Source organism: Apium graveolens, chromosome 7 (genome assembly GCF_009905375.1).
Source record: "Apium graveolens cultivar Ventura chromosome 7, ASM990537v1, whole genome shotgun sequence".
In the NCBI taxonomy this organism is placed as follows: domain Eukaryota; kingdom Viridiplantae; phylum Streptophyta; class Magnoliopsida; order Apiales; family Apiaceae; genus Apium; species Apium graveolens.
Window position 1 is genome coordinate 171,534,457 of NC_133653.1, and position 72,089 is coordinate 171,606,545.

The window sequence follows — 72,089 nt, forward strand, 5'->3', positions numbered from 1 at the left end:
GAGCAAACATCAATCTGATGCCGTTGTCTATCTTCAATAAGTTGAATTTGTCTGATCCAAAGCCCACCTACATGTCTCTATAATTGGATGATCGTTCTATTACATATCCACGAGGCATAGTGGAAGACGTGTTAGTAAAGGTGGATAAGCTCTTCTTCCCTGCAGACTTTGTCATTTTGGATTTCGAGGAAGATAAGAAGATCCTCATAATCTTGGGAAGACCTTTCTTGGCTACAGGTCATACCTTGATAGATGTGCAGAAAGGTGAACTTACTATGAGGGTGCAGGATTAGGATGTAACATTCAATATATTCAAAGCGATGAAGTTCCCTATAGAAGACGAGGAGTGCTTAATTGTGGATTTGATTGATTCTGCGGTCACTTCAAAACTTGATCATATGTTAATATCTGATGCCTTAGAGAAAGCCTTGGTGGGGGACTTTGATAGTGACAATGAGGATGGTAATGAGCAACTACAATATCTAAATGCTTCTCCTTGGAGGCGAAAGCTAGACATGCCATTTGAATCCCTTGGTACTTCTGATCTCAATAATGCTGAAAGAAAGCTCAAACCATCTATTGAGGAAGCACCTACTTTGGAGCTTAAACCATTGCCTGAATACTTGAGGTATGCCTTTTTAGGTGATGCACCTACTTTACCTGTTATTATTACATCTGACCTTTCAGGTAGTGAGGTGGACAAGCTCTTGAGGATCTTGAGAGAATTCAAATCGGCTATCGGATGGACTATAGCAGATATTAAAGGGATCAGCCATTCGTACTGCATGCATAAAATTCTGCTAGAGGAAGGTAGTAAGTCGACTGTTGAGCAACATCGATGACTTAATCCTATCATGAAAGAAGTCATGAAGAAAGAAATTCTGAAGTGGCTAGATGCAGGAATCATATATCCTATTTCTGACAGTTCTTGGGTGAGCCCCGTACAATGTGTACCTAAGAAAGGAGGTATCACCGTGGTAGCAAATGAGAAGAACGAGCTCATCCCCACTCGAACAGTCACAGGATGGAGGGTATGCATGGATTACAGAAAGTTGAACAAAGCCACGAGAAAGGATCACTTCCCTCTTCCATTTATAGATCTGATGCTTGACAGGTTGGCCGGTCATGAGTATTATTGTCTTCTGGATGGCTATTCGGGGTATAATCAGATTTGCATTGCACCAGAGGATCAAGAAAATACTACCTTCACTTGTCCATTTGGCATGTTTGCTTTTCGCAGAGTTTCGTTTGGCTTATGTGGTGCACCTGCCACTTTTCAGAGATGTATGATGGCTATATTCTCTGATATGATTGGAAACAATGCCGAAGTGTTCATGGACGACTTCTCCATCTTTGGACGTTCGTATGATGAATGTTTGAATAATCTTCGTGCGGTGCTCAAAAGATGTGTGGAAACTAATTTGGTGCTCAATTGGGAAAAATGTCACTTTATGGTGCGTGAAGGCATTACTCTTGGGCATAAAGTCTCTAGCAAGGGTCTTAAGGTGGACAAAGGCAAGGTGGGAGTAATTGAAAAACTTCCACCACCTATTTCTGTGAAAGGAATCTGTAGCTTTCTTGACTATGCGGGTTTTTATCGGCGTTTCATCAAGGACTTCTCGAAGATATCTAAGCCATTGTGCAACTTGCTTGAGAAAGATGTGCCTTTCAAATTTGATGATGAATGCTTGGCGGCATTCGAGACTCTCAAGAAGAGTTTGATAACTGCACCAGTTATTACGGCACCTGATTGGACAGAACCTTTTGAGATAATGTGTGGTGTGAGTGATTATGCGGTGGGAGCAGTTCTTGGGCAGCGCAAGAATAATCTTTTTCATATGGACAACTATATTAGTAAGACTCTAAATGGAGCTCAAATGAACTACACCACTACTGAGAAGGAGCTCTTGGCTATAGTCTTTGGTTTCAAAAAAATTCGATCGTATCTGCTTGGGACAAAGGTGACAGTATTCACTGATCATGTTGTTATTCGCTATTTGGTCTCAAAGAAGGATTCAAAACCTAGACTTATTCGTTGGGTGCTCTTGCTACAGGAATTTGAGTTAGAGATCAAGGATCGAAAAGGTACTGAGAATCAAGTAGCTGACCATCTCTCTAGATTGGAGAATCCCGATTTTACTTCACATAATAAGACATTGATCAACGAATCTTTTCTGGATGAGCAGTTGTTCGCAGTTCAGGAGGAAGAGCCATGGTTCGCAGATATTATGAACTATCTTGTCAGCAATATAATACCTTCTAATATAAATACAGCTCAAAAGAAGAAGTTTCTGCATGAGGTGCAGTGGTACATGTGGGATGAACCATATTTGTTTAGACAGGGAGCTGACCAGATCATCAGGAGATGTATCCCATTCTGTGAGACGGAGGGGATATTACGAGACTGCCATTCCACAGTTTATGGTGGACATTATGGTGGTAAAAAGACAGTAGCTCGTATTCTGCAAGCAGGCTTTTTCTGGCCTACTTTGTTTAAGGATGCACATCAGTTTGTTTTAAGGTGTGATCGTTGCCAAAGAGTGAGGAATCTTACGAGGAAGGATGAGATGTCGTTAAATATGATGCTTGAAGTCGAGGTCTTTGATGTTTGGGGAATCGATTTTATGGGACCATTTGTCTCGTCCTGTAATAATCAGTACATCTTGCTGGCAGTCGATTATATCTCAAAATGGGTAGAAGTCAATGCTCTACCGATGAATGATGCAAATGTAGTGTTGAATTTTCTTCATAAGCAGATTTTCACAAGGTTTGGAACGCCACGAGTAATCATAAGTGATGAGGGGTCGCATTTCTGCAACCGTAAGTTCACTTCTATGATGCAGCGCTACAATGTGAATCATCATATTGCTACTGCCTATCATCCGCAAATGAATGGTCAAGCTGAAGTGTCTAATAGAGAGATCAAGCGCATTCTAGAGACTCCATCAAGGAAGGATTGGTCTTTAAAGCTCGATGAAGCTGTTTGGGCTTATAGAACAGCATACAAGACTCCACTTGGGATGTCCCCGTTTCAACTTGTTTATGGTAAGGGACGTCATTTACCTGCGGAGCTTGAGTATAAGGCTTATTGGGCATTGAAGAAGTTAAACCTTAATCTAGATGCAGCTGGGAAGAAGCGAATGCTTCAGTTAAATGAACTTGATGAATTTCGACTCCAAGCGTACGAGAACAACAAAATGTACAAGGAAAAAGTGAAAATGTGGCACAACAGGAAGCTATCTCCTAAGTCATTCGTGCCAGGGCAACAAGTTCTTTTATTCAACTCCCGTCTCCGACTTTTTCCTGGAAAGTTGAAATCAAGGTGGTCTGGACCTTTTATTGTCAAAACTGTGTTTCCAAATGGAGCGGTGAAGATTTTTGAGAATGATCCGGGCCAAGCATTCAAGGGTAGTGGTCAGCGATTGAAGCATTATTATGGGGACACGGCAAACCGGGAAGTGGTTAGTGCCGTCTTATTGTCAACTTGAGCAAGGTACTTTATGTCAAGCTAATGACGTAAAAGAAGCGCATCTTGGGAGGCAATCCAAGATTTGTGACTACGGAACCCTTAGAAGTTAGTAACCTATCCAAAACTAAAAAAAAAATCAGAAAAATTGGGCAAGAAAAAATATTTACCAGAAACCCTCTGGGCACCCGCTCAGCTTTGCTGGGCGGGCGCTCAGGATGCTGCAGGCGCTCAGGATGCTGGGCCCCCGCGCAGCTTTGCTGAGCGACCGCTCAACCCCCTACTGTTGGAAAAAAAAATTTTGCCTTCTAAAAAATCCAAAAAAATCAGAAAAATTCAAAAACAAAAATACAACCCACAACCCACGATTTCTTTTCCCATAACCCATATTTTTTTCCTCATAACCCCACTCCTATCAATTTTTAACCCTAATTCCTACCCTATATATACATACAACTCCTCCATATACACTCCTATATACTTTCAACTTTAAAACTCTCTCCTACACTCAAAACACAACTCTTAAACACTTTTTCTCAGTTTCAATGGCACCCAAGAGATCCCGAACTATTGATAGCAGCAGCACCGTTCCTACTGCTGATTCTTCGAGGGGAACTGCTGCGAGACCTCGTTTGTTTGATAGGGCTGCTGAGGAGGAGTATATTAGGCTTCTGGCTAAGCTGATTTTGAAGGAGTGGGGATTCTTACCATCAGGGAGGGATGGTGAGTTGTTGCCTATGATTGCTGAAAAGGGGTGGATTTCTTTTTGTGAGTTGCCGGAGGCGGTTCCGATGAGCGTGGTTCACGAGTTTTATGCGAACGCAAAGGCTGAAAAGAATGGGTTTAATGTTGTTCGTGGGCTTACAGTTGATTATCAGGCCGCGGCGATTCGTCATGTGATTGGACAGCGACAGCGGAAGCCCACAGAGGAGAATTGGAATGAGAAGACCCCCGAGAACTTTGATTTGGATTTGATTTGTGCTACTCTCTGTCAGCCGGGCACGGTTTGGAAATTCAAGACGGGAACTAACGAGTATCGTTCTTTTCCAGCGATTGCGATGAATATGTATGCCCGTGCATGGAATGCCTTTATTTGTGCTAATATTTTGCCTACATCACATGCACATGAGGTTACAGTTGAGCGAGCAAGGTTATTATGGGGGATCTTGAATGAGGAGTATTATGTGGACCTTGGTGAGTTCATCTACCAAGGGATTCTGAAGTTTTTGAGGGGGGAAAAGCACATGAGCATCCCTTATGCATCTACTATCACGAAGCTATGCTGAGCAGTGGGAGTTCATTGGCCTTCTCACGAGCAGTTGCAGATGCCGGCCGCTCCTATTGATTCAGCGACTCTGAATGCGATGCAGGAGTGGACGGGTGGAGAGCCCGAGGAGCATGGGTTGGGTGTCTTCTAGGAGGACATCCAGCAGCTGGTGCTACCATGGCTAGGCCGGGTCATGATGAGGCAGGCTCTTCTAGAGCTCAGGAGGGTGCTGGGATGGTTGATGCCCAGTATAGGAGGCTGTCGAGGAGGATGGATGCGATGTATGAGTCGCAGAGTAGGTTCACTCAGGAGCTCACCCTTACACTTGAGACTGCTTTCAGAGGCCTTGGAGCTGACATCCAGTGGTCCGTTTTTGGTGAGGACTCTGCTTATCCGCCTCCTAATACTCCACCCTCTGAGGGTGATGATGATGATTTCTCCGAGTAGGTATACCCTGTTTTCCTTTCTACTACCTTCACTGGGGACAGTGAAGATTTTAAGTTTGGGGGTGGTAGTTAAGGAATATTTTTGTGTGTGTGTCATGTAGTTGCATATTCATGATAGTTTAGTTCATATAATTGCATATTTTTGCCATATAGTTTTTTATAGCTTTATTTATCATTTCATTTAGCTCATGCATATACCATGATCCCTTTTGTGTTGCTTTACCGATTGATTTGTGATATTGATGCAAGTGTAGTGATAGCGTTAGAGTGATGTTGAGTCTTGTAGGTTGACATGCATGCTAGAAACACTTGTAATTTCACTAAGTCTTAGAGTATGCTTAAGGACTAGATTGTTGTCATGGTTTGATGGTTTTTGAGGTTAATCTATTGATTATGCTTAGAATTTATGATAAATTCTTAATGATAAAAGGCATGAAAAGAAAAAAAATGGAGTAAAAATTGGAATTCATTGCTAATTGTGGCTAGGCGTCAAATGGCTAGTAGCCGGCTCGTATTTTTATGCGAGTAGTCTAGGGTTGAGCAAGATGGAGCGAAACGCACTTGCTCAGAAATTTGAAAAAAATAGAAAAAAATAATAAAAGAGAAAAAAAGAAAAAGAAGAAAAGAAAAAATAAAGAGTTAATGCATAATTGATCACGAGTGGGCTCTTTGGTATTCGAGTTATTAAGTTCTTAGGGGACTTTATGCCTAGTGACCTAAGACTTTTATAGTCTGGGATTCGCTAACCTAACGCTCGCTAAATGGATGCCATTGCATAAATCTTTTGTGGACCTCACTCATTGCACGGTCAAATAAGCATTTATTGTTGTGTTGAATAAAAAGCATGATTCCGTAATAAGCTCCAGTGATCTTGAAGTGTTATAAGTCATTTTGTGCCTAGAATTTATTCTTCGTATAATCATGTGATTGCCTTGAGGATAGCCGAGTTATGATAATTGATCTAGTTTCGAAGCATATCTGTTAAGCATCCGCACACACCACATTTCTGGTAGTATGTTAGTTTACATGATTTGATTGATCTTTATTCGCGTAATTGCATTTGTTGAGATGTTATGAGTTGGTTGGTTTAATCATTGTGAGGGGGATCGCTGCATTTCATGTAGATTGCATTCATGCATGTTTTTATTTTATTTTTGAGTCTGTGACGCTTGAGGACAAGCATCGATTTAAGTTTGGGGGTGTGATAAGTGGCATTTTATACCACTTAGAACGTCTTATAGTGGCTTGAATTGATGTCTTGAAATCAAGTATTTTGTGTATTTGATGCGTTTTTCTAGTATTTATGCATTTCAGGGTATTACTTGTGTTTGAGGGGAGATTTCATCAAGAATAAGCCTAAGTGAGTGTTTGGCATTGCAAGCGGGAAGTTAGGAGCATAACGCAGCAGAAAGCGGGAGCAAAATAAGCATTTTTCCAGTAAGGTGTTGGGCGGCCGCTCAGCCTGCCTGGGCGGCCGCTCAGGAAGCTGGGCGCCCGCTCAGGATTGCTGGGCGGCCGCTTAGGGGCATAAAATTAAATACTAATTTTTAGAGTTCTATTTCTGTTGGACTTCTGACTTCTGAGATGGCTGGGTCTTGTGGGGCTCCTATATAAGTAGTTTTCAGAGACGTTTCACAGATGAATCGTGGTATCAATCAAGGAGCAAGGAGAGAAGGAAGAAGACCGTTTTAGCACATCGCAACGAAGAAGATGAAGCATAGTTTTCTTGTGATTTTTTTATTCGTTGTATTAGTGGATGCTAGTTTTCTTTACTTTGAACCTTATTACTCTTGTGACGTACTCTGGTTTTAATAAGTATTTTTATTAGTTATTCTTATGTGTTATTATCATGTTTTTATATGAACCCATGGTGACGATGAGTTCTATCATGGGCTAATCGTGATCATGGGGTCGTAACGGATTTACTATGGAATTCTTTAGTTAGTTGTTTAATATCTTAGTGTGTGATGATTGTATGATATCTAGCATAGGTTGTGCTTATTAGTCTTATGTGCGTCGCGAACATATAAGATAGGTTGTTAATCTCTTGTGAAGCGACAGTGGATCTTGAGGTTTAGAACTTGCCCTGCTAGCATAGGTTCATGTATGTGTATGCATGATTAGTGGGTAACTCTAACCGTTTTACTTGCCCTGTAATCAAAAGGAATAACTTGTGCTTAAATCATTATGTTGTCAAATTCTGTAGACATATAGGGTCTCAACATAATTGATGCCTATTCAACTTCTATCTTAATTGCGGATGTTTGGTAGAATGGTATTAGTACAACGAAAGTTGGCTTTTATCAGTTTCGTGTTGTTCGATTAATATCATCACCGTTACATGCTAAGGGTAATAACAATAACTATTGAAGAAAGTAGTAATGAAGTTATGATCTCATGTGTGTTTAATATTGTTAATTCAAGAGTCAATTAAGTGTTTAATTCTCGTAGTTAATTATAGTTAATAATTAGTTAATCAATCTAAGTGTTATTGTCTTGACATTGAGAAGTAATCATACATTGGTGAGTAAGTGTTAATTGAACATAATTAGTCTGAGTTTCTGTGGGAACGAACTAGAAAGTATTATATATTACTTGCGAACGCGTATACTTGCGTGAATATTAGCGCGTGTTTTGTGCCTAACAATACCAAAATGCTTCACTGTGCCCTAAATGAAGCCATATGACGGAACCAATGATCCATTGGAACACAGAGCACCGTATAAATAAAGAATGTTCACAGTGCCCATTACACGAGACTTGAAAGAAGTCGGCATGTTAAAGGGGTTTGGTTGACACTGTGAGGCCCAACACTACAATGGTTTGTCAATTTGCCTAATAGGAGCATAAAGACTTTTGTTAATTTGAAAGATGCGTTGAATCTGCAGTTTGTAAGCAGTAAGGTATTTGAGACGACCATAAGCGACCTATACAACGTCACAGGAACCACTACGTGACTATCTGACACGGTTCAATCGGGAAAAAGTGACTATAAAAAATTTAAACATTATGTTATTTTATTAGTAAAAAACTATAATGTTGAGACAGTAAATTGAAAGTGCGAGGAAAGGGGGAAGACAGACAAAAAGTGGGGATACAGGACATATAACTAGCATTAAAATTACTAGTTTTGAATATTCTGTATGTAGTTGAGATTATGTTTGAGAACTTAATCTATGCCGGAAGCGTAGAACTGGATTTACGCTACAATACAGATTAGTTTGCTTATTGTTTGATACCACCCTATACGCTATAACAAGGGGTTGGAACAAAGATATTAAGATAGTGAGACAGTTCTGTTATTATGAATGTAACCAAAAGGTTTTACCATTATTTAATCTTAAATATCATATTAAAATTGGATAGAGAATGGATAAAAATGTAGAGGGACCATCTAGATACAGATTTCTTTTACTACTTTCCTTCTCATAAGAATATAGAACCTCAAGTCAATGTGATTCTGTAGACTTCTGTTTTTAAATTTTTAATAAAGAAATAGATATTAGCACACTACTTCAGAGAGTTAGTTCAGTTGTATTACTTGCATTTTTTGTAATGGGATAGTGTAATGGTTCTGAAAGGTTATGTGGTATAATGCAGATAGACCAAGCATTGGAGCATTATGAGAGTGTAATGAACGAAAAATTTATGTTCATGTGTCATTGGAATGCACTGTTGATTTGCTCCAAAATTTCAATCTTGTTTTAAAAAGAAAAACAAGTCAGCTAAGGACATAGATGCTTCTTCATAATCTGTTGATAGTTAAATTCCCAGTCTAGAATCCGATGAAATGATGGAATGTCCAATAGGAAGGAAAGCTGCAAAAAAAGTTAAAAAGAGCAGCAAATGAAGCAACAGACGAGGAAAACCTGAAACTTCTCAAAACAATGTAAAAAGATGTACTAGTCATTGCTTCTTCAAGGAGTGAATCAGTTAATAGGAGCTTGCAGTTGTAACAGGAGATTATGCAATTATAGAAGGAGGAGCAGTAAAGGCGAAAGAAAAATTATAATTACAGAAAGAAAAGTTACAGTTCTGTTTAGCGAAGGAGGAGAGGGAAAGACAGAACGAGAAAGACAGGTTTACGAAGCATCTATCATGGCAGTAGACACTAGTAAGATGCTACCAGATCAAGTAAAATATTACGATGCGCTCAAATATAGAATCATGAGAAACATATTGTAATATTTATATGTAATTGACTCTATTTTGCCACTGTTATGTATTAAACTTTAATTTGTTTTATATGTGAAGTTTATATATTAGACTTATTTTGACTATATTTTGCAAATGGGAGAGATACATAAAAATTCAAAAAGAAATTACATAAAAAATTTAAATAGAAATTACATAAAACATTTAAAAAAAATTACATAAAATAAATTACATAATAAATATTTAGTTTATGAATTTGAGTTTTGTGTGTTGTTTAGTTCGAGTTTTGTTATCAATTTATAACATCTAAAATATGACCGTTATAAAATATAACCGTTAAAATTTGAAATAATACTAAGCATTATATTTAAATTATTATATATTATTTTAGGTAATGACGATGCTCTTATTTTATTAGTAAAAAAGTGTAATGTTGAGACAGTAAATTGAAAGTGCGAGGAAAGGGGGGAAGACGGACAAAAAGTGGGGATACAGGACAGACACGGGGCTAAAAGTGTTTAAGGGGTTGAGAAGACTTAACTCAACAACAACCGCACTTATTAGTTTGTATGTATGTAATGGCGTTAAAAGTTGGGGCATCCCACTACTACCACTTGACTGCTGCTTCCTCCTCCACAAACCCCCACTGTGGTCGTTTGGTGAGTGTTAAGGCTGTTGTTAAGAAAAGCCCTAAACGCCTCAAATACTCTTCTCCTTCTTTTACCAAGGTAAGGAGCTGCTACTCCATACTTCTTTCTTCCTTGTTGTTTTATTTTACTTGGTTTCCTTATGCCTAAATTATTATTAGGATGACGCTTTGCTGTATGTTGAGGTGGATCCTTCTGGAACTGACACTTGGAAATTGGACCCTGTTATTCAACTTCTCCATAAGGGCGCTGTTGGTGTTATTCCCACTGATACTGTGTACATCTCCCCCTTATCCCCCTCTCCTCTTATTCCTTACTTCCTATTGTAATAGTTAGTAAGTGCACCAATTCTTTTTTTTTTCTAGGTACGCAATTGTTTGTGATTTAAATACCAACTCCGCCATTCAACGTCTTCGTAGGTACATACTCTTCACTTACATTGTACAAAACCCTTCCTATCCTTTCTATTCTTTTATTATTCATTTTGCACTTTGTTTTGCAGATTAAAGAATATAGAAGCTTCAAAGGCAAGACTAATAGTCTGTATTTGATTCATTGTTCCTTTTTATTAAAAATCCAGTTCAATATTACCAGATTCTGGTCCATTTCTTTGCGGTAACACTTACTCCTTTTATTGACTGCATAATGCATAGTCCATGTTTCCATGCTGCAACTACTTGCTGTCACATTTTACTCTTCTTCTTTTCTGGTTACTGAAAATTAAAATGGATTGCTAACAATTTTCAACTGCAGCCCCTTAGTACCTTGTGTCGTTCATTCCAAGACATAGATACGTACACAACCGGGTTTCCGCGTGGAGGTGGTCAAGGACTATCAAACATTTTCCGAGCTGTAAAACAATGCTTGCCTGGCCCTGTAAGTTCAATAAAAGTCATGATGTTTAGGGTAGTGAAGAAAAGCTAAATGAACTTTTTTATTTAGAAAATGTAGCACGTGGAATTTGTCTAAACATCTAACACACCTCAAAACAAGAACTCACTATTGTTTTTTCAGATCTTCATCTCACACTATCAATTGCCTTTCAGTTTTTGTGTTTATAACATTGTCATGCTAGCCGTCTAGGAATATGTAATACCCTTGAATCCTTCTTCTATTTTTCAAATTAGACTTTTAAATTCAAATTTTCTTATACTCTGGTGTCGATTTCCTTCCCATAGTGCATGAACTTGAGGATGATTTAAATAAATTTATGCTATGTGACCTTCCAAGTTAATGATAGTGTCTCTTAGTTAGGTTCATTCATTTTATTTTAATTTGTCCCTAGTCTTGTGTCTAGATTATTATTCGTATCATCAGAGAATAATATTCGATGAATTTTGTTTGTTTAGTTACGCTACGACTTTTGTTTCTTCGATTGCTTCCAATTGGATGTCTTTAGGTTCAATACTTACACTAGCCTTCTGTATATTGTTGGTATAGGGTGGATACATTATAATGTATCTGTTTTCTGACTAATTTGTTTCTGACTAATTTGTTGTAGTACACGTTCATCCTAACTGCAAGCAAGTTGTTACCAAAATCGTGTACAAGATATGGAACAACTACCTCCAAACTTTTATCTCGGAAAAATGTAGGTGTTCGAATCCCCGATGATGCTGTATGTCAATCAGTTTTAGAAAGGATGGGCGCCCCTTTGCTCTCTACGAGGTAGTCAGAAATTTAGCTTTAAAATTATTTAATACTACTCTTAAGAAGCTTTTTACTTTGATGTGTGTTGACTCTATGTTTCTTGATTTAGTGTCAGGTCACCGAAAGAAAATGAGTGGATCATAGACCCACTTGTGATAGCTGATGTTTATGGAGCAGAAGTAATATGTTTTTCTTCTTGAAGATAGTATTTAATTCTTAGGCTATTCCTCTGAATGGGCTTGAAGATAATTCTATCTGTTTCAAGTTTATACAATACTTTAGCAAGTAACACTTTCTACATAGTGTATATATAAATTAAGAGTATATGAATTTTCAATTTTGGATTAGAAAATAAATTGAACATATATAATAAATGAAGTCAAAATGGGTCAAATATTGAAACAGATGTAGAGACTAATCAATGGGTGAATATTGAAACAGATGTAGAGAGTAATAAATGGGTCGTATGCAAGCAACCCACCTTGTTCTCTATGGCTTTTACTTCCTTTTCTTCTATTTACCGTGGTGGAGAAAAGTGAAAAATAGCAAGCTTTTTAACTGTTAGTGAAGCGCTTCAAATATCTTAAAGTATTTCTTTCTTTTTAAGTTCTAGCTGAGTTAATACATTCCATTAAACTATTACAGTTCTTTGCCACCTGTTTATAGGACATTGTGGAGAATTTTTGCTCCAGGTTTATCACCATCTTAAATACCAAATAATTGCTTTAAATCTATATTTTGTTAGGAATTCCTGTTTCCCGCCTTTGCGTATATAGAACCTGAGAATTATCACAGGCAATAATATGAACAGATCAATAATAATCAAGACAAATGAACACCAAGATTTATACGTGGAAAACCCCCCTTAAGATAAAGAGGTAAAATCCACGGGACCAACTGCGAATGTTTCCACTATAATGATAATAATGGTTACAATATTCTCTCTCAAGTTTACAAAGTAACACTTGAGGTACAACCGAATAGTAATACAAAGATTCTCTATCCCTTCGGTACTGGACCGGATAACCTGGACAGAACAGTCCCTTCGGTACTGGACCGGCGGATAACTTGGAGAACTCCCCTTGTGCAGTCGCAACACCTGGACGAAATCCTACCGCTGCAGACCCTGAAGGCTACAGCCCGACTAATACTCACACTAACTCACCCGAAACGAAAGAAGAGAGAAGCACGAGGGCCCCCTATTCTGACCAGTCTGAAACTACCGCAAGGTAAGTTTCTTACTAGACGGACTATCTAGCAGCTATACACTTAAGAAGTGAGGTTGAGAATATAGTAAGGTGCATTTTGTGAAGTGGAGGGAGAAGGGTAATTATAGGAAGAGCCAATGACATGCTTGGGTAATTAATGGGTAAAGTAGGGGTAAATAAATAAGAGGGAAGGTGGGAGGAAAGTGGGATAGATGAAGTGGTGTGTTTGGAAAGTTTTGTTTGAGGGACCCACAACTAACAATCTCCCCCCTTTCCGAAGTCACAACGCTTCACTTGCATTCCATGCCTGCGCCCCGTTTGCACAGCTCCCACTTTTCTCGCGGAGCCACCTTGGTCATCATATCCGACGGATTTTTATCCGTGTGTATCTTGTCTATCTGGATCACCCCGCAACCAATGGTAACGTATATTAATATGCTTAGTACGACTATGACTAGTAGCATTCTTGCTCAAGTCAATAGCATTCTGACTGTCACAGTATAACTCAAAGTTATCCTGTTTCAGACCCAGTTCTTGGAGAAACCGCTTTAACCAAACCAGCTCCTTGCTTCACAAGCAGCAATATACTCTGATTCGGTTGTTGACAACGCAACACACTTTTGCAACTTGGACTGCCGTGCTACAGCTCCCCCAGCAAAAGTGAAAAGCATCCCTGACGTGAACTTCATCTCATCTGGATGTCCTGCCATGTCAGCATCTGTAAATGCTTCCAAGACTGGTTCAACGTCTCCGTACTTCAAGCATAACCCGGAAGTGCCCTTAAGATATCTGAGAATCCACTTCACTGCTTCCCAGTGCTTTCTTCTAGGATTTGACAAATATCTACTCAGAACTCCAACAACATGAGCAATATCTGGCCTTGTACAAACCAATGCATACATAAGACTCCCCACTGCCGATGAGTAGGGAATTTCTTCCATATCCTCCTTCTACTTGTCTGTTGACGGACATTTTCTTATCCAGCTTGAAATGTCCCGCCAATGGTATGCTAACAGGTTTAGCATGATCCATATTGAACCTTTTTAGGACCCGTTTAATATAACCCTGTTGTGACAACCACAACATTCGAGATGTTCTGTCACGAACAATCTTCATCCCTAGAATTTTCCTTGCTGGACCAAGTCTTTCATATCAAAGAACTTGGACAAATCCTCTTTCAACTTGCGAATCATGTTAGCATCTTGGCCGACCACTAACATATCGTCAACATAAGCAGCAGGATAATGAAGTTACCGTTAGGAAACCTTTGCACATAAACACAGTGATCGGATGCAGTTCTCTTGAACTTATAATTCCTCATGAAGGAATCAAACTTCTTGTACCACTGTCTCGGCGCTTGCTTAAGCCTGTATAAACTCTTCTTGAGTTTACACACCATTTGCTCCTTCCCTTTCACTTCAAATCCCTCCGGCTGGTGCATGTAGATCTCTTCCTTCAAATCTTCATGAAGGAATGCAGTTTTCACATCTAACTGCTCAAGCTCAAGATCCATGCTAGCCGCCAATCCGAGAACTGTTCGGATTGATGTCATCTTTACAACTGGAGAAAATATTTCATCGAAATCAATGCCTTCCTTTTGTGCAAAGTCTTTAACCACCAAGCGTGCTTTATATTTCACAAGCTCTTCATCATCCCTTTTTACTTTGAAGACCCATTTATTCTTCAAAGCCTTTCGTCCCTTTGGAAGTGTAGTCAACTCATAGGTTTCATTCTTGTTTAAAGAATCCATCTCCTCCTGCATTGCTTTCAACCAACAACTGCTTTCTTTATGAGTCTCGACTTCCTCAAAGGTCTCGGGCTCCCCCTCATCAGCAACTAAGATATACTCGAATGAAAGATATCTTCCTGATTATCTTCGTTCTCTCGTAGAACGACGTGGCTGAGTTTCTCCAACTTCAGCCTGAGGCGGTAGCTCCCCCCTGCTCCGTAGCCTCATCTTCTGCCATATCATATCCATCATCTTTTAATGCATCTGGATTTCTAGCTTTCTTTGGTTGTCGAGTTTTCTCAAAATTCTCACAATTTTGAGACTTATAGATAACCACATCTCTGCTCATGAACGTCTTCTTCAATTCAGAATTCCACAACCGATAATCGAACTTTGGTTCCTCGTAGCCAACAAGAATACACGAAGTTGTTTTATCTTCAAGCTTTGTTCTATGCTCCTTCGAGATGTGTGCAAAAGCCTTGCATCCAAACACCCGCAAGTGGGAAAATGAGACATCCTTTCCCAACCAAATCTTCTCCGGAATCTCAAAATCCAGAGGTGCCGATGGAGATCTATTGATCAAGTAGCAAGCTGTTCTTACAGCTTCCCCCCAAAATGACTTCGGCAGTTTAGCCATTTTCAACATGCATCTGACTCGTTCAGCAATGGTACGGTTCATTCTTTCTGCAACACCATTCTGCTGTGGGGTTCCAGGAACTGTCCTTTCATGCCGGATACCGTGCTGTGCAAGGTACTCTTGAAACTTTTTTGAAGTGTACTCTCCCCCGTTGTCACTACGAAGGCACTTCAGTTGTTTTCCTGTTGATCTTTCAACCATGGCGTGAAAATTCTGGAAGTACTCAAATACTTGATCTTTGGATTTGAGTAGCTCAACCGACACCTTTCGAGATGCTTCATCAATGAAGGTAACAAAGTACTTGTTTCCGCCTAAGGACTCCACCTCAAACGGACCACACACATCAGAGTAGACTCTTTCCAACACCACCGACTTTTTCTTCAATGGACTGCTTAAAGATACTCGATGTTGTTTCCCGAATAAACAATATTAGCAGGGCTTCAATACAGTATCTTTAGCAAACGGAATGAGGGATTTCTTTGCTAAAATCTGCAGCCCTTTCTCGCTCATGTGGCCAAGCCTCTCGTGCCACAAACTTGCTGTGTACAACGAGCCACAATTGGAACCTCTTGCAACCACTAACGGACCTGTAGTAAGCTTCCACATTCCTCCACCGAATGTATTTACGTACCCTTGCTTGTCTAGCGCCATGCCAGAAATCAAGTTGAGCCGTAAGTCTGGAACATGCCTGACATCTTTCAGAGTCATTGAACAACCTGTGTTTGTCTCAATGCAGATGTCACCAATGCTTGCGATCTTTGACTGATCAGAGTTACCCATTCTTATCATACCAAAGGCGCCTGCTTGGTACCTCGTAAAGAATTCTTGAGTAGGTGTTGCATGATACGTTGCTCTAGTATCAACCACCCATTCGACTTTCTGATCATCAATATGTAAGCATTCTTCTTCCTCGAAAGAAAGGATCACAACATCTTCTATCATAGCTCATAGCAGCTGTTGTGCTTTTCTCGGCATGTCTCCCTTGCTGACCATTGTTCTGCTCGTTGAGCCAGGCCCTACAATCCTTCTTGTAATGACCCTTCTTCTTATAATAGTAGCATTCAACGTTGGCTTTTGATTTGCCACCGGAATTTCCAAAATTCCTGCTTTTACTACGCCCCATGTTCGAATCCTTGTAGTTGCTTCTGCCCCTGTTCTCAGTAATAAGAGCCTGGGAATCGTTGCTGACTCCCTTTCCTTTTCTTCTCATAGCCTCACTAAGGAGACTTTCCTTGATGGACTGCAACGTTAGTTTATCACTTGGCACATCATTAGTTATTGCCACCACTAACGTATCCAAACTCGAAGGCAAAGTGTTGAGAAGAAAAATTGCCATGAGTTTGTGATTAAGATTAAGATCCATCTGCATAGTTGCAAGTTGATTTAACGACCCCTGAAATTCGCTCATATGCTCTGACATATTATTTTCATCCTTAAATCTCATGTTCATCAGCTTCCGGAACAGAAAAGTTATATTTTGTGAACTTGTCTGTTGGAAGGTAGACTCCAATGTCGTCCAGAGCTTGTAAGCGTCTTCTTCTTCTTCTGCAACATGACTCTGAGTCATCAATCCATCGACAAATAAGACTGATAGTTTTCATGTTCATCTTTTTCCAAGCCGCATCAAATTTCGCTGCAAGCTTGACCCCTTTCAGCTTCACTGGATCAAATAAATTTTTACTGTAAAGAAGATCTTTGATTCTGCTTTTCCACAACGGATAATTTGAAGCTGTTAAACATATCATTATACTGGATGAACTCTCCATTTCCATTTACCAAAAACTACAGGAATCGTCACTTAGAACCGCACAAGTTGGCCAGGAAAGTGGATGTGTTTGGGGAGCTTTCCGTATAAATACGGTGCGTAATCAGAGAACCACTGCGCACAAAGCATTTTCCTAGTCACCAATAATGTGGGCCCCGGCTCTGATACCAATTGTTAGGAATTCCCGTCCCGTCTTGGCGTAAATTGAACCTGAGAATTATCGCAGACAATAATATGAACAGATCAATAATAATCAAGACAGATGAACACCAAGATTTATACGTGGAAAACCCCCTTTAAGATAAAGAGGTAAAGACCACGGGACCAACTCCGAATGTTTTCACTATAATGATAATAATTGTTACAATATTCTATCTCAAGTTTATGAAGTAACACTTGAGGTACAACCGAATAGTAATACAAAGATTCCCTATTCCTTCGGTACTGGACCAGATAACCTGGACAGAACAGACCCTTCGGTACTGGATCGGATAACCTGGAGAACTCCCCTTGTTGCAGCCGCAACACCTGGACGAACTCCTACCGCTGTAGACCCTGAAGGCTACAGCCCGACCAATACTCACACTAACTCACCCGAAACGAAAGAAGAGAGAAGCACGAGGGACCCCTATTCTGACCTGCCTGAAACTATCGCAAGGTAAGTTTCCTACTAGACGGACTATCTAGTAGTTATACACTTAAGAAGTGAGGTTGAGAAGAGAGTAAGGTGCATTTTGTGAAGTGGGGGGAGAAGGGTATTTATAGGAAGAGCCAATGGCATGCTTGGGTAAATAATGGGTAAAGTAGGGGTAAATAAATAAGAGGGAAGGTGGGGGGAAAGTGGGATCGATGAAGTGGTGTGTTTGGAAAGTTTTGTGTGGGGGGCCACAACTAACATATTTAGCAACAGGAATCAACACCTAATAATTGTTTCGAATCCCTATCTGGAAACAGGAATCATATAACTGATATGATGCTCTTGAATTTTTCTCTGATATATTCCTAGGGTCTTGATTTTGTTGTTGATGCCGGTGTTAGAGTGGCTGAACCATCTACTGTGGTGGACATGACTGCAAGTATTCCAAGAGTTATACGGCAGGGAAAGGTAATTATGAATATTTTTAAGTTTATTTCTTTAGCAAAGTATAACTTCTGTTATCATGAATAGAAAACTTAGATGTATTAGGGTGGTGTTTATGAGACTAGATAATTAGGTTGAATTACCCAGGTGAATAATTTAGAGTTTTCTCCAGTATTGATGCTTTTAGAAGGGTCTTTACAAAAGTGGTTGTCTTCACATGACATGTGGACAGTTTTTGCTATCTTATCACTAGCATGCTTCATTACTTGCAATACAACATCCAGTTTTCAAACGTGCCATATAAGATATGTTTGCTTGCTTATACAATTTAAACTTATGTAATTTATATTACTAATGGAAGGTTGTTATGTAATCTATCTATTTAATGGAAATCTATACTGGTTCAGAAGGATTTTTTGTTCCTAACAATATAAAGCTTTTCGGATGAGATAGATTTTTCATATGAAATAGCCTCTTGCCTCTGAGAATATCATAAGAAAGTGCTCGGTGCCTTTTAGCATTAATAAAAAATTGCCGGCGAAGCCACGTTGCTGAAAATTACTTATAAAATGGCGAGATAGTATTATAGGCTATATGTGAGTCTGTTAGTTCCTATGTGTAGATAGGAATTTTTTCTAATAGAAGTTGTGTTTTAATCTGAGAAAGTGGATGTTTGACTACTTGAAGATTTTGGGAATCAATGGAGAGTCATTAGAATGCTTGTGTTAGATTAACCATTCAACTAATTTTGTTGTTTTTAGTTCTATAGCGTCAAAGAAAACTACTAAACTAGGCTCTCAGGAAAAATAAAATATATGCAGATATAGAGCTATAGAAGTATATGCAAGAGGCTCCAATTTAAAGAAGCATATGCCTGAAATGTTGTTGGTAAAAAGCGGGCATGATAATAAGAGCCTCTGGCTCTATAATTTAACAAGGGGTAATTGGGTGGTTGGGATTTTAAGGTCATGACAGAAATAATGTGGGCCTAATTTAAATCAACATATATTCTGTTGACCTTTTAAAATATGTTGAGTTGGATGACGTTGCAATATGACATTATTTACATGTGTTGTACGAGTATGTTAATGGAATTTGTTGGACTGCCTGAAACAGATTAAGTTACTGATGAATGTAGCTTCAGCTCCTTTTAACCTAAACTAGGAAGATAATGAGGAGTTTGGGCCTTTTTATACCAAGTTGGTTTGAGTTTAAAATTTTAATATGGTTCATTCCCAGCTTTCTATTACCATCATCACGTGACTTGAGTGCTAAATCTGTTCAAATAATTTATTTTATTTTATTTTCACCGTGCAGGGGCCTAAACAGCACTGGATGGTAACGGAGGAAGACTTTGAAGAAGACTGAAATTATTTATAGTTGGAGCAAGTCTTTGTGAACATGTAGTACATAATATGTAGAGTGGTAGATGAATTAAGGAATCCTTGTGTTTCATGCAATATTTTTTGTTGGCTCACCCCCAAGGGAAGTAAATGAATTATAGCTTGTAGATCTATGGCCAAAAAAGTTGGATGATAGTTATGGGGTTTTAGTTGGTGCTTTATATTTTGTACCTAATATAATTTGTATTATGGAGGGGGTTGATTTATATGGCAACTTCTCCCTGTTGTAAGCTCAAGTGCACAACTGTTATGTTTAACATCCTTTTCAGTGTATAAGATGAATAATTTCGCTGGTAGCCTCTCCTATTGCTCATCTGCTTAGCCAGACACAGACGAAGTTTTCTTTTGTATCTGTAATTAAATTTGTGTATCCATGGCATGCCAAGTGCTTAGGTGCTTACACATAAAAGATATATAGTTGTGTGCTGATATTTATTTCATTAACTAATCACTCACATCCCATGTGATTTTATCATCAAAACATTTAAAGAAGAGATTGGATAGGACCACATGTATTGCCTTCTTAGATGATAGAACTAAATGTTTCAAATACTTATAGTCTCTAATCAAGTAGTACTAAACTGCAGTTACTGAGGTTTGTCGAACTCTTTAAAATACAGTTATGATACTGACGACCATCATTGATTGTGGTAGTTGGCCTGCAGATGCTCAAGATAAGCAATCCTAAACTTAAGCATTTTCTTTAAAATAATTTTTGGTAGCTCCAAACCCTTTCTATCTTGGCTGATATTTTCTTTAATATGTCAGTAGAGGTCAGATTCCATGGATGACTTCTGGCTTGTTATTGTTCCACTATTGTACATGAGCTTGACGGCCATGGTGGCTTCAGCAAAATCTCCTGGAATACTCATACACTTTGATCAAGTCCCTCCATATCATTCCAGGTTTAGTCGCGCTACTTTCAACTACTCAGTTATTGGATCAAATGGCTCTTATCCATGTAGCAAGAATGATTGTTCTTTTATCTGTGAGGTACAAAAGCATTAACAAATTTGTAGCCAATGCACAGTACACATATAACTGTAATTCCTTTTTCAAACTTTTTCTAAAACATGCATAAACATAGTTCGTTTGATATACGGCGTAGGTTGATGGCCATAGTTTGGTACCATGTCCAGCTGATGTTGTTGTACTAAAGAAATTAACAGTCAATCACTGGCACCAATTCGGTGTAAATGTCACAACTGCAGATGGAGATAGTAATTCATCAGTTTATAAATGGTTTATTGGTACACACTATAAAAATTTCCTACTATCAATAAGATGACTATCATCTTATGTTGTTCTATGAATTGATGCCAGCCATTTGCCTCACAGATACAATTCCACCTACGGCAACAATATCTAGCAATACAAGCTACACAAATGCTGAGAAAATAGCATTAGAGCTTACATTCAGTGAGGCTTGTGCTGGTAATGGTGGCTTCAAGTGTTTCAACTCGTCACACTGTGACGTAAGACCGTCTCTCTCTCTCTCTCTCTCTCCCCCCCCCTCCCTCTGCCCCCCTCAATCTGAAATGAGCTCTCAAATAATGATATAATATCTATAGTCGACTACTTTCCTGTAACGCAAATCATCTAAACAGTTACATCTGTAAAATGTCCTACTTTAACAAATATCAAGTCAAAAGACTACACATCTGAAGGTGGACAATTGAAATTTTCTAATTTTGGGACCAAGGAAATACAGTAGTGGACTGGGTACCTTGTACAATTCACGATCTCAAGATTGCATGTTTTTATTTGCAGGTTACTGTAAGTGGACGTGCTCATGTGGATGCCTCTTCTCTACGTATCATCAAACACAGTATCAAATATAGCCTTGATATTATTCTATCTTTAAAAGTAACTTACGAACTCATTGTTATCAAAATGGCAAATAGATTTTGTACAGATCGGGCAGGAAATCGTTTTACAAGGACCAGTGGTTCGATTTTTACACTTCATTTAGGTGAGGATATGCCTCATTTCCATCGGTAATAATTCATAAATTGTTAAATTAAGCAAAACTCAGGATCTAAGTGAGCATTAATTTACCCACTTCTCTGTGTCACTGTGTGAATATATTGAATACTGATGTTCTAGTTCTTCTTTTAGATAGAAGACCAGTTCAAGTGGATCTATGGACATCTGCTCCATCCTACGAATTGGAGTTTGATGGGATTCCAAGAACAGTTACTGCAACTAACAGAATTGAAGAATTAAAGTTTTTCTTGGACTTTAGTACTCCTATCACAAATTCAACAGAGCAGATATTAAATGCATTACATCCTAGTTCAGGTCTCATTGTACCTATTCACAGTAGAGGACATGGGAATCGCAGCTTCGCGTTTGTAGTTAGTACCAAAATAATATTTAAACAATGCATATTTTTTTCTATCTGTAATATCAACGTTGCAGAATAACTGGTAGGATATGGTAGCTAGAGTTCATAACAAGAATGAATTTGCCTGATGTTTTGTAGCTCAAGAATCTTTCCAGAACAGAAATAATTACTATTGAATTAGAAGATGGTTCAGTACTTGGCAGAACAGGAGCCCCTGTTTCACCTATAGCCCCATTGACATTACTTTACGGTAGATAATTTGCCACTGTGATGTTCCGCATTTTTAACACAGCTCGCTTTTAGCTTGCCATGCTTATCGGTTAAATTGTCTCTCAGACTCCACAGAGCCCTCTGTGTGGATAACTACGAGCTCAAATGGAGTTACAAGAGACCCCTATATCGACTGTTTAATTCACTTCACGAAACCAATATTTGGCTTTAAGGCTTCCACAGTAGAAGCAGGAGGAGGGTTTGTAATCAGGCAGGTGCATATATTTGTTTGTTTTCTCCCCTTCTAATTGCATCGTAATTTTAGCCCAAAGAGACTTAATCCATTGAAACTATTATAGGTAGCACTTTGTTTTGAAACGCACCAATTGTATATGCTAATTTATAGTATCTTTCTACTTTGAATAATGTAGATTTGAAGAAATTTCAAAAGCTCTCTACTCCTTGACAGTCCTTGCAGAATCACAGAACGTGTCTGTCATTGTTCCAGCAGGGAAAGTATCTGATATTTCAGGAAACCTTAACTCAGTATCTAATCAACTCGAGGTCAAGCATTGTAAGCCCATTTTTCTTTCTATCTTAATTTCTATAATTGTTTGTCCTCATAATTCAGGTGATTTATTGCCTTAATTTAAAAATATAAATGAAATGAAGAACTCTCTAAGAAAAAGGAACTTTTGAATGCATTTATTTTTAATTACTACTGACAATTATTAAGACACAGACTCGGCTCATTCTACATCGGTTTTACTTAACTAGTTCATGTCTGTGGGAATAATAGCAACATCTGTAGCAGCTGCGTTTCTCTCATTTTCGTCTGCTAACCTAGAAGCAGTGGGTGCACTAGCTTCTGGGAGAACAAGTATGGGCTTTTCTGAGCCATGCACAAATCTACATGTAAATTCCTAGATTTTTTTCGTTCCAGTTTCCAAAATCATGCATATAAGATAACATGTTTATTTTCACATGTTATGTTTTGTAGCTGTATTTTATCATAAATCTCATGCTTCATCATCATCATTCTTTTATGGTTCACATTCTTCGAATATCTCAGTGTTTCAAAATATTTCACAGGGAATGGTAGGACACTTACAGGTGTTTGCCCTATCAGACAGCCTTTCACTTACCTTGCCAGTAGAATACTCTACCACGACTAAAGGTCTTCTGTGGCTTATCCCTCGCAACAAGCTTCCTTGGACTAAGGAAAACTCACAAATTAGGTATAATAGTTCATATCAGGCTGTAGCAACACATACTAGAAAATTCAATGACAGTACCATAAAATTCCATGCTGGTGAAGAAATGGACCATTCCATAGACTTGAAATTACCAACTTCTCTAACTCTCTGCATAAGGGGTTGCCACTTCCGGTAAATATCTACCCCAGGGGCAATTGGCCTGTCGCACAACAAAATGTCACAATAAAAAATACTCCTTATGGACTACCACTAAGTTCTGATGAATATTACACTTATTTCCTGGTGAGTGCCATCAATATCTGCTAGTAAATTATTTTCAAAGTAACCAAGGTTAATATATTATCATGCTTGCAGCGAGGAGAACCCATGTCCGTCAATGCTGTTCTCAAAAGATTAGAGAGCTACACAGGGTATGTTTACTTCATATCTCTGGAGTCTGGATTGAAAAAAAATTTATAAAAACTAAAGGCTAAACTATTTATTTCATGAAATATTAAAAAAGTTACAGGCTAGGCCTTTTGCAGTAAGTTATTGCTGTGATATGATATCTATTCTGACTTGGTTTCTTGACAGATGGCGGGACTTGGAGATGAACTTGTTTTGGCTTGGTGTGGGAGGAGGTGGTCTAATTATGATCCACTTCTTGGCATTGTTGCTCGTAAGATGGAGGATTCACACTTCAGCTGACGGGACACTTTCAGTACTCAGGTTCGAGTTCATCTTTCTAATTCTTGCGGTCCCTTGTGTCTCTCAGTCTTCGGCATTTGTCATCAAAGGTATGTAAAGCAGTTCTATCATATGTGCTCTGACTTGAAATTGTCATTGTCATCTAAGAATGCAAAGACATACAGGTGGTACAACAGGAGGCATACTTACTGGAGCAATGCTGCTGGTCATACCTGGAGGTCTTATCCTCTCAGCAAGCCTCTTCATTGTGATAATAATCTTTGCTGGTAATCTTGTTCAATATAAAGAAGTCAGGTACATTAACACAAAGAGAACTTGGATGACAAAACTGTGGCAACTCTTCACAGGAAAGGCTAGCACTGGAAAATGGTTCTATAGAGAAGGGCTATTGTCATCTGTCCTCCAACGTTTTGGAATTATCTTTGAGAATATGAAGGGACCGCCTAATTATATTGTCATCGACCAAAATGATCCAAATCAAATGCCTAGATGGACTGAAAGTGGTCAAAACGGGATTGGAAGAATGAGAGCAATTAGCTCTGATGACGGTATAGAAGAAACTAGCGTATCTATATCCACAAGGCTCTTGGGAGGTTTAAGATCCTCCTATGTTAGTCTCGATCTCACAAGGAGGGTCAGTCTGGGAATACTATCTGGAGTCCACTCATCAAGGGAAACAAACCAAAGTCTTTACGCACTTATAATTACTCTGGTACAAGTCCTGTGTGTGTTTACATTAAAACCACATATCCGACGGGGAGTACGTGTAGTAGAGACTATATCCCTCTTATGTGAGGCAGGAGTTTTCGGACTAGCTATCATTAATATCAAAGCAGATGCAATGGACAACAGCACTGTGGGGTACATAATGTTGGCTTTTCTCTGTCTTGCCTTTGTTTCTCAAATTATAAATCAGTGGTACACCATTATAAAATATCTTTTAGGATTCTCACAGCCTCAGCAAGATTCATTTAGAGCAGGCCTGAAATTGGCCATCAAAGGTGTTATCCTACCTCTCCTCCCAAAGAAATACTGGTCAAGATTTGTACCTGGATCAAAAACAGAGCACGAAATAAGAGATGCCAGAGCACATAATGTTAATCCATTAGGCGCCATGACGGCGATGGTGGTACCTGTTCTCAGTCCTGGTTTAAGTCCTTGTGATCCGGTGACGAATTTTGGAGCTTCAGAAATTTCAAACACAAGTGGTGGAAATCGTTTAAAGGGTATACTGCATTTAGAGCGGAAGAACGAAATGAAAAGGCTGAGGGAGTTGGCAAAAGCTAGTTTCTCAGGGGGATCAAGGTTTGAAGTAGGTAGTACCAGCTATGGTTTTAGAGCATGATAGAGAATCTCCCAAGTAGGTTATGTCTATGTTGCAGTTTAAGCTAGTAAACCATTGAGTTCGTCTAAACATGTATTTGTTCTACTTGGCATTAACACCTTCAATCTCTTCACAAAGTAACCAAATAATCATTTTCAATCTCTTGACTTATATCTGCGATAATGATGAAAAGGAAAGAGGCCATGTCACTGAAAAACATCTTTTCCAGTTGGACTATGATGTGATTCCGTATTGAATTTAAATTTAAATTTTTAGAAAACTTTGGCTCATATATTGGCACTAGGCTTCCCTAAGGCAGCGCCGGGATCAAAATATTAAAATATAATATAAATAATTGATAATGGTTAAACATTAAATTTGAAAAATGAAGAGTTTAATATAATATTTATGTATTACGGCATGTGAAAGAAATTTGAATCAAAATTTGGAATAACCTGTAGAAATTTGGATCAGAGTTTGGACCCATTTAAGTGTGTAATTGATAAATAAATAAATAGAATTAGAAAAAATAAATAAATCTAACCTACACAAAAGTATATGTTTACCTTAGAATCAACACATGGCAGTGTTTAGGGAGACAGCAACTTAGAACCAACATTCCAAAAGAAGTTGTAGTTGATTACAGATTGAATTTTCAGACTTAGCAGCTACCCCTTCCCCCTTGAAATTTCATTCTTCTGTATATAGTGAGAATGTAAGATGATCACGGAAAGTACGTTAAAGTTGCGTGGTTGGAATTACTAACTCAGACAGCTCTGTCTAAAGGATAAACACCATAATTTCGAAACTTTGGAATTCTGGATTTAATTAGAAATTTTATTAAGATGTAGCTTAATCATTACAAGGCCTAATTACACGGAAGTTACACAGGAACCTTCATCTTATATAAATAAATACATAAGATTATAAAAAATTTGTACAGAATTGTTTGAGAAAAAAGTTGAGTTAGAGAAATGAATTCATGGAGAGGCTTGTGTTTGTTGCTTGGGATCATGCTGCTTATAGGCCAAGGCCAAGCACAGTTGAAGGACAATTTCTACACTTCAACTTGTCCCAATGTTGAATCATTAGTAAATCAAGCTGTTTCCAAGAAATTAAGTCAGACTTTCACAACAATTCCAGCCACTCTTCGTCTCTTTTTCCATGACTGCCTTGTTGAGGTTGCAACACACAGTTAAAGTTTTATTCTTTCATTTTTACGTTTGAAAAGTGCCGTAAACACTTCCCTCTAAATAGGCCATTCAATGATTCTCTGTTGTTCAAGTAACTCCCACAATTGTCCGAATAGGCTTCCTTCCTTTAAACGCTTAATAGTCCGATTAATGCATGTAACAAGAACATGATTAAAGTTCAATTTGTAGTACAATAAACACACTGAATCTACAGAGTTTGTGGTAAGAACACTATGTTTACAGTACTAGGCATCTTTAAAGTAAGTTGATTGTCTAAACCCGTCAATTTTTTCACCTGGGGTGATTTATTCATACAATCAGGTAAAACAGTATGATTGTCTATGATCTATTAAAAGTTGAGATTAGAATATTCATAGCGGGTTGTTTCTTTTCTTATCTGATGATTCTGGTGCAGGGCTGTGATGCCTCAATTTTAATTGCGTCATCAAACAGTGACGCGGAAAAGGATGCTCATGAAAATCTTTCACTTCCCGGCGATGGATTTGACACTGTAATCAAGGCAAAACAAGCAGTTGAGGCTGCATGCCCTGGGGTAGTCTCATGTGCAGACATATTGGCTATTGCTGCAAGGGATGTAGTAAGGATGGTAAATAAAAATGTACATTTAATTTTTTAAAAAAAACAACAAAAATCCTAAAGTACAGCATCTACTGAGCTTTTAATCCTATCGTCCTAATTTGATGTTGCGCATATACCTTGTTTCTCAGGCCGGAGGCCCATCATTTAGCGTAGAGCTGGGACGTCGTGATGGACTAATATCCAAGGCATCTAGAGTTGGTGGAAATATCCCAGAACCCTCCTTTAATCTCACACAGCTAAACTCCATTTTCAGCAAGCACAATCTTACTCAACTTGATATGATTGCACTATCTGGAGGTCATACATTTGGTGTTTCTCACTGTGATCAATTTTCAAAACGGCTCCACTCATTTTCTTCCTCTTCCAAAACTGACCCTTCCTTGGTCCCGGAATATGCTCGTCAGTTAATTGAAGCTTGCTCGAATCCAGAACCTAGCACAGTAATTATCCTGGATCCTGAAACCCCACAAATTTTTGACAATGTTTATTTCAAAAATCTTGTAGCAGGAAAGGGCCTGTTAAGTTCAGACCAAGTGCTATTCAGCGACCCTGCATCACGGCCTACTGTTCTTGAGTTTGCTAATAGTCCAGATGACTTCAAAGCAGCTTTTATTACGGGTATGAAGAAGCTTGGTAGGTCAGGTGTAAAAACTGGTGGCCAAGGAGAGGTAAGAAAGGATTGCACGGCCTTCAACTCATAGGGGCAACTCCATTGTAGCCCTGCAGTACACATTGACCCTCCCAAGTCTTCAAGCATGCACTAGTAGATAAAATTGGTTAAACAGAATTCAGCCTTCGTTGGTTCCATAGAAAGAACAATGTTTTCTTATTGTTATAAAAGTCACCTTGTCATCGTAAAACGACTTAATTCATCAGAAATTCATGTTTAGTACTGTATTGTAAAAACTCAATTTATAGTGATCAACCATTTCCAACCTTTTTTTGCCAAGGAATTCTTACCTTTCCTATGACGTAAAAAGAACAATTTGTTCTGCGGAACACCCAAAGATCAGACCAAACTTAATGAATAAAGAGATAAATATCAAAATCGTCACACATTTTATCCAAATAAGTCACTTGTTAACAGAGGAATTTGGTTAACAAAGATTTGAGACTCGCGGTCGTAATCAAGATCTGCAGTGGTGGTCCTTCATCGTGAAAGTCGTCGGAGTGGGGTGATTATGATGAATCGAGGGCTGAGATGACAAAAATGTTTGGTGATGGCGTATAAAACTCTCGCTTCCAATCCCCTACAATGTGCCTAGGATCAAGCCCTACATAATTTTTGGAGAACAAGAAACCTAGATGGACTTGGCTTCTCATTCCGTGACCCAATAAGAGTTGCCGAACCAACTTCCTATTATAACTCGAACATTGATTTGCATTAGGAGTGCCCGGCGATGTGGCCTAGTCAAAAGGCCCAAGGCTCGGTTACGACTTCGGGACTTCACGGACAAGGAAACTCCCCGAACGGTGGATATCCCCATCCGCTACCACTACTTCCGTCGATCGTAACCGCAGGTATAGCCATGATTTACCGCAAATTCTAAAACGCATCCTTACCTCTCAATGAGGATAACTCACCAGACTATAAGACAAGTGATCCCAAGCGTATAAGTTCAAAGTCTCCTGGCGAGAACAACCCGACGAATGCAGAGATAGGGCTCTCAAAGCACAAACTAAGTGTTTACGACCGTTCCCCTACGAGGACAATCCCAAGACTACAGAACGACTCCTTCAACATGTTTTCCGAGATGACGGACTCCCTTCTTTGGGTGCGCCCTAGGAAGGGTGGGAGTCCTCTTCCATGCCTAGGGCGCACCCTAAGCATGGAGAGCTCCCCCGGGGCGCCTCTTTTTCTCTTGTGTAATTCTTATGCTTCATTTACTTCCCATTTTAGTTGTGGAAGCAACCTCCTTATTAATTCTTCCTTGTCATCTCACTTACATTACAGAGCGACCATCCCGTGCGGAAATATAGCACATGGCGCGCCCTAGTAGGATCTGGGGACATTTTCCCGGAGCAAAGATCATTCTTATTTCTTTGATTGTTTCACTCTTTCTCCCTTGGCTTAAAATCATTCTTTGTAGACTTCTCGCCAATACTTGTTCTTCGTCGTCGTTTTCTACTACAGCGACCGTCGTGGTATCGTCGTCGTAACAGTCATCACGCACTGCCTTCACTATGGTTGTTGTAATCTCCCATTGTGATGGTCGTCATAAACCTTCATATAAAACTTGACCAATAGTCATTATAAATTCTCGTCATAAATGACTGCCATATAGGTTGAGCCCTATAGGATGCGCCGTAGGCTCCAGAGAGGTGTTCTCCAGAACTCATCCATCTTCTTCCTCGAAGGTGATCCGACGTATTTCCTTAAAGATCCGATAAAATACCCATGACGATTTTATGGTATAACAACTACCCCTGGATTTTCTAGTTTGTTAAAAAATAAATTGGAAAATCTTCTTCTACTTCCTACGGTCTTCTGTGAATAATTCTACTTTTATCATCTGCAATGTCTTCATTTCATCTTTTTCTAATACACTTCCCTCCACATGCGTAAATGATTTCTTCCCTAGAAAAAAGCTTTAGTTGATAATCTTTGTTGTAAAATTTTCTTCCGAGTCTTCATGACAAGTGCTTCAATTTTAATTCTGAAAAATCTCCCGCTAATATATTCTGCAGACATTTTTCTCTCCATCGATGGAACCGTGCAGGGTGCGCCCTACCTCCACGGGGGTTCGTTCGGGGTTGAAACTTCAATGAATTTAAAATTTTACTTCCAGGCATGCATCTCTCCTTTATTTTCATACGTTTTTCTATTGACTTGCATGTTAAATATGCATAACTTTTAGATCTTGTAGAATTTTTGCTTTGAACTCCAATTATGTTAGGAGAGTAGCTTGAAATTATGAAGTAGCATCAAATTTATGTATCTCCCACACCCAGAGGTGCGTCCAAGGCTCACCACAAAGTTCTTTGGTCACGACCTTCAATCTTTCCCAATACGAGGCGTGCTTGGATGCTCTAAAATTTCTGTGAATGAAATTTCTATCTTTTACATTAATTTTCCGCAAATAAAATTGCAATCTTCTTTCCTAAAAAATCTTTATAAAAAATTTCCTTCCCTGCGTTTAAAATTCACTTAATGCGCGTTTGGATCCATTGCAGCGACATGTGCTGTCGTGGCTGCTAGTGCTGTTGCGGCGCCTGGTGTTGCAGGCGATGCCCGGTGCTGCTGTGTTCGTTGCGGTGCCCAGGGCTGCTGGGGTGCCCGGGGCTGCTGGGGTGCCCGGGGATGCTCCATCGGCCGGTATTGTCGCAGCGACAAGTCTTATCTTCAAAAATATGTTATTTTTACGGCGTGTCCTTACTACTTGCTTTCTTTTTCATCGAGTGGAGATCACTATGTTTCCTTACTTGGGAGCATCAATTTCAACGTTCTTTCTTAGTTGTCGGGAGATATTTTGTTGAAACTAAAAGCAGAGTATACCTTCATAGTAATACATTTCAACTGGAGAATTACTCCGATGATAATGTTCCAGACTTGAGAGCGAGAGCTAAGGGGAAGAGCAATATCATTGCTTCCGGTGGGGGGAGCAAGTTCCCTTCTCATGAGTTTTCTCACGAAATACTTTGAGATGAGCTAAAGTTTTTCTTCCGTCGAAGATTGAGCTTGTTTTTACTTCCACAAAGTGTCTGAGACCTTCAGACGCATCAATGATAAATTATCTTGTGCATACAAATTCATCCAATTTCCTTTATGAGATGTCACCTATTCAACTACGGCGAGAACTTCAGGACTTCTCGGATGGTTATCTCCTTAAAATTGGCCGAGCTTGGCTTTAGCGCATATCTTCATCCTTTATTTGGGTACATTTTGGATTGGTTCGATGTGCCGCCTCTCCAGTTGTCTCTCAATAGTTGAAAGTTAGCGTTATCTTTGTTCATGTTGTATGATTTCCATAATCTTGGTGTTCTAACTGCGAGGGAGATTGCTTATTTCTTCACTCTTCATCCTCATCACAATATGTTAGTTTAACTTAGATGTTCGTACGTCTCCCTAACTTGTCTTTCATTTGACATCGTATCAATATCTTTTTTTTCTTCAAAATAGATGATAAGAGGGTGAAGAAGTTAAGTAGTGCGGCCGCGGAGAGAGCGGATGTTATACTTCTCCTTTCTTTGAAGACTTTAGTCTCGAAACTCCTTTTACGGAGGATAACCTTAGGAATATTGGAGTTCTCCACCCCAATATGGGTTTAAAGTGTAAGAAACGAGTTTTCGTTAAGAAAATGGATGTTATAGCTTTCTCAAAATATATTCCCTTCTCATCCGACAGGTGTTAGGCGTGCCCTAGGGAGTGCACACCTCCGGGGGCGCCTCCTAGGAGGTGAACCTCCTATAAAAAAAAGCTTTTTATTTTGGTTCTCACATTCCTTGTTGTTTCACCTTTACTTGTGTTATCATATATGAATGTTTGTCGTGCCTCATGCCTTCTTCACTTGCATTTTCGTGCTATGCATATGCTTTCATCCCATGTTTTCTACATCTGTGTTGATACACATGCATCTCTATCTTGTATGCTTTATTCCATGTTTGGCATGTCATGTACTACTTAATCTTGCTCCTCAGAAAGATGTTTGATTTAGCTTGGACGCTGTGGTTGATGCAAGATGGTGGAGAAGTGTAAGCTTCAAGCTTAAATCACCGAGGGAATTCTTTACGAATGATCCTGATTATGACTTAAGTTACTTTGATACAAAAAAATTCCCAGACGTAAATGGCCTCAAGGTGGACAATGCCAAGGCTATCGCTGCTAGGAATATCGGCTTAGGACTCGGCCACTGGTATGTTTAGACCTCAGTCATGCTTGTTACAGCAGAATGCATGGTAAGAGTCGTAGCCGAAGCATCAGGTGTTATTGTGACTGAGGACATCGGTATTCCCATGGATGATGTTCCTTCCATCGTGGGTTCTCCTCTCTTATACTATCTTCTCTCAACCCCCCGAGGCCCGAGCATAGGGGTGTGCTTGCTAGACCTTCTACGTCTTACGTTCTTCATATATGTTTTCTTGTGACTTTAATGATACTAAGACTTTTATTTATGGTGCGGGCTTCTATAAAACTCTTGCAGCTTGTATTAACCTATTTACTTATCGCACTTTGTATCTAGACTCCATATTGCGTACCTTATTGTTATCGTTTCACTTTTGCCTTAAAATATTTTCATCTTGCAAAAGTTAAACAACCAAGGAACTTATAACTAGAATGAAGTGACTCCAAAATATCTCCCCTCAGGGGGAATCCTTCTTCAGGCACGCCTTAAGGAGTCTATGGCTCCTTCAGGGAAGATTTGCTTCTTTTGGCATGTCCGGAAACTATTTTTAATGCTCTTGAAATTCAGAACAAGACGATAAATGAACTCATAGTTCTAACAACTTAAACAAAATAATTTGATTATCGAATGAGGACCTCTTAGGGCGCGCCTTAGGGGTGGTGGAGCTTCCTCGGAAGCTTTGCGTTTTTTTATTTACTTGAATGATGTTCTTATTCTTTGCATGTTTGGAAATTGTCTTCGACTTTCGTGCGTCTTTTTATTTGCATTTCACGTCTTGAAATAAATATAACGACGAGAATTGATCTCCATGTCTTGAAATAAAAAACTTTAAAATTTCATCAATGATGCGCAACACAATTTAGCTTAATAGCTTAATGCACTCTAGCGTATGCAATACTCCCCCATTCTAGAAGTATTTTTATTGCTACTAGTCTACTATTCAGGATGAGCCCTACTTGAATCAAATATAATATACGTAAGCGAATAAGGGACCGAAGCCGTGCCTTACATGAGGACTCCCCATTTCTCATTCATAGCTTCAACGTTCTGTAAACCAAATGGTATGCACAAACTGGGATCAAGCTTTTCATCCATCTTTTCATCTTCAGCTCTTGCTTAGATTCCTCATATTTTTGACGGAACTTCCATTGCTTTGCGTTGATTCCTCATCTTTTTTGACGGAACCTCCATTGCTTTGCGTTAATTCCTCATTTTTTTTTGACGAAACTTCCATTTAGTGAAGTCCTTTTCTAGCTTTAGAAATGTCCAACTATGAGGATCGACCGTAAGGCCCAAGGCTCATCTGTAATTGCAGGACTTCACGAATAATGCACCCTTTAGATAAGAACAACATTCCACTACCAGCTGTTTTCTTTGATTACAAATGCATGTATAGCCATGGTTCACCTCAAGTATTAGACGTATCCTTAGCTTGTTAATGCACGGTACATAATTACTCCAAAGTTTTTCAAGATCAGGAATACTTCTGAAATTATCGTTAGAGAGAGCTTCCTCTGTTAGAGGAGCGTCATACTTTGATAAGGAGAATCATCCTTGGAGGGTGTGTCTTGTGTAAGAGATGCGTCTACCTCGACAAGGGTATTTATCCTTGGAGGGTGCGTCCTGCATAAGAGATGCATCTACCTCATTATGGGGATTCATCCTTGAAGGGTGTGTCCTGTATAAGAGATGCGTCTACCTCGACAAGGATATTCATCCTTTGAGGGTGCGTCCTGTATAAAAGACGCGTCTACCTTGACAAGAAGAATCATCCTTAGAGGGTGCGTCATGTGTAAGAGATGCGTCTACCTCGATAAGGGGATTCATCCTTGGAGGGTACGTCCTATATAAGAGGCGTGTCTACCTCGACAAGGGTATCCATTCTTAGAGGGTGCGTCTTGTATAAGGGACACGTCTACCTCGATAATGGGAATCATCCTTGGAGGGAACGTCCTTTGTAAGGCACGCGTCTACCTCGACAAGGGGGTTTACCGTTCAAAAGGTTTGTCAAAGTGATTCTTCAAACGATAAAATCTTTTTTGCTTCTTCCGGAGCTTCAAGTAGTTGAACTGATTTTTTTTGAAAGCGTGCCCGTGCCTTTAATATATTGAAGCATCTGAGTGTCTTTGTAATCCTATTTATGATTCTCCACATATAAAAGTTTAAGTACAATATAACCTTAAATGTTACTTAGAGGACACATCCTAGATATACGTACATGTCCGATCAACGAACTCTCTTGAAAATTATTGGAAGTGATATGGGCCTCAAATATCCTTATCAAGGCAGTTTACGAAGATTTCCTTCATGTAGAATTTCCTTTACGGTTTTCTTCCTTCTTCTTGAAGCATTCTTCTTCTAATCATCCTCCGATTTGCTCCTAGTTACGTCTTCTAAACTTGACAGAATTCTCAATTTCTTGTAACCCAAATATAATTCTTCAATCTCTTGTTTTGCCCAATAAATCCGAATTTTCATCCAACTTAGTTACTTCATAGTCGTGGCCACAATCTTCAGATTTTGTCGACACCCCTATACGAAGATCGTAATATATGATCTTCGTCGTGGTCTCCCTAACTACAGAGGTGAACGACTACATGTTTTGTGTGAATATTATGACCTTCCCACCTTCCAAGTGTGACAATAGCTTTCTTAAATAATCCATATTGACTTATCTTATTCCAAGTATGTTCTGAATATTGGGTTACGGGAAGACTGCGGGTGTTGTTGCGATCCGAGTTTGAGTTTGGATCACAACCTGCGGTTGTGGTGGTACAACAATTTGTGTCTGAGGGATGACTCCTTGGGGCTGCATTGGTATAATATATTGCGGCTGCGGTGACACTACTACTTATGATTGTTGCCTTGTAGAATTCTGAGCATTGATCCTTTGTCGGCTTGCTGACTCTTGATATTCTTCTTGTGGCCTTCTTCCTATTAGGGTGTGTGTATTTCTACCCCTCCATCATTATCGGTATGAGCCTGTTACATATTAAGTACAACATGGGGGGGTGAATATGCTTTCTCGATTTTTAGCCTTTTTCAAACTTGTTTGGATATGGTGAACAAAACAGTTTGCAGTTTGTAAAGATATTATGTTAGCAGAATGAAAACAACAAGCATATCAAACACAATATTTCAAAACTCACTTAATTTGTATTAATTAAGTTTGTCTTGCTACAAACTCTAAGTTCTTTTAAATAAAAGAACTTAGCTTCTTTCTTGAGAGAGTACAAGAAAATTTTAGATCTGTTTGTTGCTTTTAAAAACAAAGGACCAGTGTTTAGTTTATAGATTAGTAAAACACTGGTTTACACAGCATGCAATAAGATGTACTGAACCCTTTTCTAAGCTATTTCTAATTCTTTCTATTTTTGGTTCAGTGAATTTTTGCAAATCTTGTAGGTATGTGACCATCCTTTATCCTTAAATCTTGGCCTTTGATCTGGCACTCTTCAAGCTGCTTTTGTAGACTTTTCAATCTAAGTGAATAGATCATTTATTGATTGATAATCTTGAATTTTTAACTTGTTTGTATTACTGTATTTGAGCTTCATGTCAAAATCTCCAGTTTGTTCTATAGAGAAGTGACATCTCGATAAGTATAATGACTTATCGAGATATCTGAGTTCTCTACAAATATATTTGGCTTGTCGAGGTCCCTGAGATCTCTATAAGTGTACTTGACTTGTCGAGGTCTCTAGATCTCTACATGTAAAATTTGACATGTCGATATCTGTGAGATCTCTATATGCATTTTGACTTGTCGATATCTCTGAGATTTCTAATAAGAAATTAACTTGTCAATATCTCCAATCTTCACATCTTCATTTGACTTGTCGATATCTCTGAGTTCTCTACATGCAGAAATGACTTATCGATATCTCCAATCTTCACATCTTCATTTGACTTGTCGATATCTCCGAGACTTCTCTATATGCCATTTTGGACTTCTAGATAAGTCATTCTAGAGTTCTCGAATGACTTCTCTATATAATTTGATTTATGACTTATCGATATCTTGACTTAGAACATTTTTCATAAAACAGATTTATTCAACTCCGAGCTTCTACATCTTTTCTCTAAGGCATGATCTGCTTGATCTTCTTCTAGAGTTTATTCTTAGGCTTGAAATTGTTTATAGACAAATACTCTAGTCTAATCTTCTAACCTTTTTACAGAATCAAGAAATACAATACATAATACAGATTTAGACTATTATAAAACTGAATCTTAGGGCTGTCAATCTCCCCCAGTTTGTGATAAGATTGCTTATCACATATTCATGCCTGATAACAAGACTAACCCCAAGCTAAAATAAAATAAAAAATTGACACATTTGACAAATTTCAACATTTATACATTGAGCAATTACATTAGTTCAATAGTACAAAAACTAGGTGAAATCTTCATAGCCTAGTTCTTTCCTAATGTGGACTTTGAGATTTATAAGCATATTGAGTTCTTCAATAATTTCTGTCCTTCTCAAGGCTTCTAGCGGTCTGCGCCAATCATTCAATTTATAACCGTTGAGGTATTAACTCTGAATCTTGAGTAAATGCCAGTCTTTATGTTTAGAAAGTGTACATCCTTTGAAATTCTACTCATACCCTTTGCCTTGAGATCATTTGATCTTGTTTAAACATAGAATTTTCTTCTGGATACTTTCTATCCTTTTCTTCCTTTTCAGCCCTTGCTTTTGTATTTCTTTCATCCCTTTCTCTCAGCCATACACATATCACAACCTTCCATGCCCTTGTACTTGTGTCCTTGTCCTTCATTAAGATAATCATCCTCTAAAATTCTATAGATGAAAGTGTATCCATTAAATCCCTGCTAAGTAGAGTGAATGAGCCATCCTGATAATAGATTCTGACTTCTGTTAATGATACAACCCAAACTTTAACCATTTCTTCAGATAATTATTGAAAGTAGTCATCATCTGTGATGCACCAGCTTAAAGGTAGAAAATTAGTTTGATTAAAGTAATTCCAGATAACCTCATTACCAACTTGTAGCTTCTTTGGTTTTCTCCCAAATGAGTCTTGATTGGTGGCTTAAATGAAAGTAGGTTTGAGATTTTCTTTAAGGTGGTTTGGCTAGAAATGATTGGTATTTTGAGTAAGGTATTTGCAGTTTGTTTGTATAAAAGTTTAGGCTTAGAGGTTAATGGTAGTTGAGTGTTTGAGCTTGCAGGCTTAGTGGTTTGAGTTTGTAATAACCCCAATAATTTTGGACTTTTTGTAACCCTTATGAATAGTGATTTTGCTGATTAAGGAAAATTGTCATGCCACCCTATATAGGAGTACTGTTATAGAAATTCTAAGATCTTATTAGTACTTTATATGGGATATAAGTGTATGTAAAGATAGTCAGAATCCAAATTCGAACACTTTGATTTTTTCCCGAAAATCCACCAGATACCGAAAGAATTGAGTATAAGGTAACATGATTAAAAGGATTTAAATTCAAGGATTTTAAGAGAGGATCATAAAAGGAATATAAAATATTGAGAAAGGTTTAGGGGAACCCAAGTAATAAGATCCCGGATATGATTCCTCGAACGATCACCGAGAACGAGAGTGAAGCGAACCGTAAAACAAATAAGCGACCAAGGATCAAGCTTATATAAGTAACCAAAGGATTAACCAAATAATTAAGCACTAATCAAAGAGATTAGAGGAGGATGACATCATCAAACCATAAGGGAAGGACATGTGGCAAAGGAATGATGCAAGCAATGACATGTGTGAGTGATGTCGTCACTTTATCAAGCTATTTGTTCAAAAATCTCCTCCACCAAGCATTTCTTTCTCATTTACCAAGGAAAAACAAGCAAGCAAAAGCTCTCCCCCATTTCTTTCTTCTTCCATTCGGCCTTTTCAAGAAATGAAGAAATAGATTTTCAAAACTCAAGTACTAGGCCATGGAAAATTACAAGGTTTGTTTCCTTGGATCCTATATTTCATAACTTAGTTATACCATGAGTTTAAGATCAAGATTCCATGGTTTGCTTAGCTAATCCACTCATCAAAGATGATGATGAATAGTAGTGAATAGTAACTTACTTTGATTTTCTTGATTTTCATGAAAGCTTAAGGTTGATTAAGCATAGATCAAGGTTCCTAGAGGCTTGTTAGTGACTATCCACTCTCCAAGGAAGGTATAAATTCTTGAACCCTTAGTTTTAAGTTTGGTTTGTTTGGATGATAATGGTGCTTAGATGAATGGGTTTAGTTTGATGTTGATGGATGTTGTATTTTTGTTGAATTGGTGATGATTTGGTATAGTTTAAACTTTAGAAATTGTTAGGTTATAGCCGTCGTAATGCCCGATTTTCTATAAACTGTTTTGTGATTAACTGTTGGACCCGAACACCCACTTATATAAATTAACCACTTCCATTCTTAGATAGGTTATATTTCAAGCTTCGTTTTGATATGTGGTTCGTTTGAATCCGATGTACGGTTTAGGAGAAACGACCGTTTTAAGTAACAGCGTTTCGCGACCGAACCATTACCCCTCGCCTTACTTTGAAACCTTAGTTAAGGCCCTTAAATGACTAATTGGAGTATGAAACATTTATGTAAAGTGGATTAGGCAGTTGATAGGGTACTCGCGAAAGAATCGCCTTAAAATTCTTAATGGTTAATTTATTAAAAATGGTGGAGCCGAGGGTACTCGGGCGACTTAAGTGAATCGTTTAGCGCAAAAGCGAACGTTAGGGTTCAATTGGTTAAAGTCTAGTTTCTTAAGAGACCGGGGTTTAATTCTGACTTATGTTGTTGTTCATAGGTTATCGGACCCACTCTAAGCTTAAGTCTATCCAGGAGCACTCAGACAAGTTTTCTACCCGTTATATTGTTGTGGTGATGTAAATATATGTATATGCATTATCTTGTGATAAGTGCATGATTGTTATTAGCAAATCTTGCGATATATTGGAGCATGTGATATGGTATATATGCATGTCTGTTTCGTAATCTTGATATCTAATTGTTGATTCAATTGCTTATAAGTTGTAATACCTATGCTAGAGATAAGCAGTAGTTGCTTATACCCTTAGTATAGGGGACCCAAAGGTGAACATTTTTCTAAACCGGGAGTCGATGTTCCCGAGTATAATATATATATATATATATATATTGATATATTTTTCAAAACTATTAATCGAATAAGGTTTATTCTATAACTTTATTTTATTTAATGAATATTATTTTGAATATTCATTCTTGGACTTATGACTCCGCTTACTTTATTTAATGAATATTATTTTGAATATTCATTCGAGGACTTATGACTCGGTTTATTTTATTTAATGAATATTAATTTGAATATTCATTCGAGGACTTATGACTCGCTTTATTTTATTTAATGAATATTAATTTGAATATTCATTCGAGGACTTATGACTCGCTTTATTTTATTTAATGAATATTATTTTGAATATTCATTTGAGGACTTATGACTCCGCTTATTTATTAATTAATATTCTTTATTAAAAAATAATGTTTCGATAATCAAACTTATTTTCGATTATTCAAATAAAGATCATACTTTCGTATAAGTATATCTTTGGTTATTTAATATCCATTTCAAGTATGAGTTTTAAAACTTTTAGTTCAATTATTTTTATAAAGATTATTCTTTATGGGAATATTATTTAAATAATAATATTCAGATATTTTTTAATATATTGGGACTGATTTATTGTATTAAATCAGCATTACTCCAAACATTCTTAAAAATGTTTTCGAGTCTTCAAAATGATTTTAAAAGTTAGAGCGGATCCCAAAACTCGTTTTCAAATTTAAGCTCTTCCTTTCAAAGGGGACTTGAATACTCGCTCAAAAATCTAAGAGATCCGGCTCTGTGGTGTATTTTATATTCGCAACATGATTGCTGTTTTGAGAAAACAATTTGATTACTTGCCCAATGTTCGGGAAGTAAGTCCATCTAATTGAGTCGGCATAAGCGACAGGCCGGGGTACAGTCTATGAAGGTGTAAGAGGCTGGGTGACAGTCCATCCACGCGTGAGTGGCCGGGTAACGGTCTAGCGTGAGGTCCTAATGCGGCCAGGGTGATGACCAGCGAGGAATTCATCCATCTATAGTAGAAAATGTTATTTATTGGTATCTTTGCCTGATCAACAAGATATCGGGTTTATGCCAAAATTCTTTTCTTTCCAAATTTGTTGGATATTGCAACTCTGTTCATACTTTACATGACAGAGGTTTTCAGGAAATGTGTGAGAGATATATATGGATATATATATCGGGACTTAATAAAGTATCTCGTAACTTCATTTCATTCGATAATATTTCAAAGATTGAATCTATTCAAGTCTTATCTTGTAGTCTCATCCGTGTGATGAACTTTTGAAACTAATTATAACTTGAACGGTGGTAGTTCAAGTAGTATTCGGAAAAGATATAAGTATATGGGAGTATCTTGTAACTTCATATTTTCAACTTATATCTAGTAAATGATTATCTTATGCATGACAAAGATTTTCACAAAAACGTTGAGACAAGGTTAGATATATGAGATCACCTTGCAACGATATTTTTATACAGTTATAAACTGGAACTCTGTGTATATTATGCATGGAAGAGGACTTCCAAGATTTTGAAAAGTATATATATACATACATACTGAATATTTTGCGACTTGGTCGCGTTAAGATATCAAACTTGGTTCATTTCTTTTTGAGCAAGACTTTCATGAGTACTATGAGAATGCTCACATATTGTAAATCATTATACATATTATTTTGGTGGGCTTGTTGCTCACCCTTGCTTTCTTCTTTCATCACACAACAACAGATAGACAAGATGAACTGTTACGACCGGCATTTTATGTAATATTATTTGTGAATAATATTAAGTTAAATAAAAATATATTCAATGCTTGTACGTTTGTGTGAGTGAAAATTTCTGCATTATAAATTTGCTTTGGGTAGTATATGATTTTTCAAAGCAAGAATTTATTTAATTTCTTTATTTTTGATTTATAAGGAATATTCTAAGCTTTGGAAAAATTTTCTTTTAAAAGACATTTTGTTCACAAAATTTTGAAAATGATTTTATAAAGTCTCTAAAAATCCAAGTTATTTTATGGTATAAATTTTATAATTTTTGAACTTGTATTTTATTATATAAAAATAAATCTTTGGAAATTAGTTGCTTAATAATTATCAAATTACATGATTACCCTTGCATGCAAACTCTCTTCTATTCAACCAAGGGGCAAGGAGGGCAATTCCAACCCCACTCACTTTCATTTTTCTAGCCACATTACTATTTTGTCCTTGCATGCAAATCTACCTAACTAAGATTGGAAGGTTACTATTGTAATTTCTCTCATCCACTCACTTATGGGCAAATAAAAACCAAGTAAACATGACAAACACACCACTTTCACTCCACCATTTCCACACTTCTCCTCCCTCCTCCCTCTCCTCTCGGCCCTCCCCCTCTCCTCTCGGGTTTTAGCCGAAAACCTACCCCCTCCCCTTTTCTTCATTCCACATTCAAGTTTCCACCTTCCATACAAGTAAATATTACTTCCTATATCATGATCATTCATATTTCAAAGAGTTTTGAGTAGAAAGTTTAAGTTTAAGGGTTGCATGTAAAGGTTTTAGTGAAACTCAAAATACAATCTTGATTCTTATGGATTTAAGGTTGTTTTCGAGAGGACTACAATAAATGGATAAGTGCCAAGTCTTGAGAAGGAAACTCTTGATGATTTAATGGCCATTTCCATCCATTTCATTCGGCCATGACCATATGGGAGCCGAATGAATGGTCCTTGAAATCATTCTTGTTGTTTTGTTCAATTTTTGCATGTTTATGTGATAATGACTTGAATTTTGTGGTGAAAATTTGATAAAACTCCTTGCATGCTAAGTGATCATCTAGGTATACCTTATGCTAGGCTTGCATGTCAATTTTAAGATGGAATATATGTAGAAAATATGTTGTTTTGGTTTGAAAAACCCGAAGGCATGCATGCATGTGGAATTCTCTTAGTTTGTTGTAAGATTTTGATCATTTGGAAAAGATTTTGTTAGTGAGCCTTAATTTCAGTAGGAATAATGTGATAATATTGATTTATGCTTCTTGTTGCATGGTAATAATTTGTGGTTATCTTTTATAAAAATATATATCTTGTTGTTTCAAAAGCATGAAGATTTGCGATTTGTTAAGAGTAGTCTCTTTTGTTTTGCCATAGTTGCACCTTAGGTAAGGATGATCTCACCAAGGTTATTTTGAGAAAAAGGGAGTTAGTTCAGTAGAATACCAAGTATAGGTCTTGGTTTAAGTATTTAGTTGTTGATAATTGGGTTTGTCAAGTCAAAACCTTGGAAAATGAGAGTTATAGTTTCTGCAGAAAAATCAGTTTAGTACCCTGAGGTTTAGAGTGAGTTTTGACCATGTCATTGATGTGCACTTTGAGGCCCAAGCCACCAGAAGTTAGTATGGGGAGTATATAATAGGTTTTAGGAGTTGGTTGGAGGTTTGCATGTCATTTGGTTAGGTGCACAAGTAGAATAACAAAATCTGTCCAGCAGGGGACAGTTTTGTTGCAACTTAGAAATAGGGAGATTTGGCCATGTCATGGGTAGGCCCTCATTAGGCCCAATTGGGCCTTAGTTAGAGGGTATGTCAGAGAAGTTTTTCCAACCATAGTTCATAGGATATGAGCTAGAACCATGTGTCACAAGTTAATTCAAGTCAGGGCATTTTCTGCCCAGAAAAACAGGGGTACCTTGGACTTTTAGCTTAGGCCCAAGAAGGCCCAAGCCAGGCCTTTGAGCCACATCAAGCTTGTGAGATGCCCTTAGGTCAGGAGAGTCTTGTGTAAAAATTTTGAAGAAAAACTTGTAGTTTAAGAGTGTCTAATGCACTCAAGAAACCTTAGTTACCATTCTGAAATTTGCACCAGTGAGCACTTTCACTTATCACATAGTTTTAGAACACTTAGAAGTGAGTATTAGGTCGACCACCATAGTTGTAAGATAGTATAAGGTCAGTAGAACAAAAGGCACAAGTGAGGGTCAATAGGTTTTGGATAATTTAGGAAAGGCACATTGAGTTAGGAAGCCCGAATTCGAAGACTTCGTTTAGTTAGCGACCAAGTAACTTAAGTGGTGAGTCGAGATCATCCAAGCCTAGTGTGGCATTATGGTGTATATGATGTTATTTGGTATTAATATACGATATGTGATTATGTGGCTACGTGTGTACATTTGAAAATATAAATGGTGGATATGAATTAAGTGTGTATAGGCCTAAGTGCCATCCATGTTTAATTTCGGGTTGTAAATAGGTTAAGATGGAAAGAATATATTATAATGAGGATTATTATTATTTATGTAGGATCTCGAGACGAGGGAAAACTTGCCATAAAAGTCGAGTGAAGCTCCAGTTGTTGCTCCTACCAGTCAGACCAGACCAGTCTATCTCAAGGCAAGTGATTCAACTTGACCTTCGCATTTACTGTAAACAGTTCATATATATATCGATGCAATTATCCTGAGTCATTTTGATATATTTAAATCAAGAGTATCTTTTATTTATCTTTGAGTTACATAGAGATGCCATGAACCCTCGAGTACGTATTGCAAGTAGTTCAAAAGTCTTTCATGATAGTTTAATGCCATGATAAAATAGAGATGTGTTATAATACCTTATTGATCCTTTTGATTATCATGCTATTGATCCCTGAGAAATCTTGATGTTGCACCCTGATGCTTTGATTCAACTCTTGAAATAACCTCGATAGAAACTTTATCTTGATACCTAAAAGCCAATCTTTTCTTAAATTCATTCATGATTGTTTGATAACCCTATCCTTACCCTAAAGCTTGATACCCTGTTATATCTTGAGCTGATGATCACTTCCTTTATATTTTAGCACCTCTATCCTATTGGAACCAGTGATGCTTATCTTCTTGATGTTCTAATACCTATACCTTGTCTACAACCATTGCTTTAAGCCTAGTTTGGCATTACTCTTTCATATTATCCAATAGCCTTGCTCAATTTCCTTGTCAAAGTTCTTGTTTATGGAAACCTCTCAATTACCCTAATATAGTAAAGTCTAGTGGATCATGGCCCTGAGATTTAGTGTCATATTTCCAGTGTTTCAAGTTGATCTATAATCCCTTGATAAAAATGATTACAGTCGAAAGAGATTTTGTCATAAATCGGCATCAGTTTTTAAAATGATTAAAATGTGGATTTTTCAGTCCCAAAGGGGGATAAATGTTTTCTTTAAATGGTGGATCTGGACTGAGACGCGAGTCCTTTCCACACTTATATTAGGCTTAAAAGTTGCCTAGGGATTCCCAATAATGTTTTAGAACCCAGCGAGGTTCGGGATTACTTCGCGGCTGATCACCGGCTGTAATCCGTAGCGTCATAAAATGATTTTGATTAAGAATGATTTTAAAATTTGTTTTGATGCAAGCAAAATGATGCCAACTCACATAAGTTTTATCTCTCGATTATCATTGATTATGTCATTCCATTGTCATTCCTAAAGGTATATCTCGATTTATGCTTTGCGTTGTATTGTTAGCACTTGTTGAGCTTTTGGCTCACTTCTTGCTTTACCCTGATATTACAGCTAGCAGCCATGGTTAGATTCAAGCAGACTGCCCGTAAGACCTGTGATGCTGATGCTTATGTTCGAGCTCAGGTAGAATAAGTAATAATAGTTGTGTGAGGACTCGGTATTTGTAATCAGATGTAATAGTTGGTAGTGTTGGGCTGTTCCAAACCCTAAACTGTAAGATCTTGGATTTTGGTTGTGTAATACTCATTAAAATGATGTAATAGCTATAATTATTTTGCTATTTAAGTTGGGGGTGTGACATGAACATGATCAAGCTCCCAATTCGTGAGCGGTTAGGAAACGTTCCGCAGTTTTCTGTAGGCGTTGATGCCACTGTAGCTGAGGTAGGAACTACCAATAGGCTAGGTTTTCAACTTTTGATGTACCAGACTTATGTATGTTTATGAATTGTAATAATGGCAAGGAATATGTAAATTATTCAGAAATCCTTTTTAAGGTGAAATGGTTTATAATTGTGGAATAAAATGACTTGTGTTATTTTTGGTATTCGTCTCTGAAACTATAACTTGTGGTGTGTGTGAGTATATTGTGGGGTCACAGTACGCAGTAGTTGGTTGACTGTTAAGATTAAATATTGATAAGGGAAATGGAACTCGTGACAACCTGGATCCCCGACCCCGGATTTGGGGGTGTTACAGAAATGGTATCAGAGCTAAGCGTTATAAACCTCAGAGATGATGTGACGTTAAGATAATAAGTTCACTAAGAAAATAAGAACTCTTGCCAAGTTCATAGTCGGACTACCTAACGTAGTACTGACAGTTAAAACCCTTATGGGAACCCTTATAAATATCGTGATAGAAGCGTAGTTCGTTATCGTATATGGTAGCGGGACTCCGAACCCTGAGGTTGAGAAGCGACAGCGCAATGATGTTTTATTACTAATTGGAGATCGGATTGTGGATCTGATAGAGCGTCCTAACGCAGGACCGGATGATGTTCATATTGAGGATGTAGCGGTTGAGGATGTTGTCCTAGAAGGGATTGTTGCTAGGGAGGATCGCGTGGAGGATCCTGACAAGAATGAATAAAGGGCCACTGAGGAATTGATGACCATGGTTAGGAAACTACCAGAGGTAGGATTGGCCGGTCACTACTGGAGGTTCGTTCAAGTTTGTAAACATAGTAGCCCCTTTAACGCGGTTTACTCGTAAGACTGAGAAGTTTGAATGGACAGAGAAATGCGAGAACAACTTTTAAGAACTGAAGCAAAGGTTGGTGACATCCCCTATGTTGGCGTTGCCGGATGGAAAATGAGATTTTGTGAAGTGTAGTGACGCTTCGCATGAGGAATTAGGGTGCTTCTTATACAACACATCAAGGTAATCGCGTACGCGTCAAGACAATTAAGAGAATATAAAATTCGATATCCCCACCCATGAGCTTGGGCTCGTGGCAATAGTTTTGCCCTAAAGATTTGAGGCACTACTTGTATGGAGAGAAGTACGAGATTCACAAACCATAGGAGCTCTAGTACATTTTTACGTAGAAAGAGCTCAACATACGCCAGAGGAGACGGTTAGAGCTAATCAAGAATTATGATTGGGAGATTCTTTATCATTCGGGGAAAGCCAATATGGTGGCTGATGCCCTTAGTAAAAAGGAGAGACTCAAGATGATAATGTCTTTGGGAGAGTTTATAAGAGATTTTGAGAAAATGGAAATAGAAGTGAAGGTAACCGGAGCTGGTACCGAAAAGCTGTTTGAGATTGCAATACAGTCCGAATTATTGGAAAAGAACATATTGTGCCAGAAAAAATGATGAATGAAGGCAGAGAGCCAACAAATAGATAAGAGATTTATACCGAGAAAGATGATAAGGGAATAATGAGGTATTCCTACAGAATTTGGGTTCCAAATGTTCAAGAACTTAAAGATGAGATCTTAGCTGAAAGCTAGTTTGAGGAATAAGATTTAGAGTAAACCCTGAACGTGATAGTCAGGGAGGTCGACATCAAGATAGAAGGAACCCATAACATAATGAAGTGGAAAACAAGAATTTTTAACGTATAAGATAACCCCGATTATGTGAGAAGGTTGGAACATTTCATACTGAGAAAACAGAAGTTGAACAAGATAGGGAGAATCAGGATGGTACTCCTATTGGGCAATTCATGGACCTGCCTAAACAGAACTTAGACTATTATCCCCAACCACCACCCTGAGGAAACAATGCGGCGAGAAATTCTTTCAGGACCTTTAAGTCGCTAAGCTCTTAGAGTTCCAAGGAACAAGCTGACCTAGTCGAGGCAAGAGCCTGGATAAAGGAAATATAGGAATCATTTGAGATTCTAAATGATGGACGAATCAGAAAAGACTGTTTTTATCACTTACCCTCCTAAGAGAGGGGCCACCCGCTGGTGAAAGACCAAGAAAGGCACGGAGCCAGAGGTTAGAATAGACTGATTAAAGTTCAATCAATTGCTTTCGGGAAAGTAATTCCCAAGGTTATGGAGATAGTGTAAAAGCTTTAGAGCCAGAACAAAGGCGGATGAGTATGATGAAATATGAAGCTAAGTTGTAAAAGTTGTCAAGATTCGTTCTGATGACAAGAATCCCATAACGATGTGATGTTTGAAGTCAATGATTAGTGGGTTCATGAAATGATTGTAAGAGATAGGAAAATAAAAAGAAACTGAAGTGGAAAGGAAAATAAAGACAATAGAGTTTGAGGAATGATAAGGGAGTTGGGTATGAGGAAACCCTAAAGACTCGTAGCAATAGAAATAGAAAAGTATGTATTCGTCAGGATAAGGGTGATTCACTATAAGTTAAAGTTGATGGTTGAAGGCATAAGAGATACATATATTTTATCCCCTGTAAGTTGGGAGGATTCGAGGAAACCTTGAGATAGTTCGAAGGATAAATAATGAGACACGGATAGACTGAGGAGACAAGAAAGTAAGAAATTAGGAAAATTGGATGAAGGAAGTGACCTTCAAGAATGTGAAGTGTAAGACTGGTGGCATGATACCCAGAAAGGGAGACGCCCGGTATGAAAGATATCCCAACATTGAGATGACTGTTGAGATAAATAACAAAAGTAAATGAGGAATTATTAAGAAGAAGTTCACGTTGAACACGATCAATATCTTCCAGAACATCCCTGTTGTCATTACCAAATTAGGAAAGAAAAGCGGGTAAACATTGTTATCTTTTGAAGGCCATATGGGTTGACCTCAGTTTGAATTAGGATGCTGTTGTGAAATTGGTATAGACTATCGAGGCGGGAATGATTGAATAAGATAATCTATCAAGGATATATGACTTGATTTATCCATGGAAGGATGGAAGTACCTTTTTAAAGGTGGAATTAAGGATATAACTTCGATAACTGGAGATGAACCCTAGGGGAATGCATAAAGGTTGGCATTTCACCCTTATTTGGGATAGTATGAGTTTTGACAGTATGAATTGGAAAGGATTAAGGTAACAACAACCTTTAAGGATCAGTGGAGAAATTTTTCAGAAGTATATAGACAATGGTTCTAGTATTAGTAAATGGTATTTTAATATGCCCTGTATCTAGGGAATACAGGAGGAACGATTGAAGGATAACCTTAGAGGTCTTATAAGGAGAAAGGTAATATTCAAAGTTCTCAAGAATAGAAATTTTGATAAAGGAAATATGACATAATTATAATAATGCCAGGTGAGCACGTGTTGAACTATAAGAAAGTATAGATCGACCCAATGAAGGTCGAGATTGGTGAAAACATGTAGGACCCAAGATAAGAGACGTCCTAAGTATGATCGAGAGTCAGTTGTGACAATGTTAACCTCTAAAAGACCGAGGCAATAACTTATGGAAAAATGGTGATATTTTTTTTTCACCAAAGCGTAAGGAAGAGCATTTTCACGCAAGCAGTGATTGGAAATGAGGTAGAAAATTTAGTTGAAGATCATTTAAAAGACATTGATTGTAAGGAAATTTTACTATCAGGAAAGGCCAAAGAGGTGGCCGACACTTTAAGTGTAAGAGGACAATCATAGGCGCTCGTGCCAGAGGAATATAGTGATAATGGTTAAAGCCGTGAAGGTTGTATTATGGTTTGGAAGATTGACATTCCTTCTGATGACTGTGCAATACCCAACCGTAATAGTAGTTTGGTAAAGGTTTAATTCGTGTAATCGCTATGAGCGGGCTATCTATCTTAGAAGGTTCTATCTTGAGATAAGCCAGGACCATGTTACGAAAGGACTAAATGAACCTTTGAGCTTCATGTCTCCTAATAAAGACATATGGTTAATAATGGTATTAACCTGCTATCGTTGCTTTTATTGAAACTCTTCTGCAATTTTATCTGCTTCATGTCATATGTACGCCAAGTTCAGGAGTGTTATTCAGGAATCATGGAATGGTGATTATGTTGCCTCCTTAGAAGAATTCGATACGACATGTATGGACTCCGTATGGTTAGCTATTTAGACTTCATGGAAAACGAATGACTACAGTAGGTCAACGGTGGACCATAGTAATGCAGGAATGATTCTGCGAGTAATGAGCCGATTACTTACAACCTTGAGAGTTGTATTGGAATGGATGTTGAGATTGAGTACCACTAACCGTGTCGTGGTGGTGTATAAATTATCATTGAATAGACTAATTAAGTCGATTATTTACCTATTGAATACTTATTCCTTCTTATCAATAGAGAGTCATATTACTATATGAGGAAGGTTGCGGTGCAAGCATAGAATTCTAGTAACGATGACGTCTAGAATGAGATCCCAGATTCGATTTTCGATGTCGAGGGAGTTTCAAAGGTGATTGTGTATAAGCTCGAGCAAGAGCATGGGTCCATAGAATGATGGAGAGAATATCAAAAATATTTAGGCATGTGAAATACGATGCTATGATGTTGATATATATACGTATATGTTTTGTTCTCCTATGATAAACCTCTATAGTTCAGAGGTAGATTCCAAGCCAGATATTTTGTGGCAGTATATTTTTATATATACAATTCTCTTCAATTCGTTCTTTTCTCTCCTTTTCATTTCATATAAGCTGAGAAGAACAACCCTTCCAGAAGGGGAGGTATTGCCGAATGACTATCTATCTGTGTGATAGAAGCCTAGTAGGATACCACATGTTGTTTAATTGCTTGTCAAGTACTAAAGGTTGGCCACCTTCTGTACTAACTATGGAATAGAACAAGTGTTCATGATCATAGTGATCTCTCAACAAATTCCTTTACTTCTATATGATGGATCAAGCTTTCGAAGATAGAAGCAGCTAGAAAGGAGTAGTATGAGTATGGTGGTATTCGGAATGGAAACACATTCGTGATACTAAGGTTGACGCGTGTAGTAAAAGGTTATAGAACGCTAACGAGCAAAAGTGTAACCAGTATAGTATTATGAACGGAAGATAGTAGCGATTACGAACTGGAAAAGAATGGGTATTGAGAAGCAAAAGCTATAATGCTAGAACTATGATGAGAGTCTATACAATAGACTTGAAAGAAATTTGGAATGATCACGTAACGCGGATTTAGTTTTCTCACGACAATAGATCATATGTCAGGTATCGAGATATCGCCTTATGAGATCCTTGAGAGGAGACAATGTCGATCTCCCTTATGTTAGGATAAAGTTGTAGAACGCAAGATGCTCGGACCCACAGTAGTCCAAAGGACCAAGGATATAATAGATCTAATCAGATGACGGCTGGTAGTAGCCCAAGATGGACACACGAGGTATGTTGATTTGACACGAAATGATAAAGAGTAGGAAGTAGGGGACCTAGTGATGTTATAGGTATTCCCTTGGAAAGGATGGATGAGGTTCAAAAAGAAAGGAAAGCTAAGCCTACGAATTGTTGGACCCTTTGAGGTATTAAGACGTATTGGGAAGTTAACATATGAGCTAGCCCTATCCCCGAACATGTAGCAAGTTCATAACATGTTCCACGTATCAATATTAAGGAAGTATAATTCGGATGCCAGACAAATAGGGGCATATGAGCACATAGACATGTAACCAGACGTAACTTATATGGAGCAACCAGGAAGGGTTATAGATAAAAAAGGAACAAGTGCTTAGGAGAAGGGTAATCAAACTAGTCAGAGTTTGGTGGTAGAACCACAATGTGGGAAAATTTACTCGAGAGTTAGAAAGTGCAATGCTAAGAGAGTATCCCTATTCATTTTCTATCTGATTCCGGGACGAAATCCTTTTAAGGAGGGAAGACTATAATAACCCCAAAAATTTTGGACTTTTTGTAACCCTTATGAATAGTGATTTTGCTGAATAAGAAAACTTTTCATGCCACACTATGTAGCAGTTCTTTTATTGATATTCTGAGATCTTATTAGTACTATATATGGTATATAAGTGTATGTAAAGATCGTCAGAATCCAAATTCGAACACTTTGATTTTTCCCGAAAATCCACCAGATACCGAAAGAATTGAGTATAAGGTAACATGATTAAAAGGATTTAAATTCAAGGATTTTAAGAGAGGATCATAAAAGGAATATAAAATATTGAGAAAGGTTTAGGGGAACCCAAGTAATAAGATCCCGGATATGATCCCTCGAACGATCACCGAGAACGAGAGTGAAGTGAACCGTAAAATAAATAAGCTACCAAGGATCAAGCTTATATAAGTAACCAAAGGATTAACCAAATAATTAAGCACTAATCAAAGAGATTAGAGGAGGATAACATCATCAAACCATAAGGGAAGGACATGTGGCAAAGGAATGATGCAAGCAATGACATGTGTGAGTGATGTCGTCACTTTATCAAGCTATTTGTTCAAAAATCTCCTCCACCAAGCATTTCTTTCTCATTTACCAAGGAAAAACAAGCAAGCAAAAGCTCTCCCCCATTTCTTTCTTCTTCCATTCGGCCTTTTCAAGAAATGAAGAAATAGATTTTCAAAACTCAAGTTCTAGGCCATGGAAAATTACAAGGTTTGTTTCCTTGGATCCTATATTTCATAACTTAGTTATACCATGAGTTTAAGATCAAGATTCCATGGTTTGCTTAGCTAATCCACTCATCAAAGATGATGATGAATAGTAGTGAATAGTAACTTACTTTGATTTTCTTGATTTTCATGAAAGCTTAAGGTTGATTAAGCATAGATCAAGGTTCCTAGAGGCTTGTTAGTGACTACCCACTCTCCAAGGAAGGTATAAATTCTTGAACCCTTAGTTTTAAGCTTGGTTTGTTTTGATTATAATGGTGCTTAGATGAATGGGTTTAGTTTGATGTTGATGGATGTTGGATTTTTGTTGAATTGGTGATGATTTGGTATAGTTTAAAATTTGGAAATCGTTAGGTTATAGCCGTCGTAATGCCCGATTTTCTATAAACTATTTTGTTATTAACTGTTGGACTCGAACACCCACTTCTATACACTAACCACTTCCATGCTTAGATAGGTTATGTTTCAATCTTAGTTTTGATATGTGGTTCGTTTGAATCCGATGTACGGTTTAGGAGAAACGACCGTTTTAAGTAACGGCGTTTCGCGACCGAACCATTACCCCTCGCCTTACTTTGAAACCTTGGTTAAGGCCCTTAAATGACTAATTGGAGTATGAAACATTTATGTAAAGTGGATTAGGCAGTTGATAGGGTACTCGCGAAAGAATCGCCTTAAAATTCTTAATGGTTAATTTATTAAATATGGTGGAGCCGAAGGTACTCGAGCGACTTAAGTGAATCGTTAAGCGCAAAAGCGAACGTTAGGGTTCAATTGGTTAAAGTCTAGTTTCTTAAGCGACCGGGGTTTAATTCCGACTTATGTTATTGTTCATAGGTTATCGGACCCACTCTAAGCTTAAGTCTATCCAGGAGCACTCATGCAAGTTTTCTACCCGTTATACTGTTGTGGTGATGTAAATATATATATATGCATTATCTTGTGATAAGTGCATGATTATTATTAGCAAATCTTGCGATATATTGGAGCATGTGATATGGTATATATGTATGTCTGTTTCGTAATCTTGATATCTAATTGTTGATTCAATTGCTTATAAGTTGCATAATATCTATGCTAGAGATAAGCAGTAGTTGCTTATACCCTTAGTATAGGGGACCCAAAGGTGAACATTTTTCTAAACCGGGAGTCGATGTTCCCGAGTATAATATATATATATATATATATATATATTGATATAGTTTTCAAAACTATTAATCGAATAAGGTTTATTCGATAACTTTATTTTATTTAATGAATATTATTTTGAATATTCATTCGAGGACTTATGACTCCGCTTACTTTATTTAATGAATATTTTTGAATATTCATTCGAGGACTTATGACTCGGTTTATTTTATTTAATGAATATTAATTTGAATATTCATTCGAGGACTTATGACTCGCTTTATTTTATTTAATGAATATTAATTTGAATATTCATTCGAGGACTTATGACTCGCTTTATTTTATTTAATGAATATTATTTTGAATATTCATTTGAGGACTTATGACTCCGCTTATTTATTAAATATTATTCTTTATTAAAGAATAATGTTTCGATAATCAAACTTATTTTCGATTATTCAAATAAAGATCATACTTTCGTATAAGTATATCTTTGGTTATTTAATATCCATTTCAAGTATGAGTTTTAAAACTTTTACTTCAATTATTTTTATAAAGATTATTCTTTATGGGAATATTATTTAAATAATAATATTCAGATATTTTCTAATATATTGGGACTGATTTATTGTATTAAATCAGCATTACTCCAAACATTCTTAAAAATGTTTTCGAGTCTTCAAAATGATTTTAAAAGTTAGAGCGGATCTCGAAACTCGTTTTCAAATTTAAGCTCTTCCTTTCAAAGGGGACTTGAATACTCGCTCAAAAATCTAAGAGATCCGGCTCAGTGGTGTATTTTATATTCGCAACATGGTTGCTGTTTTGAGAAAACAATTTGATTACTTGCCCAATGTTCGGGAAGTAAGTCCATCTGATTGAGTCGGCATAAGCGACAGGCTGGGGTACGGTCTATGAAGGTGTAAGAGGCTGGGTGACAGTCCATCCACGCGTGAGTGGCCGGGTAACGGTCTAGCACGAGGTCCTAATGCGGCCAGGGTGATGACCGGCGAGGAATTCATCCATCTACAGTAGAAAAGGTTACTTATTGGTATCTTTGCCTGATCAACAAGGTATCGGGTTTATGCCAAAGTTCGTTTCTTTCCAAATTCGTTGGATATTGCAACTCTGTTCATACTTTACATGAAAGAGGTTTTCAGGAAATGTGTGACAGATATATATGGATATATATATATATATATATATATATATCGGGACTTAATGAAGTATCTCGTAACTTCATTTCATTCGATAATATTTCAAAGATTGAATCTATTCAAGTCTTATCTTGTAGTCTCATCCGTGTGATGAACTTTTGAAACTAATTATAACTTGAACGGTGGTAGTTCAAGTAGTATTCGGAAAAGATATAAGTATATGGGAGTATCTTGTAACTTCATCTTTTCAACTTATATCTAGTAAATGATTATCTTATGCATGACAAAGATTTTCACAAAAACGTTGAGACAAGGTTAGATATATGAGATCACCTTGCAATGATATTTTTATACAGTTATAAACTGGAACTCTGTGTATATTATGCATGGAAGAGGACTTCCAAGATTTTGAAAAGTATATATATACATACATACTGAATATTTTGTGACTTGGTCGCGTTAAGATATCAAACTTGGTTCATTTCTTTTTGACCAAGACTTTCATGAGTACTATGAGAATGCTCACATATTATAAATCATTATACATATTATTTTGGTGGGCTTGTTGCTCACCCTTGCTTTCTTCTTTCATCACACAACAACAGATAGACAAGATGAACAGGATCAAGCTCCCAATTCGTGAGCGGTTAGGAAACGTCCCGCAGTTTTCTGTAGGCGTTGATGCCACTGTAGCTGAGGTAGGAACTACCAATAGGCTAGGTTTTCAACTTTTGATGTACCAGACTTATGTATGTTTATGAATTGTAATAATGGCAAGGAATATGTAAATTATTCAGAAACCCTTTTTAAGGTGAAATGGTTTATAATTGTGGAATAAAATGACTTGTGTTATTTTTGGTATTCATCTCTGAGACTATAACTTATGGTGTGTGTGAGTATATTGTGGGGTCACAGTACGCAGTAGTTGGTTGACTGTTAAGATTAAGTATTGATAAGGGAAATGGAACTCGTGACAACCTGAATCCCCGACCCCGGATTTGAGGGTGTTACAGAGTTTGTGAGATTTGGATTGGTAGGACATTTTTCATGGTACATTGACCATATTCCCTCGTCTTTCTTCTCCTTTCATCTCCCCTCTTCTTATCATCCCTTTTATTCTCTTCTACTTTGCTGCCAGTTGCCTTGGTAGATTGACTTGGATTTGAGCTAAAAGGTTTTTGCTCATCATTCTTCTGGTCATCATCATCGTTGTCATCTTTTATGTTGAATTGAGTAGTTGGCAACATGGTCTCAATATTTTGTAGGTATCTTCCCAGCATCTTGATCATCTCATCATCTTCAGCTGTCTTGAACTTCTTCCTATTTAGATCAGTTTCCAATGTCATAATCAATATTATATTCCCCTACACAATTTTTGGGTACTATGAAGTATTTGCACTGTTTGGTTTGTGGACATATGTAGGCCACCCATTTTCTTGGATGTAGATAGGCTTCAGGAAAAGAAGTTATCTGAGCTTTCTTGAGTTCATTGAGCAATTGGGGGTCCTATGGAATTACTGGATTAATTCTATCAATTATTACATCCAGCTCAGATGCTCTCATGGTTTGAAGATTTGAGAGAGACACCTGTGGAAACCTATACAAACCATAGTCATTGACATTAGCTACTATCCTCTTCTTTAAAAATTGTCAACCTTTACAATCACCACTCTTAAAAAATTGATGGTGTTGGCCAAGGCTCTCTTGTAAGTGATGTAGTTGTTGGCTAGAGAGACTCTTAGCACAGCTAGTAGCTCATTGAACTCCTTATCTTGACAGTGTCCTACTGCAGCTTTCTAGAGTCTGTCTTTACTAACATCTTGAGAAATTTTGATTTGAGTAGAGTTTTGACGAGAGTGAGATATAGATTTTCCAGCTTCCTTGGATTGATGAATTCTAGCTTCTATCTCCCCCTAGTCTTGGTAACAGGCAGGAGTAGTGGAGTTTGAATTTCTAGCCTCACAGCTTTAGGTAGAGCAGGTAAAGGAACATTTAAGGCACCCATAATAGCTTTCAATGAGATATAATTCTGCATTTGGAGATGTTTGTGAGATTCTACTAGGGTCCTCATGTCATTTTGTTGACTATGCACCAGAGTAGTGAGAGTTGTGACCTAAGATATAAGTGTAACACCCCCAAATCCGGGGTCAGGGATTCGGGTTGTCACGAGTTCCATTTCCCTTATCAATACCTAATCTTAACAGTCAACCAACTACTGAGTACTGTGACCCCACAATATGCACACACACACCACAAGTTATAATCTCAGAGATGAATACCAAAAATAACACAAGTCATTTTATTCCACAATTATAAACCGTTACACCTTAAAAGGGTTTCTGAATAAATTTACGTTTCTTTGCCATTATTACAATTCATATAGATACATAAGTCTGGTACATCAGAAGTTGAAAGCCTAGCCTATTGGTAATTTCTACCTCAGCTACAGCGGCATCAACGCTTCCAGAAAACTGCGGAACGTTTCCTAACCGCTTGCGAATTGGAAGCTTGGTCATGTTAATCTTTTCTATCTGTTGTTGTGTGATGAAAGAAGAAAGCAAGGGTGAGCAACAAGCCCACCAAAATAATATGTATAATAATTAACAATATATGAGCATTCTCATAGTACTCATGAAAGTCTTGGTCAAGAAGAAATGAACCAAGCTGATATCTTAACGCGACCAAGTCGCAAAATATTCAGTATATATATACATATATACTTTTCACAATCTTTGAAATCCTCTGACATGTATAATATACACAGAGTTCCAGTTTATAACTGTATAAAAATATCGTTGCAAGGTGATCTCATATATCTAACCTTGTCTCAACGTTTTTGTGAAAATCTTTGACATGCACAAGATAATCATTTACTAGATATAAGTTTAAAATATGAAGTTACAAGATACTCCAATATACTTATATCTTTTCTGAATACTACTTGAACTACCACCGTTCAAGGTATAATCCGTTTCAAAAGTTCATCACATAGATGAGACTACAAGATAATATTTGAATAGATTCAATCCTTGAAATATCATTATAAATAATGAAGTTACGAGATACTTCATTAAGTCCCGATATATATATATACACCTATATATATATACATTTCATACACTCCTTGAAAACCTTTGTTATGAAAATAATAAACAGAGTTGTAATATCCAATGAATTTGGAAAGGAGAAAACCTTGGCATAAACCTGATATCTTGCTGATCAGGCAAAGATACCAATGAGTAACCTTTTCTACTAGTAGATGGACGAATTCCCCACTGGTCATCACCCTGGCCGCAATAGGACCTTATGCTGGACTGCCACTCAGCCACTTATGCATTTGATGGACTCCCACTGAGCCACTTACACTTCCATGGACACCCACTGAGCCCATGTTGCTTATGCCGACTCAATAGATGGACTTACTTCCCGAACGTTGGGTAAGTAATCAATTCATTTATCAAAACAGCAACCTTGTTGCGAATATAAATACACCACAGAGCCGGATCCCTCAGGTTTTGAGCGAGTATTTAAATCCCCTTTGAAAGGAAGATCTTAAATATAAAAATGAGTTTTGGGATCTGCTCTAACTTTTAAAATCATTTTGAAGACTCGAAAACACTTTTAAGAATGTTTGGAGTAATGCTGATTTAATAAAATAAATCAGTCCCAATATATTAGAAAATATCTGAATATTATTATTTAAATAATATTCCCATAAGGATGATCTCTATATAAATAATTTGAAGTAGAAGTTTTAAAACTCATACTTGAAATGGATATTAAATAACCAAAGATGTACTTATACGAAAGTACTATCTTTATTTGAATAATCGAAAATAAGTTTGATTATCGAAACATTATTCTTTAATAAAATAAAGAATATTATTTAGTAAATAATCGGAGTCATAAGTCCTCGAATGAATATTCAAAATAATATTCATTAAATAAATATTCATTAAATAGAATAAACAGAGTCATAAGTCCTCGAATGAATATTCAAAGTAATATTCATTAAATAGAATAACCAGAGTCATAAGTCCTCGAATGAATATTCCAAGTAATATTCATTAATAAAAATAAAGTTATCGAATAAACCTTATTTGATTAATAGTTTTGATAACTATATATATATATAATATACTCAGGAACATCGACTTCCGGTTTAGAAAATATTCACCTTTGGGTCCCCTATACTAAGGATATACACAACTACTGCTTATCTCTAGCATAGGTATTATGCAACTTATAAGCAATTGAATCAACAATTAGATATCAAGATTACGAAACAAACATGCATATATACCATATCACATACTTCAATATATCGCAAGATTTGCTAATAACAATCATGCACTTATCACATGATAATGCATATACATATATTTACATCACAACAACAGTATAACGGGTAGAAAACTTGCCTGAGTGCTCCCGGATAGACTTAAGCTTAGAGTGGGTCCGATAACCTATGAACAACAACATAAGTCAGAATTAAACCCCGGTCGCTTAAGAAACTAGACTTTAACCAAATGAACCGTAACGTTCGCTTTTGCGCTAAATGATTCACTTAAGTCGCTCGAGTACCCTCGACTCCACCATTTTTAATAATTTAATCATTAAGAATTTTAAGGCGATTATTTCGCGAGTACCCTACAAACTGCCTAATCCACTTTACATAATTGTTTCATACTCCAATTAGTCATTTAAGGGCTTTAACAAAGGTTTCAAAGTAAGGCGAGGGGTAATGGTTCGGTCGCGAAACGCCGTTACTTAAAACGGTCGTTTCTCCTAAACCGTACGTCCGATTCAAGTGAACCACATATCAAAACGAAGATCGTAACATGAACTATATAATATTGGGAATTGTCAAAACCTAACAGTGAGTTCACGGGTCCTGATGTTAAGAACAAAAACAGTCTAAAGTAAATCGGGCATTACGACGGCTATATTTTCGCGATTACCAAATTTTATACTACTCCAAATCAATCCACAATCAACCCACAATCATTACTGCAACCAAACTCCATCCATACACTACTACAACAGCCCCAACATCTCAAGATTTCCAATTTATACTACTTCTCAATCATGAACTAAAAGCTTACTTAAGTTCATTAACTAATAATCAAGATTTACAACTCCAAAAACATCACAAAACCAACCAATCTCTAAATACACAATAGTCATGCCTCTCATGAACTATACTACTCATAATAAGCTCTTAACATTCAATAATAATGCTAGGTTAAGAGATTATACCTTCCTTGTGAGTAGGAGTAAGTAATGAGCTTGAAACAACCTTGGAAAATCCTTACTAAAGCTTTATCTAAACAAAAACACAAGATCAAAATTTCAAGTTCTTGAAAAACACTATTCACTCTCTTCTTCCATGAATTATTGGAAGAGATTGTGAAGGAATTGGAAGCTTATATTCATAGGATATCTATATCTATGTATAAGGAACCTTGGATAATTACCTCATGATTTAACAAAGTTTGGATCTTGGTTTTGGATTTTTTTCTCCTTGAAATGGAAGGAAGGCCGAGAGCTTGATGTTCTTGAAAGTGAAAGTCAACTTGTGTTATGTTTTTTTGATTTGTTTTGGCTTGGTTGCTTTATTTTTGTTGTTAATTAACCTTTTACCATGGTAAAATTTGTGTGGCTTATAATCAACCAACAATTCCTTCCCATTGTGTCATGCTTATGTCATCCTCTTATGTCATCTTCCCACACTTGTCTTCTTCTTGTTGGTGTGATGATATCATCATCACCAATCTCTTTGATTTACTCCTAATTACTTGGCTAATGATCGCTGATCTGTTATATGGTTCACTTAACTTTCATTTTCGTTTATCGTTTGAGGGATCATACCCGGGATCTTATTACTTGGGTTCCCTTAACCTTTCTCAATGCATTATATTCCTTTTATGATCCTCTCTTATAATCCTTGAATTTAAATCCTTTTTATCCTGCTACCTTATACTCAATTCTTTCGGTATCTGGTGGATTTTCGGGAAAAATCAAAGTGTTCGAATTTGGATTCTGACGATCTTTACATACACTTATATATCATGTAGAGTACTAATAAGATCTCAGAATAACAATAAAAGAACCCCTACAAAGTGTGGCATGAAAAGTTTTCTTATTCAGCATAATCAGCAAAATCACTATTCATAAGGGTTACAAAAAGTTCAAAAATTTTGGGGTTATTACAGTCTCCCCTCCTTAAAAGGATTCCGTCCCGGAATCAGATAGAAAACAAATGGGGGTACTTTTCTAGCATTGCGCTTTCTAGTTCCCAAGTTGATTCTTCCACATTATGATTCTGCCATAGCATTCTGACTAGCTTGATCACTTTGTTCCGAAGCACCTGCTCCTTCTTATCCGTAATCTTTTCTGGTTTCTCCACGTAAGTCAGATCTGGTTGCATATCCACCTGCTCGTACTCCACTATGTGTCTGGCATCCCGATGATACTTCCTTAGCATTGACACATGGAACACATTATGAACTTGTTGTAGGTTCGGGGGTAAGGCTATCTCGTAAGCTAACTTCCCAATCCGTCTTAGTATCTCAAAGGGTCCAACAATTCGTGGGCTTAGCTTTCCTTTTTTCCAAACCACATCCATCCTTTCCAAGGGAATACCTATAATAGCACTAGGTAACCTACTTCCTATTCTTTGTCCTTTCGTGTCAAATCAACATACTTCTTATGTCCATCTTGGACTACTACCATCCGTCCTCTGATTAGATCTATTATATCCTTGGTCCTTTGGACTACTGCGGGTCTGAGCATCTTGCGCTCTACAACTTCATCCTAACATAAGGGAGATCGACATTGTCTTCCCTCAAGGATCTCATAAGGCGACATCTCGATACTGTCATACGATCTATTATCGTGAGAAAACTCAATTCGTGTTAAGTGACCATTCCAAATTCTTTCAAGTCTATGACACAGACTCTCATCATAGCTTCTAGCATTATAGCTTTTTGCTTCTCAATACCCATTCTTTTCCAGTTTGTAATCGTTACTATCTTTCGTTCCTAATATTATACTGGTTATACTTTTGCTCGTTAGCGTTCTATAACGTTTTAATAAACGTGTCAACCTTAGTATCACGAATGTGTTTCCATTCCGAATACCACCATACTCATACTACTCATTTTCTAACTACTTCTATCTTCGAAAGCTTGACCCATCGTATAGAAGTAAAAGATTTTATTGAGAGATCACTATGATCATGAACACTTGTTACATCCCATAGTTAGTACAGAAGGTGGCCAACCTTTAGTACTTGACAAACAATTAAACAATAGATGGTATCCTACTAGGCTTCTATCACACAGATAGATAGTCATTCGGCAATACCTCCCCTTCTGGAAGGGTTGTTCTTCTCAGCTTATATAAAATGAAAAGGAGAGAAAAGAACGAATTGAAGAGAATTGTATATGAAAAAGTACTGCCACAAATATCTGGCTTGGAATCTACCTCTGAACTATAGAGGTTTGTCATAGGAGAACAAAATATATGTGTATATATATCAACATCAAGTATTATAACATCGCAATTCATGTGCCTGGATATTTACTATTCCGTCCATCGTCCTATGGACCCATGCTCTCGCTCGAGCTTAAATACAATCACCATTGAAACTCCCTCGACAGCGAAAATCGAATCTGGGATTTTATTCTAGACATCGTCGTTACTAGAATTCTATGCTTGCACCGCAACCTTCCTCGTATAGTAATACGGCTCTCTATTCATACGAAGGAATAAATATTCTATAGGTAGATAATCGACTTAATTAGTCTATCAATGATAACTTATACATCACCACGACCCGATTAGTGGTACTCAATCTCAACATCCATTCTAATACAACTCTTACGGTTGTAATTGACTCATTACTCGCAGAATCATTGCTACATGACTATGGTCCATCGCTGACCAACTGTAGTCATTTGTTTTCCTCGGAATCTTAATATCTAATCATACGGAGTCCATATCTACCGTATCAAAACCTTTTTAAGGAGTTAACATAATCACCATTCATGATTCATGAAGAACACTCCTGATCCTGACGTACATACATGACATGAAGCAGATAAAATTGCAGAAGAGTTTCAATGAAAGCAATGATAGCAGGCTAATACCATTATTAACCATATATCTTTATTAGGAGACATGAAGCTCAAAGGTTCATTTAGTCCTTTCGTAACATAGTCCTGGCTTATCTCAAGATAGGACCTTCTAAGATAGGAAGCCCGTTCACAGCGCTACATGAATTAAATCTTTACCAAACTACTATTACGGTTGAGTATCGCACAATCATCAGAAGGAATGTCAATCTTTCACACCATAATACAACCTTAATGGCTTTAACCATCATCACTATATTCTTCTGACATGAGCGCCTATAATTGCTCTCTTACACTTAGAGTGTCGGCCACCTCATTGGCCTTTCCTGATAGTAATAGTTCCTTATAATCAATGTCTTTTGAACGATCTCCAACTAAATTTTTTACCTCATTTCAAATCACTGCTTATGTGAAAATGCTTTTCTTAAGTCCTTGTGATAAAATAAGTAAAAAAAATTACCATTTTTTTCCCATAAGTCACTGCCTTAGTCTTTAAATGTAAACATTATCATGGCTGACTCTCGATCATACTTAGGACGTCTTTTATCTTGGGCCCTTCTTGCTTTAATAATTCTGACCTTCATTGGTTCAATCTATACTTCTTATGGTTTAACCCGTGCCCACCTGGCATTATTATAATTACGCCATATTTCCTTCATCAAAATTTCTATTCTTGAGAACTTTGAATACTACCTTTCTCCTTGTAAAACCTCTAAGGTTATCCTTAAATCCTTCATCAGGTACACCCTAGGCACATGGTATATCAAGATACCATTTACTAATACCAGAATTATTGTCTATATAGTTCTGAAAAATTTCTGCACTAATCCTTAAAGGTTGTTGTTACCTTAATCCTATCCAATTTATACTGTCAAAACTCAAACTATCCCTATTAAGGCTGAAATGCCAACCTTTATGCATTCCCCTAGGATTCATTCTATGTTACAGATGTTTTATTCTTAATTCCACCTTTAAAAAGGTACATGCATCCTTCCATGGATAAATCAAGTCATATATCCCTGATAAGGGTGTCTTATTCAATCATTCCCACCCAGATAGTCTATACCAATTTCACAATAGCATCCTTATTCAAACTGAGGTCAACACATATGGCCTTCAAAAGATAACAATGGTTACCCGCTTTTCTTTCCTAATTTGGTAATGATAACAGGGATGTCCTGGAAGATATTGGTCGTGTTCAACGTGAACTTCTTCTTAATAATTCCTCATTTACTTTTGTTGTTTATCTCAACAGTCATCTCAATATTGTGATGTCTTTCATACCTGGCGTCTCCCTTTCTAGGTATCATGCCACCGGTCTTACACTTCACATTCTCAAAGGTCACTTCCTTAATCCAATTTTCCTAATTTCCTACTTTCTTGTCTCCTCAGTCTATCCGCGTCTCATTATTTATCCTTCGAACTATCTCAAGGTTTCCTCGAATTCTCCCAACTTAAAGGGGGTACAATATGTACATCTCTTATGCCTTCAACCATCAACTTTAACTCATAGTGAATCATCCTCATCCTGACGATCACATACTTTTCTATTTCTATTACTATGATTCTTTAGGGTTTCCTCATACCCAACTCCCTTATCATTCCTCAAACTCTGTTGCCTTTATATTCCTTTCCACTTCAGTTTCTTTTTATTTTCCTTTCTCTTACAATCATTTCATGAACCCACTAATTATTTACTTTAAACATCACGTCATTCTGGGATTCTTGTCCTCAAAATGAATCTTTACAACTTTTACAACTTAGATTCATAATTCATCATACTCGTCCGCCTTTGTTCTGGCTCTAAAGCTTTTACACTATCTCTCTATCTTCCTTAGCCTTCCACCAGCGGGTGGCCTCTCTCTTAGGAAGGTAAGTGACAAAATAGTCTTTTGTGCTTCATCAATCATTTAGAATGTCAAATGATTCCCATATTTCCTTTATCCAGGCTCTCGCCTCTACTGGGTTCGCTTGTTCCTTGGAATTCTGAGAGCTTAGCGACTTAAAGGTCCTGAAAGAATTTCCCACCGTACTGTCTCCTCAGGGTGGTGGTTGGGGATAATAGTCTAAGTTCTTTTTAGACAGGTCCATGAATTGTCGTATAGGAGTACCGTCTCGGGTCTCCTTTCCTTACTCGACTTTCTGTTTCCTTAGTATGAAATGTTTCATCCTTCTCCCATACTTGGAGTTATCTTATACGTTAAAATCCTTGTTTTCCACTTCATTATGTTCTGGGTTCCTTATATCATAATTGCGACCTCCCTGATTATCACATTCAAGGTTTGCCCCTAATCTTATTCCTCATGGGGGCATAATGCTTGGAAAAGTTTTGAGAATCTTTGGATATTTGTCTTACTTACTTTGCTTAAGTCTTTCCCTCGTTCAGTCCTTGCATGATTGCAAATTATGAATTCTCAAGTTCTATAAACTTCATGACACTCTCTTAAGTGTTAATAGTGCAATTAACAATATGAACTTATCACAAACAAACTGATCTGAACTGAAATTAACGAATATATACATAACCATTTGTTCGAGGGTACAACAACTGAACACATTAAAGAGAATTACATCATTTGATCTGATCGCTTCTATCCCAAAAGTACTACCATAGATAATCATCTAGTCATTAAAACTAATCATTCATACCTTAGGCTAATCCTCCAAAAGCGGTGCTACATGAAACCCTTGTCTGATCGCTCTGGATCTGCACACTACCATGGATCAAGAAATGCGGGCACGAACGCATCCCTAACCTGCTCCATCACAGAGGTGATGAGGTCTAAGATAGTTGCAAGTAGAGCTGGATCAACCTGACCCTCAAGATGGCCTCTAGCTATAATTCAGGTGGTAGCCTCAATCCTTTCCATGCTATAAGCTAATCCTGCCGGAAGTACCCCGCCCTCAATTCTTGGTGCAGTAAGTCGATCCAACAGATCACTCCTAACATTACGGGCCTCAGACAGGCCACCCAAAGTCATATAATAATCGGCGATAAGAGAAGCCTGAGTGGTAGCATCTAGCAGTCCATTGGGTGCAGGTGGTGGAGACCCAGGAGATCTAAATAAAAAACCAAGCACGGTATCAGGTGATAATGGTGCAGGAGATAAAGGTGGCATTTCCTCAGTAGGTGCTGGGCTCTGTACAGGGGAGGGAACGGGAATTGGTGGAACCTCATGAATGTCTACAGGAACCTCTGGAAGAGGGTCTGACACTGGTATAATTGGTGCCGTGGAAGGCCCCACTCATTCTGCCCTCATTATCCTTTGTGCCCTTGGTAACTCTTCATCCTCTAGTGCCACCCTCGCGGCCATTCTAGCTCTGGTAGTCGCCCTGACTACGGTCATCAATTCCTCAGCGGTCCTCTCTTCATTCTCGTTAGGATCCTCCACGAGATCCTCCTCAGCAACAATCCCTTCTGGGATAACATCCTCAACCGCAACATTCTAAATATGAATCTCATCCGTTCCCTCGTTAGGGTACTCTATTGGATTCACAATTTGATCTCTAATATGTAATAAAACATCCTCATGCTGATGCTCCTGAACCTCAGGGTTCGGTGCCCCGCTGCCCTATACGAGAAAGAACTATGTTACTATTATAATATTTATAAGGGTTCCCGTAAGGGTTTTAACTATCAGTACTACGTTAGGTAGCCCGACTATGAACTTGGCAAGAGTTCTTATTTTCTTAGTGAACTTATTATCTTAATGTCACATCATCTCTGAGGTTTATAACGCTTAGCTCTGATACCATTTATGTAACACCCCCAAATCCGGGGTCGGGGATTCGGATTGTCACGAGTTCCATTTCCCTTCTCAATACTTAATCTTAACAGTCAACCAACTACTGAATACTGTGACCCCACAATATACACACACACACCACAAGTTATAGTCTCAGAGATGAATACCAAAAATAACACAAGTCATTTTATTCCACAATTATAAACCGTTACACTTTAAAAGGGTTTCTGAATAAATTTACATTTCTTTGCCATTATTACAATTCATATAGATACATAAGTCTGGTACATCAGAAGTTGAAAGCCGAGCCTATTGGTAATTTCTACCTCAGCTACAATGGCATCAACGCTTCCAGAAAACTGCGAAACGTTTCCTAACCGCTTGCGAATTGGAAGCTTGGTCCTGTTCATCTTTTCTATCTGTTGTTGTGTGATAAAGAAGAAAGCAAGGGTGAGCAACAAGCCCACCGAAATAATATGTATAATAATTAACAATATATGAGCATTCTCATAGTACTCATGAAAGTCTTGGTCAAGAAGAAATGAACCAAGCTGATATCTTAACGCGACCAAGTCACAAAATATTCATTATATATATTGTAACACCTCTAGATCCGGGGTCAGGGATCCGGGTCGTCACGGTCTTTCTTTTCACAATATCACTTCACTTAATTAATAATAATTAACCTTATGCTGTGACCCCACACTAACACACACCACCACCCGTTATAGTCTCAGAGATGAAATTGAAATAAGTACAAGTCTTTGAATCCACAATTTAAAAGTTATTACAACCCAAAATGATTACTTGATAAGTTTACAATTAATTGCCATTATCTGCCACAAGTTATAATTATACATAATTGATTCCCAAAAGTAGAAGGTCTGATCTACAGATAGATCTACCTCTGCAGCTATAGCAGCTATGATCTCAACGGGAAGGCACGGGGCGCTTCCCACGCTCTTGCGCTGGGTCTGCTTGAGTCTGGCCATCTTTCCTAACTGTTGTTGTGTGATGAAGAAATAAAGCAAGAGTGAGCATTATAGCTCGCAAGATAATATATAGTGTAAACAATAATGCAAGTATCTAAATGGATAACTCACTAAAATCCTTTATCAAGTGTAAGATAATTACTTACTGGATATAAGCAAAAACAAGGGATGAAGTTACCAAATACTTCACTATACTTATATCATTTATAAAGCTACTTGAACTACCACTGTTCAAGGTATAATGAGCTTTCAACAGTTCATCACATAGATGAGACTACAAGACAAGATTTGAATAGATTAAATCTTTGAAATATTATTGAATGAAATGAAGTTATGAGATACTTCATTAAGTCCCGATATATATATCCGCATATATATCTCTTTATATATTTCCTGAAAACCTCTATCATGTAAAGTATGAACAGAGTTTGTAACATCCAATGAATTTTTGGAAAGGAAAAGAATTGTGGCATAAACCCGATATCTTGCTGATCAGGCAAAGATACCAATAAGTAACTTTTTTTACTGTAGATGGATGAATTCCTCGCCGGTCATCACCCTGGTCGCATACGGACCTCGCGCTAGACCGTTACCCGGCCACTCACGCGTTGATGGACTGTTACCTAGCCACTTACACCTTCATAGACCGTACCCCGGCCTGTCGCTTATGCCGACTCAATTAGATGGACTTACTTCCTGAACATTGGGCAAGTAATCAAATTGTTGTCTCAAAACAGCAACCACGTTGCGAATATAAAATACACCACAGAGCCGAATCCCTCAGGTTTTGAGCGAGTATTTAAATCCCTTGAAAGGAAGATCTTAAATATAAAAATGAGTTTTGGGATCCGCTCTAACCTTTAAAAATCATTTTGAAGACTCGAAAACATTTTTAAGAATGTTTGGAGTAATGCCGATTTAATAAAATAAATCAGTCCCAATATATTAGAAAATATCAGAATATTATTATTTAAATAATATTCCCATAAGGATAATCCTTATAAAAATAATTGAAGTAAAAGTTTTAAAAACACATACTTGAAATGAATAATAAATAACCAAAGATATACTTATACGAGAGTACGATCTTTATTTGAATAATCGAAAATAAGTTTGATTATCGAAACATTATTCTTTAATAAAATAAAGAATATTATTTAATAAATAAGCGGAGTCATAATCCTCAAATGAATATTCAAAATAATATTCATTAAATAAAATAAAGCGAGTCATAAGTCCTCAAATGAATATTAAAATGAATATTCATTAAATAAAGTAAGCGGAGTCATAAGTTCTCGAATGAATATTCAGAATAATATTCATTAAATAAAATAAACGGAGTCATAAGTCCTCGAATGAATATTCAACTAATAATATTCATTGAATAAAATAAAGTTATCGAATAAACCTTATTCAATTAATAGTTTTGAAAACTATATCCATATATATATGAAAATATATATATATATATATATATTATACTCGGGAACATCGACTCCCGGTTTAGAAAAATGTTCACCTTTGGGTCCCCTATACTAAGGGTATACGCAACTACTGCTTATCTCTAGCATAGGTATTATGCAACTAATAAGCATTTGAACCAACAGATATATAAATCAAGAATACGAAACAGGCATGCATATGTACCATATCACATGCTCCAATATATCGCAAGAATTTGCTAATAACAAATATGCATTTATCACAAGATCATGCATATACACATATACATCACAACAACAGTTATACGGGTAGAAAACTTGCCTGAGCGACTGGGGGTTACAAATGGCTTGGGACGAGTCTGGTAACCTATAAACAACATATAAGTTGGAATTAAACCAAAGTCACTTATAAATCTATACTTTAACCAATTTAGACTCTAACGCTCGCTTTGCGCTTAACGATTCATTTAAGTCGCTCGAGTACCCTCGGCTCCACCATTTTTAATAAATTAACCATTACGAGTTTTAAGGCGATTCTTTCGCGAGTGTCTTACCAACTGCCTATTACACTTTACATAAATGTTTCATACTCCAATTAGTCCTTTAAGGTCTTTAACCTATGTTTCCAAAGTAAGGCGAGGGGTAATAGTTCGTTCGCGAAACGTCGTTACTTAAAATGGCCGTTTCTCCTAAACCGTACATCGGAATCAAACGAACCACATATCAAAACGAAGCTCGTAACATGAACTATCTAAACATGGAAATGGTAAAAACCTAGGAGTGAGTTCACGGGTCCTAATGTTAAGAGAAAAAACAGTCTAAAGTAAATCGGACATTATGACGGCTATGTTTACGCGATTTCCCAATTTAAAACAATCCAATTCAACCCACAATCAATCCACAATCACAACCCAATCAAAACTCCCTCCATAATTCATCATAACAGCCCCAACAACTCAACATTAACAATTATACTTATTCTTAAACTTGAATTTAAAACTATACTTAAGTCCTTTAACTAATCAACAAGATTCAACATTCAATTCACTACAACTCCAACCCAAACTCTAAACCTACAAGCATCAAGCTACTCTTTTACCATAACAATCAAAATCATCCTAATATACAAAGTAAAGCTAGGGTTTGGAGATGTTATACCTTCCTTGAAGTGATTTGAGTAGCTAGGAAGCCTTAAGAAGCCTTGAGATGTCTTAGGGATGCTTGGATCTTAAAGGAAAAACAAGAAAAATCAAGTTAAAAATCTTGAAATCACTATTCATTATCTTCTTCATTAATTTCTTGGAGAATATTGTGAATGTTTTGGAGGCTTAAACTTATAGGATAGCTATATCTATGCATAAGGAGTACTAGATAATTATCTTACCAATTAAGGAAGCTTGGAACTTGAATTTTGAAATTCTTCTTCTTGAAATGGAGAGAAAAGCCTAGAGCAATGGTTGAAGAAATGAAATGATTTTGTGTTTGTGATTTGTTTTGCCTAGCTTGGTTGCTTTTGATTTGTTTTTTGGTTAATTACCTTTTTAACCTTGAACTTTGTGTAGTTTTAAATCAACCACACCTCCTTCCCCTTATGTCATGCTTATGTCACCTTGTAATGTCATCCTCCCTCACTTGCCCTCTTCTTATTGGTTGGATGACCTCATCATCCCTAACCTCCTTGATTAACTCCTAATTGTTTGCCTAATGACCGCTGATCTGTTATATGGTTCGCTCAACTTTCATTCTCGTTTCTCGTTTGAGGGATCATACCCGGGATCTTATTACTTGAGTTTCCTTAACCTTTCTCAATACATTATATTCCTTTTATGATCCTCTCTTATAATCCTTTAATTTAAATCCTTTTTATCCTGTTACCTTATACTCAATTCTTTCTGTATCTAGTGGATTTCCGGAAAAAATCAAAGTGTTCGGAATTGGATTCTGACGATCTTTACATACACTTATATACAATATAGAGTACCCCTAAAATCTCAGAATATCCATATAAGAACCCCTACATAGTGTGGCATGAAAAGTTTTCTTGTTCAGAAATATCAGCAAAAACACTATTCATAAGGGTTACAAAAAGTTCAAAATTTTGGGGTTATTACATATATACATATATACTTTTCACAATCTTTGAAATCCTCTGACATGTATAATATACACAGAGTTCCAGTTTATAACTGTGTAAAAATATCGTTGCAAGGTGATCTCATATATCTAACCTTGTCTCAACGTTTTTCTGAAAATCTTTGACATGCACAAGATAATCATTTACTAGATATAAGTTTAAAAGATGAAGTTACAAGATACTCCAATATACTTATATCTTTTCCGAATACTACTTGAACTACCACCGTTCAAGGTATAATCCGTTTCAAAAGTTCATCACATAGATGAGACTACAAGATAAGATTTGAATAGATTCAATCCTTGAAATATCATTATAAATAATGAAGTTACGAGATACTTCATTAAGTCCCGATATATATATACACCTATATATATACATTTCATACACTCCTTGAAAACCTTTGTTATGAAAATTATAAACAGAATTGTAATATCCATTGAATTTGGAAAGGAGAAAACCTTGGCATAAACCTGATATCTTGCTGATCAGGCAAATATACCAATAAGTAACCTTTTCTACTAGTAGATGGACGAATTCCCCACTGGTCATCGCCCTGGCCGCAATAGGATATTATGCTGGACTGCCACTCAGCCACTTACGCATTTGATGGACTCCCACTGAGCCACTTACACTTTCATGGACACCCACTGAGCCCATGTTGCTTATGTCGACTCAATAGATGGACTTACTTCCCAAACGTTGGGTAAGTAATCAATTCATTTATCAAAACAGCAACCTTGTTGCGAATATAAATACACCACAGAGCCGGATCCCTCAGGTTTTGAGCGAGTATTTAAATCCCCTTTGAAAGGAAGATCTTAAATATAAAAATGAGTTTTGGGATCCGCTCTAACTTTTAAAATCATTTTGAAGACTCGAAAACACTTTTAAGAATGTTTGGAGTAATGCTGATTTAATAAAATAAATCAGTCCCAATATATTAGAAAATCTGAATATTATTATTAAAATAATATTCCCATAAGGATAATCTCTATATAAATAATTTGAAGTAGAAGTTTTAAAACTCATACCTGAAATGAATATTAAATAACCAAAGATGTACTTATACGAAAGTACTATCTTTATTTGAATAATCGAAAATAAGTTTGATTATTGAAACATTATTCTTTAATAAAATAAAGAATATTATTTAGTAAATAATCGGAGTCATAAGTCCTCAAATGAATATTCAAAGTAATATCCATTAAATAGAATAAACAGAGTCATAAGTCCTCGAATGAATATTCCAAGTAATATTCATTAATAAAAATAAAGTTATCGAATAAACCTTATTCGATTAATAGTTTTGAAAACTATATATATATATATAATATACTCAGGAACATCGACTTCCGGTTTAGAAAATGTTCACCTTTGGGTCCCCTATACTAAGGATATATGCAACTACTGCTTATCTCTAGCATAGGTATTATGCAACTTATAAGCAATTGAATCAACAATTAGATATCAAGATTACGAAACAGACATGCATATATACCATATCACATGCTCCAATATATCGCAAGATTTGCTAATAACAATCATGAACTTATCACATGATAATGCATATACATATATTTACATCACAACAACAGTATAACGGGTAGAAAACTTGCCTGAGTGCTCCCGGATAGACTTAAGCTTAGAGTGGGTCCAATAACCTATGAACAACAACATAAGTCGGAATTAAACCCCGGTCGCTTAAGAAACTAGACTTTAACCAATTGAACCGTAACGTTCGCTTTTGCGCTAAATGATTCACTTAAGTCGCTCGAGTACCCTCGGCTCCACCATTTTTAATAATTTAATCATTAAGAATTTTAAGGTGATTCTTTCGCGAGTACCCTACCAACTGCCTAATCCACTTTACATAATTGTTTCATACTC

At 37.2% G+C, this 72,089-nt stretch overlaps 3 protein-coding genes across 13 annotated transcripts; all 3 read left to right on the forward strand.

The window, feature by feature from the left end:
- The first annotated feature begins 9,805 nt into the window (after positions 1-9,805).
- On the forward strand, positions 9,806-19,750 carry LOC141671669 (uncharacterized). 3 transcript variants are annotated; one of them, XM_074477968.1, is made up of 9 exons: positions 9,806-10,062; positions 10,167-10,258; positions 10,347-10,400; positions 10,484-10,508; positions 10,735-10,857; positions 11,483-11,649; positions 11,741-11,810; positions 17,977-18,075; positions 19,369-19,750. In XM_074477968.1, exons 1-9 carry the CDS (start codon positions 9,904-9,906, stop codon positions 19,417-19,419), a joined length of 840 nt encoding a protein of 279 aa, XP_074334069.1. In that variant the 5' UTR covers positions 9,806-9,903; the 3' UTR covers positions 19,420-19,750. The 3 variants fall into 3 exon arrangements, 2 of the variants coding, with proteins under 2 accessions (XP_074334069.1, XP_074334068.1); XR_012555204.1 differs by having other exon boundaries at positions 9,807-10,062; positions 10,143-10,258; positions 18,009-18,075; XM_074477967.1 differs by having other exon boundaries at positions 9,809-10,062; positions 10,143-10,258.
- A 268-nt stretch (positions 19,751-20,018) lies between these two features.
- On the forward strand, positions 20,019-23,941 carry LOC141671666 (uncharacterized). Of its 9 annotated transcripts, none has more exons than XR_012555202.1 (12): positions 20,019-20,447; positions 20,563-20,704; positions 20,793-20,929; positions 21,225-21,426; positions 21,573-21,811; positions 21,940-22,051; positions 22,138-22,282; positions 22,443-22,585; positions 22,811-22,891; positions 23,104-23,249; positions 23,583-23,638; positions 23,802-23,877. XR_012555202.1 is itself a non-coding variant. In XM_074477958.1 (12 exons), exons 1-11 carry the CDS (start codon positions 20,238-20,240, stop codon positions 23,623-23,625), a joined length of 1,635 nt encoding a protein of 544 aa, XP_074334059.1. In that variant the 5' UTR covers positions 20,020-20,237; the 3' UTR covers positions 23,626-23,638; positions 23,802-23,941. The 9 variants fall into 9 exon arrangements, 7 of the variants coding, with proteins under 7 accessions (XP_074334061.1, XP_074334059.1, XP_074334063.1 ...); XM_074477958.1 differs by having other exon boundaries at positions 20,020-20,447; positions 22,811-22,926; positions 23,802-23,941; XM_074477960.1 differs by lacking the exons at positions 23,583-23,638; positions 23,802-23,877 and having other exon boundaries at positions 23,104-23,334.
- Positions 23,942-26,169: 2,228 nt separating this feature from the next.
- Positions 26,170-27,981, forward strand: LOC141671668 (peroxidase 55-like). Its single transcript, XM_074477966.1, has 3 exons — positions 26,170-26,420; positions 26,848-27,039; positions 27,161-27,981. Exons 1-3 carry the CDS (start codon positions 26,214-26,216, stop codon positions 27,731-27,733), a joined length of 972 nt encoding a protein of 323 aa, XP_074334067.1. The 5' UTR covers positions 26,170-26,213; the 3' UTR covers positions 27,734-27,981.
- The last annotated feature ends 44,108 nt before the right edge of the window (positions 27,982-72,089 follow it).

Excerpts from the sequence above, each read along its gene's own strand:
- LOC141671668 (XM_074477966.1), top strand. The coding sequence starts at position 26,214 with ATGAATTCATGGAGAGGCTTGTGTTTGTTGCTTGGGATCATGCTGCTT. Across the intron at positions 26,421-26,847 it reads TCCATGACTGCCTTGTTGAG|GGCTGTGATGCCTCAATTTT; the intron begins GTTGCAACACAC and ends ATTCTGGTGCAG. Across the intron at positions 27,040-27,160 it reads CAAGGGATGTAGTAAGGATG|GCCGGAGGCCCATCATTTAG; the intron begins GTAAATAAAAAT and ends CTTGTTTCTCAG.
- LOC141671669 (XM_074477967.1), top strand. The coding sequence starts at position 9,904 with ATGTATGTAATGGCGTTAAAAGTTGGGGCATCCCACTACTACCACTTG. Across the intron at positions 10,401-10,483 it reads GCCATTCAACGTCTTCGTAG|ATTAAAGAATATAGAAGCTT; the intron begins GTACATACTCTT and ends TTTGTTTTGCAG. Across the intron at positions 10,858-11,482 it reads AACAATGCTTGCCTGGCCCT|TACACGTTCATCCTAACTGC; the intron begins GTAAGTTCAATA and ends AATTTGTTGTAG.
- LOC141671666 (XM_074477957.1), top strand. The coding sequence starts at position 20,238 with ATGGATGACTTCTGGCTTGTTATTGTTCCACTATTGTACATGAGCTTG. Across the intron at positions 20,930-21,224 it reads TCAACTCGTCACACTGTGAC|GTTACTGTAAGTGGACGTGC; the intron begins GTAAGACCGTCT and ends TTTTATTTGCAG. Across the intron at positions 22,052-22,137 it reads CCCATTGACATTACTTTACG|ACTCCACAGAGCCCTCTGTG; the intron begins GTAGATAATTTG and ends ATTGTCTCTCAG.